The following is a 72,089-nucleotide window of genomic DNA, read 5'->3' as shown; positions in this document are numbered from 1 at the left end:
TAACTCCTGTTTCTGTAACTGAGTAGATAAAATGGAGCCCTAGGTGTATAATTGTTTGTCTTAAAATGCATTTTTAATGTATTCTATAATGTAGAAAATTACCATCACGCATTTCATCAAACTATTTGTTTTGCCTGTACCTGACAACCTGTCAGATTATCATTCAGCAGGATTAGGAGTTCTATAACGCACCTAAAGGTTCTGTGCTGGATTATACTGAGATGACTGGGAAATCCTTGAGAGGATAAGTGACTTTGTCTCAAACCACCCAGACAAAAAGGACACTTCTCAGACAGCCAACTTTCATATGAAGAAAGAAAACCATTCATTTTTTCTTCTGTTGTTCAAGTCCACTGGGAAACCACTGGACTCAAAGATAATAAAAGTCTGAGATTGTCGGCAAACTCCATTAAATTCATATAATATTATCGATAAAAGGTAGATGAAAAGAAGTAAACTTGGTAGAACTGAAAATAAAGGTTTACTGGGTATGTTCACGCCGTGTCGATGTAACTCAATGAGCCTGATCCTCTCAACAATTCTACAGCTAACAAAAGGCTCAGAACTATCACCATGAGCATTTTCTGCTCCTTCCAGTCCAACTTTCTAGTGTTTGATGGTGTGTGTGTGTCCGCCATGGAGGTTATGTTCTAAACACCGTTTGTCTATTTGAAAATCATAAAGACTTGTCAATGTAAGTTTTCACTTATTTATGTATGAATGAATGAATGTAGATTCAGTTGCAGATTCCAAGAGGACTCACTTTGCTTTTGGAAATAATCATAGGGCTCGTAACAAACAAGCATGGACATTTCTGCTTTCTGCATGTGGTTGTGTTGACCTGTCTGTTTTATTGAAACTGTTCAAAGGAAGGCAAATTGCTGAATCAAATTCATTTGATCGATTTATCGCTCCAGCAAACAACATAAGCTACGAGTTGGACATTGGATAACTGACTTCTTTCTTGAATTCTTGACAAACTTAAAAACTTATATTTTATCTGCAAGTGTCTTTTCAGACTTTGTAAACTGCTAAGAGAGATCAATGTGATTGCGTGTCATATTTATTGTATGAGTAAGCACCGGGGTGAGCAGTATAGATCAGGAAAATAATGATTCCTGACAGAAAACCTATTTTGTTTATTCGGCAACGATGCAGCCTCTATTTCTGAGAGGATCCACATTCCATATCTCTCACTGAATCCCCATGTCATCAGAAATCCTCTCATTTCATTCTATATATGTCATATTCCCAAAGCTTGTCTCATATATATATTAGTCATTCAAATTGTGGCATGGTTACCACACAAATACAAGCATGAACAATGAATGACTCGGTCTTAATTTAGTTCCTCTCTTTTTAACATTTACAAAGAAAGTGGTGCCTTATTGAAGAAGAGAATTTGTGGCATTATAACATTCAGATTATTTCTAATGCTCCAGGTATGCTTGTTTTACGTAGATGTTTTGAACAGATTATCATTTGAATATGATTCATGCCTCATTCAGATATCAGCATTATAGAGAGAGAGAGAGAAATGCCATGACCTAATAAATATTTAAAATTTGACTCCTTAATGACTTGAGTGAACTTTATTTTGGATTTTGGTACATCTTCCCCAGTGCAACTAATCTTCCATCAGCCGCTATCAGCCTTTATCATTAATGCAAGTTAATCTTCACTCTATATCTGTATGCAGACAAAACAATGGAAAAATCCTCTGACATGGCAACACAGAAGTGCGTTTTGCATGTCAGGTCAACATTCGGCTTGTATATTATTGACATTGGCATAACCTTGAAACAAGCGGTCACAAAATCTCTGCTTGTCAGACTGTCATTGATGGGTCCTTAACTCGGATTCTATTGTATCCTCAAGAACACCCAAGAATGCATCAATCTTCGCTCCACATTTCTTCTTCCTCCCTTTGTGTGGGTGACAGAATGAAACTGCCTCCCTCAGACCAAGATAACCTTTTTTGCCACCTTGACACATCATTCACCAGAGGGGGGCGTTGTTCATCCTCACAATGTCAAGGGAAACATTATTAAGACCTATGGTACATTTAACATAAGAGCTCTACGCCCAAACTTCAAAATGTATACATTGCTGACTCGAAATTCCCGGATCATTTTTTGGGGTTGGCCATCACAGTGTCCTGACTTGAATCTCTGGTGGCATGTAAAACAAAGTCTTTGCAACACACGGACCAAGTGCTATTCCAGAAGAGGGTGTTTGGATATGTATTCTGTCTGCAGCAGGTCATAGCAGCTAAACAGTCTCTGCAATCCACTGCCTGTCCAACGGGTTGAATATTGTTGAGATTGCATTCCAGTGAGTGAAAGTAGCATGTTTGTGTTATATCGAAGGAAAACATTTAACGGATCTTTTTAATTTTTTGTTATTGCACGAAACAGATAAATGGTGCATTAACACTAATATTCAATAGGGGTTAACTAATTGCAGACAACATAAAAAGGGTTTAAGAGCAGTTTAGATTATTGACATCCCAAAATGTTGACAGAATTTGAAGCGTCATTTAATCTTCTTTCTTCGTTATCTGTTAAACCAAAAGATAAGCACGGCAGATTTCATCTACTTGACTTTTCCCTCTCGGTTCAAGCGTTTCATTCTAAATTCTGCCTGGGTTTTAGGATTTGCAAAGTCCTTTTGCTTGTTAGCCAATATTCAGGCGCGTGGATGATGCTTTGCTGTGCTTCCGCTTTGACAAAAGCTTATTTTGTCTCTCAGTGATGGCAGGAGGAATCAGATTAGGCTTTGAAGTGGAGGGTGACAAAGACACACATAAACAAACTGTTAATGAACATCCTCGGCGAGGATCATAATGCTTTTGTTCCATTGGATGGGTGCTGGGGTTGTTAGGGAGTCAGGAGGAATGGATGTGATGGGCTTTGATGTTCAGTCATTTATTCTAGGCTCTTTTCCCCAGGCACTCAGACAGTGGCATTTATTTGTGCTGTTGTTGTGTCGCATTGTCTGTTTGATTATCTATACTTTCCCCCATATGTGTAATATTTTCTGAGATTTTCAAGTGTGCATGCAAGTTAGACTGCCCCTCGACTTCAAAGAAAGCTTTTCTGATGCAACTCTCGTCCCTTTTAAAAATGAGTTTCATCCTCCCGGAGACTTTGTGGATAACAATACATTTTGTGGAGTTTGCTGTGGTGGGATGTTAAGGTATGTGTACATTCTGGTTGTATGGTAGTTTGTATTGCAGATCATTAATTTTCATAGTATAGTACAAAAGAAATATCTCAATCACCCGCTGTAACAACTTCAAGACACTGCACGCTCCTTAACTTCCAGTGTTTTATTCCTTAGCCAATCTAGGCATATCTGAATAGATTTAAGGGGAAAGAAACGGGTCATGCAGTTACAGAGTCACCATTCATTTAAAGTTGTTTCTGAATTATGAGAGATTCTACATCATCATAAAACTTGCTCCCGGTAATTAGCTGACAGTCACAAGTTGTTTTTCCAGACTGAAACCTAGTAGCTTGTTGGTTTCATCTTATAATCAAGGCTCTAGTAAACCATGTGCAGGCATGTACTGTAAATGTAAAAAAAATACAGATAATGACATTGTGTTTGGAATTTACTTTTGATTAAATATTTCAAGAACTTGTATCTGGCACAATAAATTGAATGTTTTGTTTTAAATAGAATTCATTGAGCACCAAAAACCTAATTCAATTAAAGATGTGACAGGGATTATCCATTTCCTTTTCCCCTTCGGCCAACTTAGGGAGGGGTATGTGGGGCTGTGATATCGGGATGCATAGGAAGTGCTGTCCTCTCGTAAAGTGCAGCTTTTAAAGAAGCAGCATAGAATAGCATGTTTAAGTATAATTGCCCGAGTAAACGTCCATTAGATTCCTATCAAGAGCCTATTTCCATTAGACGTGGGGTATATTGATCAGACTGGGCAAAAATTCACTGACTAAGCTCAGACTGTGTGTGTGTGTGTGTGTGTGTGTTCCGCGAAAAATGTGGCTCATCCTATGTAACTTTATTTTGAAAGCTGATATTTTATTTTTTGTATTAATGCAGAAAGACAAAATGAAATAATGTATATGCAAATGTTACAGAGAGGGGTGCTTTTCAGTTAAATTCAAATAGTCAAAGGCACCTCATTTTATCATGCATTTCAATGGTTTGCACAAACAAAATAAAATCAAAGTTATTTCAACTTTACAAGTCTGGCATTGGATGGATTCAGACATATTTTTTATTACAGTTAGCGGCTGCAGCCACTTGATATTGGAACGCCGTAACTTCCATAGTTGAAACAGTCTCTTACCTCATTGTAGACCATGTAATACTGCAAGTTAACTTTAAGGTGTTCAAAACTGTGTCTGCACTATCATAGCCGGTGTATATTATTACAATAAAATGCATTAGTCATTTAAAAAAATCTTGTATACCATTAACAAAATAATGAATTATTAATCCCATTGCCTTGCCTCTCTTTTTTATACGGCAGAGTCTGAGCCTTATTTTAGATCCCTGCGTGTGTGTGTGTGTCTAATCCATCACTCTTTGATGGATTACTCACATCTGAGGAGCAGCAGTCAAGTAGGACATTAGAAAAGCTTTAACACTGTAAATAATGACAACAGGCAGACGATCTTAGATAACGAGGCTCCTGACACATACATACATAATTATTTTGTAATAATATTTTACAGAAGGCATTTAACGACACTTTTCCTTTTAGGTTACATTTAATTCTACTCTTCTTACTTTTCAAAGCACGACGTTACCCGCTTCTCTCGTTCACCTCTGCGTGTCACGGCGGCGACCGAGTCCAGCGTATTTTTTTCGATGCCCATGTACTAACCTCTCCTGTCTTCTCAGATCCTCCTCCTGCAATCAGCTCATTCCGGTCACCTGTGCTCTTTTGCTCACCCGCAGTTCATCTCTAATCAGTCCTGGCACTATTTATGCTCTGCTCCTGCCACACTCTTCTGCCAGACTGTGTAGTGATGATTCCTACTTCCAGCGTTCCAGATTGACCTCCTGTGTGTCGACCTCGCCTGATTCTTGGCTTGTGTCTCTGTGCCTGCCCCTTTGGATCTGTTTGCTCTGAATGGCTGTTTTTGTGATTTTTTTGCCTGATTCTTGGAACTTTCTCTATGCCTGCCCCTGCCTGGATTTGTCTGCCGACTTCCTGGTGTAGAAAAATAAAGCTCAGTTTCTGGATTCCCATGCTGCTGTCGTGCATTCGGGCTCTCACCTGCCTCGGCCCCTGACACTGCGTCTGTTTGTGTGACTTTCATTATCAGCAGGCTGCTTTATAAAGTCACCCAAAATACACAAGGCATTGGGCTGGATGGCTGAGCAGAATAATTATATGAGAAGGCAGAGGCCTGTTATGATGTTGATATGATGCTTTTATAACTAATGTCGCCCCTACATGGCACCAACTAGCTAAATGTACAAACTTTAAAAGAAAGTGGATTCACTCCATCATCAGTGCCTTTACAACAGAGAAATAACTGATGCATTTGTGAAAAAGAGGACAATAGAAGGCATGTCTCTCCAAGAATATCAAATTAATATGTGACTAGTGATGTTGATATCATGGTGGTACCGCTACAAATAAATGAGTGCCTTGGAATCCTGAACTAACAACAGATTGTGCTGGGTTGAGGAATTCCACTGCAATATATTTTATTGAAATCGGTTTATATATATTCACAATTGATGCATACGCTTTGCCTGGTTACAAAGAGCATATGCAAATGTAATAAAGGACACTTTAACAGATAAAGAAAAAAAAAAAAAGAACTAAACAAATTAATGTATCTTTTTCTTACACGTATAACGATTTTAACTTTTATAGCAGGGTATATCGTGCTGTTTGAGGAAGAAATAATGTGACAAGATTTAATGTGAGTAGTGCAAGACTATTGTTTTCTGCTGCCATGACAGTCTGACACCTGAGGGGAAGTCTGGCCTTCTCTACCACCGCTTTTTCCTCTTCAGCCTTGACTCGTTGCAGGTATACATGTGTTTCACCATGCATGCAGGAGACAATGAACGGAAGAGAACAGAGGGTGTGTATATGTGCAAGCAGACACAAGAAGTCAGCGCTTGTATCGGCAGTCATGCATGCATGGGTTCTAACATGACTTCTTATGTGTCAGCTGGCAGACACCCTCTGGCTTGAGCCATATAAAGGCTTCTCACCTGTTTTTGAAGAATACTGTGTGTGTCATCTCCCAGGGGCCAATGCCATGCCGATTTAAAGCCTCTGGAACAATCGGCAGACTGTGCCAGATAAAAGAGCTCCAACCACTCTGAGTCCAAAATTGGGAGGTGCTCTATACGCCCAATGACTTTAACCCAAAGTGAAAGACTTTCGAGGATAATCGCAGTGCATGAGCTGAAAAAGCTTAAGCCATAACTTTGATTTATCTTATGTAAATTGTTTGAAGGGTGGTTTACTGATGGAAATTGGGGATTAGGGGTGATGCAGACTGTTTGTTTGACATCGCTTTGCATACTATTTCTGTTCCACTCATTCAGAACAATCTCACCAAAGGTGGAAGCTGGCACTCTTGATTTAAGGAAAATCTTTCCTGACCTTCACAAGTTTCCAAAAGCCAAGCTTCCACTTGAAAAAGGGAATCAGACCATCGGGAAAAGGATCAGCCTAAATCAGAAGAGATGGCAAAGCAAATCAAATGTCACTCTCATCTAAGTATTATAAGATCTCTGGCTTTCATTTAGTCACCTCATCTCAAAATTAAACTGAAGTTGGAATAATCTCATGTAACAGGATAAACATTTATTTATTGTCAATATCAAGATTCATTAAGGGATTTCTGGAACAAAGCTTCTTCGTGCCTTTTTTTATGGACATGTTAGCTCATGCAAGAATTCTATTTTTGGAATAAATCAGCCCTGGGGATCACATGAGATAAAATTGATAAATCAGTGTTGTAATGAGAGTTTCTTTAACCACCTTATGCATTAAAACATTTTAATCTAAGATTTTCATTAATCTCTGTGATGCAAACCAGGCAGTTCTAATGCCTTCAACCGAAACACATCAGACATCTCACATTGTGATTCTCGATAAGGGCGACGTTATTCAGGAGATTATTTATGTTAATCTTGTAAAAAAATATGTGCTGCAATGCATTTCACATTCAGTCGGCATGGCATGGTCCACTTATCTCCCAGCCCAGGTATGCTGGAGGATATGGACTGAAATTTCAATCAGGATGAATCCTCACATTTAGTTTGATTAAAAACAAATGAAACAACGTCATTATACAAGCATGTGCCTCTTTATGGTCCCTTTACATTTGAGTGTCAATCCTTCCAATAGATCTCTTTATATAACAATACATAAAATCAGACTGTAGGTAGCATTTTCTTGATAATAGTATAATATACATATGTATTGCCAAAAGGAGAAGTAATTGACATTTTTAATTTTAAAAGAACTGTGTGAAGGGAAATATTAAATGTCCTTTAGAAAGGCATGTTTTTGTTTAATTGATAGTGATAAAAAAAGAAAAAAAAGAGGTCAAAGGTGAGCTAATTTAAAATTTTAAGTTAACAATTTTTCACCTGTAGGTGGTAGAGGCCAGTAGCGTTGCCTATGACATTGCGTCGTGGGTCGCCTCATCATGTTTCCTGTCTGGGAAGCTTTACATTGTAATCTTACCCAACTTTATTAACCATGTTACATAATTGTGTGTTTTAATAGCATGGACATTTTCTTTGGACCACATGGCGCAAACTATAAGTTCTTGTTTTACATACCTTTAGCAATAAATGACATAGAACATAGAATCAAAATTGAATTCTCAAAGTGGAATAAATATTTATCATGTAATTTTTGTTTATTCAACATTTTTTTATGCTAAAGTAGGGTATCTTTAGTGAACAAAATAATGAATCATTATCAATTAAGCAATATTCCATTACCATTAACATTACTCTTACAAATTGTGGGCACCATGCTTGAATCAATTAACCAAATACTCTACTCTCTCAACTGATGTTCACTTAACATCAGGCTTAAATAACGATCATCCATCATCCATCCAATGGTGCAATACCACTTCAAATAAATGTTTTCTTTATTGCATCCTTTTGCTGACTCAGTGAACTGTAGTCTCAAACCAAATGTGTTGGCATTTCAAAAGTTTCAGGAAACTATCAATATTTAGCAAATTTCTCCACAACTTCAGAATGGAGCAGATGTTTATCTAATTATTCCTTCATTTAAAACGATGTCCCTTCTACAAAGTCTGTTCTGCTCTATTAGTGGAGTTTCATTTTGTTGCACAGCTGCTTTCATCAGTTCAAATGAGACATAATATGTACTGTGATAATACTCTTCAAGTGTAGAGCTGTGTATTCCGTATTCTCTGCAGTACGGGCTTAAATAGCAAGATAAAAATCATCAGGCTTTGTAATCAGAGGTTGAGACAGTTCAAGCAGCTGCATTGACCTAATTAAGCCAAAACAAAATCAAACAAATTACAACATAATTTAGACACTCAGAGGATATATATACAGCCAACTGAAGCAATTAATAGCAAAATAGTTTTTGTTTTTTTTCTAAAAGGAATAAGGATTCTATCAGATCTATACATTAGATTATTTGTCAAGACACGAAGGACTGAAAAGACTGGTTGGTCAGGGTTTTTCCACATTTTAATGATAATCTCTGGGAGTTATTCTCCATCTCTCTCACCTGCCTTTTCTGTCTCCCACTCCCTCTGAGGAGAAATCCCAGAAATATTTATAAGGAATGCCCCACAGCGAATATATGACCTTATTTTCATGTGTCATCGTGATCTAACAGCCCTGGACACCACAGGCAAGGATCAGTGGGGTTTAAAAATGTTCTTACTTGACTCTGTCTTTTTGGCTATTATACGTCAGGATAATAAAGCCCTTGCATCCAAAAGTGTTGAAGCAGTTTTCAAGTAAAAGCAACTCAAACTCACCTGAAGAACCACAAAGGTCATGTTAGTTCACCAAGTTAATCCAAGAGGTCTGGGCAACCAAAGATCACTGAGTCAGCCGTCATTTTATTGTACATTAAAATCAATAAGGATTAGTGATGTAGTTTACTTATTACTTTGGGTTTTGATTTTATTTTATATTAGATTTAACAAAGTGAAATAAAATACTGCTATTTAATTATTCCCAAGAGCATAGAATACATAAACTAATTTGACAAAATAAAAAAAATGCAAACCTTAGAGAGCTTTGTGTGGTCAGTTAGAGAATATAAAATCCTGACATGTTCGAGCAACTCAGATTTTGTAGAGGACGCATTCTAAAAACCACAATAAGCGAGAAACTGCCTGCACCTAGCAACCATCCACAATATGAAGTAATTTGAAGGTGACATGAGCTCAGCAGAAATGAACACAAATCAAGTGAGCATTATCCTTTGTATCTTTAAACAATCACACAATGGGGATGTCACCTCTGATATTTTTTTTTTTTTTGGTAAATACTAGTCTTTCAATTACACTTGATAAGGGGACATTACTTCATCTAATACATTGCTGCAAATCAACCCAGTTACAAAGTTGGCATGACATTTAACTGGATTTATTTAAAAAGCTCTAATTCTGTTAATTTTTTCCCATTTGGATTTTTTTGTGATGCCATTTTCAGGATTAATCATAATAAAAACATAATTTTTCAATGTTAATCTCAACCTAATGCATATATTTAGCAGTCATACACATCAATACATTGCTTTGTCCGCTGATGTTTAAGATAAGTGAGTATTGCAAACACAGGTTTCTTTGTGTTTCTACTGCATTTTAAAATAGAACCTAGTATTACTCTGAGGTGTCTTCTGAAGCCTGCGCCTGTCAAGTGGACAATAACATTAAGTGCTTTGAAGTCAAACCAGTAACTAAACTGCTGTCATCACGTCATATGTAAAGCCTTTTTAAATATAAGACTCAGATAAATGCTTTACTAAAAACACAGGAAATGCCATATGTTAATGCCATATGTTAATAGTTTACTTTAAAGAGCGGAGTTCGATTTCAGGAGAGAGAGATAGAATTTATACTTTGACAGTTTACAAGTCAGTGGCTAAAGGGAGGATATAACAGATTGTGTTTTGTTAGGAGGATCGTGCGGTATTTTACGAGAACAGCAAGAATACAATAATCAGCAGGTTAGAGACAAAATCAACTGTCCTATATCAGTCTCGGGCCATCGTTCATTCTGTAAGTCACTTTCTGCATGGAGGAGTAACTTACAATGAAAAGAAGCTGTTAGTCAAATGAAAAGAGCAAAAATGCAAAAGAAGAAGATAAATACTACATCACAGCATAGTTCAAAAGGATTTAAGAAAGACGTTCAGGAACTGCAACTGCAAACGCACCTACTGAAAGGCATCTGATCTATGCAGCATCTAATCGTTAACAGAGCACAGGCTGGCAGTGACAAACATGTTCTGTTGCAGCAGGCAGCACACAGCGTGAGGCCATCATTAGGCCCCATGATGCTGTGTCTGCTGAAACACTCTCGAGAAGGTAGATTGTGGCAGATCAGAGATCAGTTAGGAGACCTCCCCCTCTCTCTGCTGCTGGTCCGTACCCAATCGTCTTTGCTCGGGAGGAGCGTAGGGAAACTCACTTTACACAGAGACAATATCACCTGATAAATTGCCTTTTCTGGCACAAGTATTCACTGGGGTGTTCCCCATGGCCTCCGGAAGCTGATTTTTTATTTTTTTATTTAGCTTCAGGTCTGCGGGAAGGCAGTAAAAATGGGGCAATTTGTTCCAGGAATGGACAAACAATGATAGGTTGCAATCATAACATAGTCATTGAAAATAAGCTATATGTAGTTTATTATGTGTAAAGTACACAGCTAGAAATGTTTATGTAAAGTCAGAGGGAGCTAGTTGTCGTGGGTTATCCAAACTAAATATGAAATGCATGATTTATTTTGTTACATTTCGTCCTTGAAAGACACCAACCTGAAAGGGTCAACCCCCATCAAAGAGAGAGAAGACAAAAAAGGTGGACGTTGTTTAAATTAGGGAGACAGCACATCTGGGAAGATCAAACTCATCCGTGATGTAACAGGGATGCAAACTGTCTGTCGTGTTAAAATCTTCTTTCCAAAGTGCTGCTTGTCACATGCCCCACTTGACCCCAAAGTAGTCACGTTAATTGTCATGTTCCCTTTGGCCATGAGACACCGCCTTTCTATTTTAAGTCATACACACACAGGAATGGGATTGTTGTGCCATTCTATTGTTTGGTGTGATCAATGCAAGGTTTTAGGGAGGAGGGACTTCTTCACGGGGCTGTTGTGTGATCTCTATGTGGAAAGGCTTGCTAATAGCTTGACAGTTTTGGATTGGCAGTAGAGGAAAGTGACTGCTAAAGCTCTGATGGGAGAATTACTGCCCATCTAAGTAATATTGGATTCATGGAAATGATTGTGGAAGTCATTAACAATGAGCTTTATTTATTTTTGCTTGGCCCGTTCAAGCAAGCCAAACAGAGATGCCCATACGGGGTCGAACTTACACTCCCAGCTCTTACACACATTGACTCATACACACACTGCTGTCCCTCCAGCATTAGAAGAAGGAAACATAAGCTCAGTTCAACATGATCTTTGTGACTACAGTTTACTTCCTATTGTGTGTGGTTTTATTCATAAGGCCACGTATGACCTTCCTCCAGCACTCCCCTTATCGCATCCCTCCATCCATCTGCCAATCAGTCCACAACCCCCCAAACATTAGTAAACCTATCGGCCCAACGATTTTTCCTCGAGCAACTGTCAACATTTGGCACGGCCATGAAAGGGGTCAATCCCTTCAGAAAATCTGTGGTGTCAATATCTGAGGCTTTGTCTGATATAATTAAGCCTTTCATTAGCATCAGGGAGCATGGTTCTAGTCATTACGTACTGAGGCAAGCATTTCCCATAATTGCCATCTAGAGCTTGAGTAAGCATACTGGCCACAATGTCAGAAAACCACATGCCTTAGGAGTCATGTTTTCCTGGACCCCATCAGGCTTACACAGGACAGGTGCTTTCTTTACTGGTCTCTTTCCCAACTGGCATTTAAAAGTCTGACACTGCTCTTCTCTCGCCCCCTTGCACTCTTGTTTCTGAGCACCATTTGCAGCAGCCACTCAGAATGAAGGCAATCTGATCTGTCTCCCACTATTTTATTCTGACGTTCTCCAGACAGCCAGTGTGAAAGCAGAAGAAGAAGAAGAAGGTACACCAAGTGTCATTTTGACATGTTGCCACTGAAGAACTTTTGAAAACTTTGTGTTGAAAATAGCAGCAGAACCTCCCCCACACAGCCTGTTCCCTGTATATTGTGGAGTCAATTATATTCTCATTTTTAAGTATTAACATGTTGGGTTGTTGATGGGGGAGAATGTCTTGACTTACCAGAGGCTATTTTAGGCTCTTTTGAAGCTGAAGCCCACTCACCCTCATTCAACCAATAGAAATACAAAATACTGTCTTTCTGCTTGGTTGGTAGCTGCAGGCATGGGTTAAACATCTTGTTTCCTAAAGGAGCAGTCACTCTGATTGGTGAGGCATCAATAATTCATTTGTGATACGTTGTCAAAATAAAAACGATGCCTCTTTCCCATCTTTGTAAGGTAGCCAATGTGCTACAAGCACAGTTTTATCTAAAGTAGCTTCTTTCAAACTGCAGAAATAATATCGGCATCTACGTGCGGCCCGCGGGATGCCAAGGGACCATCTGCAAATTGCAAAACCGCTGTAACAGTGAAGAGAGACACTACACAGATATTCAATAACTTCAATTTTATGCACTGCAATTTAGTGTCACCAAAATCACTGCAGTGATAGAAATGTTGAAAGTAATACTTTTACAACAGTGAGGAAGCTCCAAGTTACTGCCAGTAGAAAGTCAGGAAAAATATTTTAGAAAAATGCAAAGTATTAAATGTAACAAACATGGTTATAAAAATGTATATTAACTTGATATGCTTCAACTTTAATGGTAACCAGGGTATCAGTTTTAACTTTACCACAAAGCTTGCAGTGACAAAACATTTTCCAATATCGATTTATGCTGGGAATTTTGCAATAAAACAACAAAGCTGTGTTTCCTCAAGCACATGATATCTGGTAATCTAAAGGTTGATTTGGATCATGTAAGATGTCCTTGGAGCTGAAAACCTGTCGGCCTCCCTGCCAAAAGCACACTGCCATATGGTCCTAATACATTTTAGATTCACACTTCATTTTCATATCAATTAGATGTCCATCTTGGGAATCCAAGTCACTCACAAAAACTGCAACCGAGTTCAGTGGGAATCCAGTTGGGAGTCACCTAATCAAGCTGCACATATTGTATATCCACCTCTACTGACCTCATAGTTGTAAATATGTTACAAGAGACAGAGGGAATTGAAAGAAAATAATTGGCTGTGGCAACCCCAAATGGGAAAATGTGGAAAGAAGATTACATTTTTACAAACACACTTTAATCACATTCACAAACATAGTTTCACATATCTCACCAGGAAGGCACTTAAATACACCATAAGTGCTTAAATTACAACACTCAATCAACAGAAAATTAGAACATTTGAGTTGATATTCAACTAAAGGGCAAATTATATTTTGGTATGTTGTTTGACACCAGATGATTGTCCTTATACCGAACAATAAAGCGATAATTCAATTCCTCCAATTTGTTGTTGAGAAACATAAAGAGCTATCGGCGGTGAGACACAACATGTTTCAGTAGCAGTAATTTGATACAACCTTTTGATGCTGGGACAGCTCTTTAATCATCACTGATGAAAGGACCACATTTGACAATGTGATCTTTTATGCTGCATCAAAGGCAGGTCTTGTTCCAATAGTCCATTCACAGATATTCCCTTTTCCACCTGTTCCTCCTTCTCAACAAGCTAAACTACCACCCTGTTCATTTGAGCTGCAGACTTCACACTCAGGCTACAGCACTGAGGCTACAGCACTGAATGTGAAGCGATGATCTCCCCCACCACTAGCGCCACCTCCTTCACACTGCAGGGAGAACTGGCACCTGCCTCAATGCCATGCCTTTCTGACAGTAACGCGAGACCTCCAGAAGCCATGATGGCATCTGGGAGCTCCCCCAACCAGCCAAAGCCTAGCTGGCAAAAAAAAAAAAAAAAAAAAAGACACACACAAAATAAACAAGTAACAAAGTAAAACCGGAAACAACACAAAAGACTCTGAACAAACACAACTAGCACATATCAAAGACCACCTTTTCCAATCAAGAATCATGGCCTCAGATCTGGAAGTGCTGATCCTCATTCCACTCGCTTCACACTCAGCTGCAAACCGCCCCAGTACACGCTGAAGGTCCAGGCTCAATGAGGCCAACTGGACAACATTGTCCGCAAAAAGCTGAGATGAAATGATTTGGTCCCCAAACCAGACCCCGTCCAGCCCCTGGCTGCACCTAGAAATTCTGTTCATAATGATTATAAACCGAACCAGTGATACAGGACAGCCCTGCCAGAGTCCAACATGCACATGCAGCAGGCCTGACTCACTGCCAGCAATGCAAATCAAGCTCAGACCTCGATCATGCAGGGACCGGACAGCCCTCAGCAAAGTGCCCTGACCCTCATACTCCCTAAGCACCCCCCACAAGATACTATGGGGTCACGGTCGAACACCTTCTCCAAATCCATAAAACAAATGTAAAATGGTTGGGCAAACTCCCACAACCCCCCCCCCCCCCCCCCCCCCCGAGAACCCGATGGAGGGTGTGGAATTTGTCCAGTGTTCAACGATCAGGACGAAAACCACATTGTTTCTCCTGCAACCGACGTACAACTATCTGTCTGATCCTCCTATCCAGCACCCTGGAATCGACTTTCCCTGGGGAGCTGAGTAGCATGATCCCCTTTAGTTAGAGCACACCCTCCACCCTTCTTGGAAAGGGGAACCACCACCCTGCCAGACCAGAGGAAATGTCCCCCACCGCCATGCAATACTACATAGACGTGTCAACCAGAGACTTAAGCTACTCAGGGCGAATCTCATCCACATGTCTCCTAACTGGTGATAGTGGAGGCTTGGTCTTTAATACGTGCTATTAATACAATTTACAATCATATTGCCAAAGCCAAAATGACCAAATCACAACTCTCAATTTCCAAGCAGAAAATGGAACATCTAATATTTTAGTAAACTAGTGCAGTGAAGGCACACATCTCCACATCGGTATTATTTCCTGAGGAAATCGGATCTTGAAGCTGTGATGGCATGTGTTCATTAAGTTTTGGTTTATCCTTGAGCAAAGCATACTTTTGCTCACTCATTTGACTAAATTGTATTTACAATATTAATCTCAATCAGAATTTTAAGCAAGTTATTTTTGTACAAGTATAGGGTTGCAACCATTGTGGTTTTGTCTAAATGTAGGCAAAAAACCCTGCCCTGTTTGTAAACTAATCAATTCAATACTTCATAGGATGAGCAGACGGATGGCTTATGTTCATTCAGCATCCAGGAAATGGGCGCTGATTGTTTGATGCCTTGTTAAGTGAACTGTACAGACTGAAAATTACATTTAAAGATCTGTATTACACTTTGCATGTATACATGAAATTGTTTTTAGTTGCGATCAGTGCAACACCACAGGACACAGAGTATTGCTATAGGCATACTGTCAGCCAGTATTTGCCCCACGTTTACTTGTAACCCCATGTGACAGCAGTTCCCCTGTAAGACTGCGGAATTGACTGCAGCGTATTCTCAGTAATGGAAAAGCCACTGTAAAGCCAGTAAAGCGACATTACGGCAGATCAGGTACACACAGGCCTCTCAGTCACGCTCACAAGAGCTTCTTGTGTTTGTCCTACAAAGTGTAGGGATTTCCAGCAGATATCCGAACCGCACAGACAGTAGAAAATTGCTGGGCCCTGATATCTCTGATTTTGTGTGTCAAGTTAAATGTAGTGGGGGGGGGGGGGGGGGGGGATTCTTAGAATGGGGCCTGGAAGGAAGAGTCACTGTTTAGTTAGCCGAGAATAGAAGTGTTGTTTTCTTGCTGGTGGTTGCAGGTTTCACTTTGTACCTATATAGCTTTCTATGGGAAAGATAAATTGTTGTTATGTGCAAAATGAGACAATTATAAGAAACATTAAGAGGTTATAGGTTACATTACTAGCCTGATACAACATGCTTTGCTTGTGAAAGAAAAATGAAAAAGTGAAATAAGGCCATATGTGTCATGGTGTCCCATGTTATCTGCTTCTCTGACACCGTTTTTCCATGTCTTGCAGTGTGGGCGTGGCCGCGGGAGAGTTGGCTGAACACCTGGAGACACACCTGCCAGCCATTTGTCATTAGACACGTTTGCTACTTAAACCCAACCCTGCTGGCACCCCGGTGCATAATTATGATAATCCGTGCATCTGCTTTGTATGGAGCGCCAGTGTGTTTTTGTCTTCTCTTCTGTGACCGGAAGATTTTGTATATTTTTGGTGCCGACTTTCTTGTTTAGTATGTTGTTTTGATTGTATTTTGCATTTACGCTTTGTGGGACCTCAGCCAGTCCAAGTTTTAGTTATTTTGTAGTTTGCATTTTCTGGATTGTTGTTCTGTATTAACGTATCTATTTTATGAGCAAAGTATTTTTGCTAAAATAACAATTGTTGTATGATGCATTATATTTTATTTGCAAATCAAGACTTATTTTTTATTAAAGCATAACATTTATGATATCATTTTTCCTTTCTTGGACTGGTAGTGATATTCCACCTGAGAGGCCTCCAGTTAATCCACTGTTTGTTAAAATGCAGAATTAAAAAAAATATGGGACAAAACTTCACAATGAAAAGCTGGGAAGGTTTTATATGGAAAACATGTCCCAAAAGCCATTTATAAAACACAGGCAGTGTTCTCTGGAAAGTTGTTTTTGTTAATAAGCTCAGTGAGTCAGACAAACTTGAATCTTGAACCTTTTGTTTAAGAGGGAAATATCAACTGTCCAATTTGTTTTTTCTATATTAAAAACGGATTTCTAAATAAGTCTGAAAATATAAAGTACAAGTAATATATATTTTCAGTACATGTTCATACATGAGTCATGTCCGCATCCCCCCTACGGGAGTGACTCAGCTGTGCTCTTGGTTGAGTCGCTTGGATCAGGGGTAAGTGGTAAGTTACAGGCAGATATATCCAAAGCATGTAAAAGTGGCTACTTCAGCCCTGTAGGGAGACAGTGAGAGCCGTTTTTCTTGACTAGACAGATCTGACGTTGTGGCGACACCGCCTCAGGGCGCGCAGGAAGGGGCAGTCGCATGGAGAGAGTTGGTGTCAAGGGCAGAGCGTTTGAGAAGTGTGCTCCAACAGCCGTCTAATGAATGCACATATATTTAGGAGGATACAGTCGAATATAAAAACTCCATTCAGGTTAAAAAATAAAAATTTCTGACACAATTCACATTGACTGTTTTACTCACTGAATAGTAAGCTGGCCTTCTTTAGCTATTTGAATTTGTTAAATATGTGTGAAGGTTTTTGTCAAAATAGCAAACAGATGCTGTAGGACAGCGTCCCTCGATTCTGTCTCAAACAGCTCTGTCAGAAAAGCCTCTGAAAATGAAACTGAAACACGTGCACGCACATCTTGTGCACGTTCGCCCTCTGTGACATCACAGGGGTTGAGATTTCTGCCAGACGCGTTTCAGTAGGTGATTACAGAACTACACAAACTATGCAGGGTTCACTTGATAGTTTATTTTGCTGTTTTGGGGTTGGTAGTGACCCAAAAGCACCATAATAGCGTAAGTTTTTCATAATAGGTTTCCTTTAATGGCTCTCAAATGTCTCACTTACAGTATCTCTGACTCTCGCCGATAATTTACATCCCAGCACAAGGTGATGCGGCCGTATTGTGGAGGGGAAACGTGTGTAGCATTGTGCCATTCCTGTCTTCACGCTCCATCTATCCCGTCAGAGCTCATTGCCACAGTTCATCTTGAAACCAGGCTGTGAAACAGACCTTGTAATGGCCTTGGCTTAACTTAGGCTTTCATTATGTCTGAGCCTCTCGATGCTGAGGCAACGAAGTGAGGGACCTTACCGGGGTCTAGTGTTTCACGAGTCTTATTTGATTCTTCCTAAAATAAACGTCAGCGAGACATAAACGGTCAGAACAAAAAAACATAATGCTGTGGCTAAGGACAATGAAACGAGAGGATACCTGTAACGCCCGATAGTCTGAATTAAACTCAAAAAACAGTGGCTGCCCTACAGGAAGGCTGAGAGTCAATGTGTTTGCACTGCCATCTTTTATCAGCACTACACAAAATAATTTTTTTTGTTGTTGCAAGGAATGCAAAGTACTTTCTAAATAAGGAATATCTTTAAACTTTAAACGGTGTGGCTGTTTTAATCAACATCAGCCACACCGTACTCTTATCTGTAGCACAACCCAAAGCAACAGAGTCTTCTAATTTCACAGATTTAGTCACAGCGAAGAAGCCAGTCACTGTGAAAGATTAGAGATTTAAACATATCGGCACCTGCAGCTTTCTGTGCCTGCAGGGCCAGCGCACTAAAATATTCACAAGGTCCACGAGACTCTGATGGGGCCCAGGGAGGTGGGATTAATCACAACCAAGCAATTAAATGTCTTTTGGTACTTCACAATTCTAACCATTTAAACAGACTTTTATAAGTCATGATACGTACGTCTCTTCACAATGTCTTTAATGTAGAAGGTATTTTATGGACATGCCACCGCTCACGATTCCCAGGTGGTCTCATTATTTCTGAGGAGAGGCGTTAACAAACGTTTGACTTTATCATTTCAAAAATGTCAATCAAAACATCAATAAAATAGCTGGTAGCTATTTTTTGATTTTATCTAAAGTAATGGTTCAACTTTCATGTTCTATTTTTCTATAGAGGGTTAAATCAGTCAGCCTCTCTAATGAAATGCACCGGGTTTGCTTGAAAGGAAATTAGTTCTTCCCCCAACTACGAGCATCTGGAAAAAGATAAACCTTTTTATTAACGTACCAAAAGTCGATTTTCAATCCATGATTTTTTATGCTCTGTGTTCAAATCCTTTGTGTTTGTCTGATTGTCTCCACCTGGCCCTGATTGTCTCCTCTCTTTGCCACCTGTCTGTCACCCATTTGTCCTGCTTTTCCCTGTGTCTGCTCCTGACTATTTTACATATGGCTTTTGTTTCTGCTTCTGTTTATTGGGCTTTATTATATGGGTGTACATTTATATTTTTCCTTTTGGACATCTTGCTTTTTGATGTACTCACTTTATTACTTGGTTTGCCCTCATGTTGTCTTTGTTTGAGTCCTGTATTTTTAATGTGGCTGTTTTTCAAAAGTGAAACCTCTGAGTAACTTAACCCTGAGATGAGGAAAACTGTCAGTCATCCATTCCAGAAAGAGAGGTAAGCCCAACTTGGAGTCAATTGCCATGGTAACCAACTCTGTGAAAATATGAAACCCTGAGTTTCTAACTTTCTCCTCCCACATGAAGCAAACTGTCTAACATGGGCTGTCCGTATATTTGTCATCCAATAGATATGAAAGCAGAATTAATGTTTAGCTTTTGTTCAATGTGAAATACAGCTTGCACTAATAAATGGTACACTAGCTGAAATAATTGATGCAACAGCTCATGAGAATTATGGATGTGCCTTGGTTTTATTTTACTTATATTAATATCAGTATTATTAGAATAAGCTTTTATACCTGGTCCCCAGTAGGTAACGTGTGTTACACATGGAATACAAGGTCATCTCCAACCTCCCATCATCATCGGGATCATTGACACTCCTGTCTAAGAAATACAAGATGCCAATAACACAAATGTCCAAACCTGAGTTTGCTAAACTACAAGCAACAAACTAGTATATAATTTCCATATTGTTTGTCTAATTGCGCACTGATGAAGACGAAGTGCTGGAATCCTAAAAAGCAAGCAGCGTTCAGTCCGCATTATTCATGCAGTGCTCCCTGAACTCAGAGTTCTGCAATCACAGAGGAACTTGTACTTCATTTGATCAAAAGCCAGCTTTGAAGGCCCAGTGCTGTGATACTGGTTTGAAATAATCAGAGGGATTCACTTGTCTTGAGGTTCTTTGGAGCAGTGGGTCCTCAACCTTTTTCCTGCCACGGACCGGTTTCATGCCGGGCAATTATTTCGCGGACCGGCGGGTAATTACATTTAAAAAGAGGAGTATAATCTTACCAATAAACTTTATATTATGCACTTGCAATAACTATTAAACAAGTATTACACCAATATCTATTCACCATCAGTCTCAATAATTGCTTCTGTCCTTCATGGTCACTTTTTTCACTGTTTCATAAATTCCACATTCTTGTCTGTTAATCCAGGGTTCTTGGTCTCTATATGCCGAAGCAGTTTTGAACCTTCGTTAATGAAGCCAGTCAGCTGGAGATAAACCCGTGTTTTAAGCATGACTCCTAGTTTCTGTTAAAATACGTTTTCTTTTCTTGGAGGTTGTCGGTTCCTCTTCTTCTTCCTCCTCACTTGGACTTTTCCCTTTAGCAAAGAAGCTCTTGTTTGTTTGTTTGTTTTTACGTATTCATTTTCGCTAGTTTACGGCTGTTATTAGTTTTTAGTAACGTATCACGTGGCCAAGAAAATTCACAGGCGAATGTTGCGTTGGATAAAATCCAGTAGTTTTTCAAAATAAAACACTTTTAGATGCTAATAATCGATACAACGGAAATTGTATGAATTAGTCATTCTTTCTGTGCGGCCCGCGGCCCGGTGGTTGGGGACCACTGCTTTGGAGCTCCCGTCCTTACAGAGTGGAGGGAGAAGTACAAGCACAGGGGTTGATCGGTAAACTGCTGCTCCAGGTGCTCTGTCCTATTAGACATTCACTGGAAAAGACTCAAACTGGCTGTGCACTGCCTGCACGGAAAGAACACTATTAATACATAGGAATATGTTGAGCCCTCATCACAATGAGGTAAATGTGTGTGTGTGTTGAGGCTGCATTTAATCATCTGTTGGCTTGATTCTAAACATGCAAATGGTGGGACTCCTAAAAATAAGGAGAACATTGACATATTGGCTGTATTCTACAAGATGTGAAGGGATAACTTGAGGCACTATGTCCATTTCAATTTCAAATTGTGAATCCATGTGAATATACACCAAGTAGAACATGTGAATCCATGTTTCTACTTGGTGTATATTTCTTGCTTGACTGGATACAATTGGCTAATTTATCTATACTAGTATTTACTCATCTGGCAGAAGAAGTGAAATGACAGCTATGATTCACACAGAAGATAATTTAGTTTTGTCATTTTCAGTACAGAAAGTCTTGATGATGGGCAATTATGCTATGATATTAACGATATGTAGATATTGATATAGATATTTAATAGATTTAAATATAACTTTGATACTACTTCAGCAATACTAATTATTGCACACAATACTAAATATGGTAAATAGCTTCATAAAAATATGAATACAACAATTGGACTTATAAAGATGCGCACACTGATAGATGCAATCAATTTATTTATAAAATTCACAGCTATGTGCAATTCCCTTAAGAAAATGCTTAAATATACATATGGTAAACACCTAACATATAATATGCATGAGCATTGTTAATGTATGAAATTAATTTTGTTCTTGACCACCTTTGAGGTCTGCAAATCCAGAGTGTATTGTTTTCTGCAGTTTGACAATATACATATCAATAGGCAGTTCTCTCTCACACACACACACATATATATATATATATTTGTGGGTTTTAAAATAAATGAAATCTTTCAAAATAAGTACAATTAAATAAATCCCATGTCAATGCAGAGAAAGGATGAAAACATGGTTTCATCAAAGCATCTCCCATACAGTTTAATAATCCTGGATATACAATGGAGTGGCCAAAATAAATAAATAATAATAATATAAAAGGAATTAACTGTAATGGAAAAAAATATATATAAAAAGTTTATTTTTGTGCCATTGTGGAAACACACACACACACACATCAGGTATAATTCAAAAATCCATTAGGAATAAAAGTCTGGATGTTATTGGTGTGGTCCACATGCTTTTGGTTTCATCTTTAAAAAAAAAAAAACAGAAATAAAAAGTTTGGTGTGACCAGCTTTAGTTTGTATATATGTTGTCGAAATAGATTCACAAATCGTGTGATGTTCTCGATCGCATGTGTGTCAGTTTGGCACTCGAGAAGATGTGATCACCCCTTTGGATTTCTGTAAACTACTGAACACTGAGGATGACCACCCCACAGTTCTATTGGCACGCTAATGTTCAAACATGTGCACACTGAGACCATGTTTGCACATTATGTAGCAGTTTCTGAACACAACAGGACTACCATTAAACACAAAAGGATAGCACCTCAGGAAACATGCTAATCTTTTTTTTCAAACTGTGTGTCAGTACCATCACTGATGCTTTAGAAAGGCTGGGCTGATAATAAGACCGATGGAAGCGTGTGGCAGTGAGAAATACAAAAATAATCAATAGACGTGTAGACGAGTCAACGTTTTGCTTCTGGTGGTTTGGGAACTCTGTTTTATGTGTTTTTATTTCCCCACAATAATAAACTGTACTACTCAGAAGCTGCACAACAAGTAATGTTGGAATTCACTAACTCAACAGATACAACAGTTTGGCAGGCCTCCATGAGAGTAGTGTACAATCACAACATATAAAACACGGAATAAATAAGCTCAAGGTCCACATCAATGGAAATGTGTCTTTGTTTTAAATAAAAGCATTCAGTGTTCCTTTTCAGGGGATATATCAACATAGTGTACAATGTCTTTTAGTAAAATAAATAAATACCAGCAATAAATAGATCAATAAATAAATACCCTATTACATCCCGCATATTACACATGGTCAGTCCAGCATAATACAATCCGTCTGTTGTATTGTATGATGGTATACTGTCACATTGCTGAAATTACAAAATGTACGCCCCTTTACAAAACCCCAGGGCTTGACTAGTGATTTTCTATATTCTCTATACATGGACAGCATGATTTACACTTATTTGTTGTGCAACATCTCCATTCGGTGAATTTCTCTGTAAGGGGCTGCAATCACAAATGAAATGCTTTCCTGTTTTCTCCATGTTCTGCAGACAACATTAAGGAAACACAACTTGAACGTATTTTCAACGTGAAGGAAAATGAGAGGCTCGCTTATCATACATCTGTCCTCAAGCAGATGTTTTTTTTTGCTTTATTGTACTTCCTGTTATTAAATGTTGTTGATGGTTTTGTTTTGTTGCTCATCAGGGAAAATGCAGTTGCTTTATCGCTACTTTGTTCAGTTAAATGTCAAGAAATGATGAGCGTAAATGAAAAACCCAGTATTTTTGTTACAGCAGAGACGTGTCATTATGTAAATGTTCACTTTAAAACACCAGAGTGAGGAGAAGATGGCATGTCAGTGTTGTCTTGCTTGATATTCTACATTTCTCAACTTAACATAATAAACTGAGCACATTTTTATGATTTTCTCATTTTTTCCTGAAAAAAACTTGATTAAAAATCAAGTGCTGTTTTTATTTCTCAGAGCCAACAATAATAGACCATAACATGTTTATTTTTGCCCTGATAGGTGCATGCAATAAATGTAAATGGCTGTCAAATATATACAGCAAATGTACAGTTGATCATCTCTCATAAATGGCCACTCTCTGACCGATGTAGGAAATAAGGTGAATAACCGTATCAACACTAAATAAGTGTTGATAATGAATTTTATGTCTGTCTATTATAGCTCTATTAAAGTGATATCTTTATCTCTATCTTATCATGGACAAAAAAAAAAGAACACAACATTTTCTATGGCCTGTATATGTTTAAATGTTTGGGGTAGATTTGATATCACCGAAAGAGTCAATTGGAAATGAACATGAAATTTCACATTAAAAAAATATATCATGAAAAAAATCCAAGATTTCGTGAATTGTTCACACAATCGTTGTTGATATTATACATTTACAAACCTCCTCGTTCCATTAACATGTAATGCTACAACATTTGCAATGTCTGTTGGCTAATTAAATGACCGAAGTTCAATGAAATTAAAATGAGACAAATCTTGGGGTGTTGTCGGTGGATGTCCGTTCAAAATGTTCCTTTAATAGCATATATAGAATATAATAAACTGTATTAAGCCCTAGAGATACAGATAGGAGACCCAGTAGACCAGGTTGAAGAGACCGAACGCAGTTGGGAAAAAGATGCGTGCATAAGAGTCTATCTTGGCAATGCGGATGTGCAACCTGCCGTGCCGCCAAGCTCCGGAGCGGCAGTCTTCAAAACAGCAGAAGAAGCTGGTGCAGTCCTTCCCATCCAGACACTCATAGCCGTACTCCTCATCCCGCTCCTGCATATGTGTGGCGTTGTTCATCTGAATGGCCGTGGCCGAGCGCGGGCGGATGTCTACCGTGGGTGTCTGCTTATGACAGAACAGAGAGAACTAGTTAGCCACCAGAGCCAGAGAACGATAATGAAGACCCTTCTGACACAACAGGAGGCCTATCCTACATCTATTTGCATTCATTGCACCCTCAAATTACCAATTAGCCCTTTATAATGTCAAGGAAGCAGATATCGACCTATAGATAATAATGTGATTAGAGAGGCTCGTGGTGATCAAGGGGCAGCATATGTTGAGCCCAAATTACAGTGGTATTCATTTCACAGCAGTGATAGATGCTGGTTTACGTAGCAGTTACAGTGCTGGGCAATGTCAATCTTTTTTTTTTATGTCGATCATGCAAGAGGCTGCTACAAAACCATCTAAATAAATATGAACAGATAACTACCGCAATCACAAGTGACTCAACAAAAAGTCATAATTTGGACCTGCATGGATATTGCAAGCCATTTTTGTGATTCATTTTGTGCGGCTTATGATGCGTCATTAAGCCAAGCTTTGGGAGGAGCATGTGCTGGCAGATGTGCAGCAGCACACAGCTCAACGTTTCTACAGCCCACGCGCTCTGTCACTAAAAAAAGAAAAAAGAGAAAGCTGTGCTCACCACTGGAGGGCAGATGCCAGTCAACCACGTTCATTCTTAAAATAGGACTGCATCATCAGTTATGCATCTCAAAATGTAGACTATTATTATTCAAACGGCTCTTTTTTTAACCATCCGGTTTAAATTCTGAATGTTTGGCAGATTAAATAGAACACCTCCACCTCCTCTTGTCAGAAAGGGAATCTCCCTTGACCTTGATAATAAATAATCATTTCCATATCACCTTTATAAAAGCCAGAGTGAGGTGAGCCTGCACTGAAGTTGAGCTTCTAAGTCTCCAGATCACAACTTTCCATCTAAAACATGCAAGCAGCTGTCTTTATGCTTTGACTTCATAACAGGAACAAGAAGCTCGAAATGCCCCTCTTTTTACAGTGTGATTTATGTGCTGGATAATTCGATTATTATTACTTTTTAACAAGTATTATTAATTAACATTACATGTGAATTAATTCCTTTCTACTTTCAGCAAATATCAATATAAAGACTTAAACTACAGGTTTCAGACCCAGTTAGTATCTACATTGGCATGCTTGCTGCAAATAAACAGGGTAATGCAGTTTAGTTTTTCAGCTGTAAGCATGCAATATGAATAAGATAACTAAGTTACAACTCCCTTGAACTTCTCATTTTGTCCAGCACTTGTGCACAAACCTGCCGTCCCAGTGATGCATAACCCCCAAAAAGAAGAAAAACAAGATAAAGTGTAGTTTCAGCAAGTTTGTCCTCATTTGACAGACAATATGTTGAGTTAATGAGGAAAGGTTCTCAGACGGGATTGGAAGTGCAGTGGAAGCTCAAGCAAAAGGAGTGTTAATGCAGCATCCTCGTAGCCTGGTCGGGCTCGGCTGTGCTGTGTTGGTGTTAGCAAATAAAATATAACAAATAATAATGAAAGAAAGAAACAGCACAGTGACATTTGCAACTTTAACTGGCTGAAAGTAGACAACCTCTAAAAGATGGCAGAAAGAGTATGGTACTGAGGGATCCCTTCATTCTCTGGCTTGAGTCGATTGAGAGTGCGGTAGTATTATTTAAATACTACAGGTGCACTTTATATTCAATCTACATATCGATTCATGTCTAGGCTGTTTATATAAATATACTAACCCCAAAAAAGATCACTATAATGAAACATTGCTAATCTCTTCGTGGTGAACTTTGATGACCTTCCCTTGTCCGTAAGCTAAATTTAGATCTTTGCTTGATACCACCCACCCTGGGTGCATTTTGAGCGTTTAGAGATTAGTCTTTGTTAATCTTGCTTGACCTCCAACTCTTGAGAGTGTGCATGGGTGGAGTTGCAGGGGTTGTCTTTTTCAGTCTGTTAAGGCTCTGCTGACTCTGTAGGAAGCGTCAGGTTGAGAAGCCCAGCAAACACACAGGTACAGGTTCACTGGCAGGAGAAGGGAAAGAAGAGGCAGCATTGCAGCAGCTGCTTGTTCGTCACGACAACAACGATGAGTGTAACAGGACAGAGGGAGCCAGAATTATTCCATACTCGGTGATGACAACTCAATTCCTCTGGACATGAGATGCATGGGAAGCTTATTTGATTTTTTAAAGCTGCACAAATGTGTCTGGCTGGCTGCCTCTGCACTGTGTGCCCCCCCCCACTCCCCCTTTCGTGTTTTCTGTGACACTATTTACTATTTATTAACCGATGCAAGTAGAGAGAGAGAAAGCAGGTCGATAACGAAGGATTATAGCGAGGCACATCAGCTGTGGAACATACAGAAAAGCAGTGAGGTGCTCGAGGCTCACAGAGCCAGAATGCATCAGAAACATGCAGTCAGACACAGGCAATATACCTTTGAAGAAAATAGCCGGAGGAGCTTTTGTCCAGACAGGAAACATACAAATAACAAAGAATACATGTAAACAGAGAACAAAAAAAAAAATCAACAATTAAAAAAAATATATAAAAATGAACTAGCTATTGTGTAAAAATTACAAGCAGCATTTTCTGAGGCTTATCCACGTTTTGGAATGGAGAGGGAGAGGCAAAGCGAGTCCGCAGATAGAATTCAAACTTTGACCTCAATAAGGGATGGGCCTACCATATTATATTACACAAAGATATTGCCCATAGATTGGGATTATGATTGTTGTAAATTACGCTGTAAAACTGAAAAACATTAATGGTCAAAAATCCAAACTTTAACAATATATTTAAAAAGGAAAACAAAAATGCTTAAAAAGATGCTTACCGGGTTTTTCTTCTTCTTGTCCTTTTTGGCGCTTGGCTTCCTGTTGCTGACAAAGTAGTGCAATGTGCCATACTCGATGAGTGCAGCAAAGACGAAGATGAAGCAGACGGAGACAAACAGGTCCATGGCAGTAACGTACGACACCTTCGGAAGGGATTTTCTAGCGATGGTACTCAGGGTGGTCATGGTCAGCACTGTGGTGATGCCTGATGGTGAGAGTGAAGAAAGAAAAAAATCCAAAATAAATAAAAAAATTAGACAGTAAATACTCTGTAATTTGGCTTTTACTTACTGAGAAGTAATTCCACCATCATCATCTGAAGTTATTTTATAAGCTGTACGTTATAAAGCATAAGTGATAAGGCCTGGAACAGTCAGATAATTCTAGCCTCCAAGTTACCTCAAAGTCCATAATCACTTCTGGCATACCTTTTAACATCACCATTTCAAGTTTTAAATTGAGAACGCTTAAAGACGGGCCATGCATTTTTGCTGTGGATCCAAGGGGATATCAGAATCAGATGACTGCTAATGTGCTAACCAACCAAAGTATCAATACTTTCAGTTGTGCAGTGTAGAAGACTTGCAATGTGTATGTGCTTCAGTCACCTACATTCAAATGTATTTTGTGCTATATGTATAGTCTATTTTCAGTCTTGCTCTGCCTATCTGTCTCTCTTTCTTATTTGTTTGCTTGCTGGCTGGTCTTTTGTCATGTCCGCTGGTTTGTCCGCCTGTCCAATGAATGAATGAATGAATGAATCAATACAATTTTATTTGTGTAGCTCAAATTCACAAATCTAAACCAGTCTGAGGGCATTAGCAGTGCCCAGATTAACTATACCCTCTATGTGTCTCTTCATCCATCCATCTATCCACACACACACACACAGTATCTACAAAGTTGGCGATCATCGCTGGCTGTTTAATTGCAAGCTCTTAACAGCTAGAGGCCATCGGGGGGGCAGCAGTACATAAAGTGTTTTACTGTCCCCCTGACCCACATTATCGACTGATTTAGTTGCCATTGACCACCACACTGATCTTTTATTGAGTAACTCTCCTATTTTTTCACTCTGTCTGCATCTGATGTTGCTGGAGTTGGGGGGGACAAACGGAATCTCAACTTCCAAACACTGATAGGGTGATTTAAGCAACTACTTCCTACTACTTTTGAAAAGATCACAAACATAAGCCCCATGTATACTGAAGGTAACACAGGGCTAACATTGATGATGACCTTCATGCCAGATTATCATTGCCATATTGTGAGTGAAATCACATATTTGTGGATGGCAATGAAGGATCAAACGTCATCTGCATTAGTCCACTTCCTAACCACCTGAGTTTCTGTACCTCATTCATTGTCTTTCAAAGAAAACTAGAAAGACAATCAGAGATTGCAGACCTTCGCCTCCAAAAGACTATTCGAAATAATAAAATAATTCTAGAATCTGGATCCAGATCCAGATCAACGCCATTCTCGGGGAGGACCGAGCCAAGGACAGAACCTTGCTTGTGTAAAAATTTCAAGTCGATTGCTTACTAGTTTTTGAGTTATGCGCGGGGACAAACAGACAAACGGACCCAATTGCAATACCCTCGCCTCCCCTTCGGCGAGGGTAATAAAGATGTCTGAGTCTATTAAATTTCCCCAAGGGAATAGTACTGTTATTAATTCAGCTACACATCATGTCTAGAACTGCAGAAAGCAAGCACAACACAACCTTTTTCTAGAGAGAGATTAATAATGGGAAAAAATAACGCTGATACCGAAGCATCTACTGAACAAGGATTTCTGCCTGCAGGGATTGTTTAACATTCGTTTTTGCTCACTAATGATCACATGGACTTGAGATTAGGGTGTGCAGCTTTTAGGGGCCCAAAGGGAAGCTGACTAAGGAACACAAAGCTACTGCATCAGAAGCAAACTTTTGATGTCCACTGAACACCAAGGGCAAGTTCAAAAGTTATACATTTCCTTTAAAGACAATTTTGCCCTCCCTATTCCTGAATTAGGCTTGGAGAACAGGCCACCTGCGTTATTCTTGTGCTGAGGCTGCATCTTTGCATCCTCCCTTCTGTATTGCATAATTTATGCTTCATTTAGGCATGCATAAAAAAACATATGTGGAAGGCTAGGCTCTGCTAATCGAGATGGACTAGTTTCCTGAGCAGATGCCTCTTCTCAGAAAGGATGAGAGGCGGCAGAAGAATAAAAGAGATGACCATACGAGTACTTAATGAGCAATAAAGGGGATATGCAATCTCATACAATAATACAAAACTGTGTATTATTATTACTATTATTATTATTATGCTAATTATTCTACCTAATGATGTCCTGGCAGGTACAGCATCCTTATTGATCCAAAACGAGACCCAGGAGAGGACAACAATAAGGGTGCATGGGATGTAGGTCTGGATGGTGAAGTAGCCCATTCTCCTGCTCAGGTCGAAGAAGACAGTCAGCACCACATAGTCTCCTGGATGAGAAGAGGAAACAGAAAAAAGGCAGGGAAAGTGAGAATGCTGTAGATGTAGAAGGATAAAACATCAAGAGAATGAAGTTAATGTATTCCATATGTTCAGGGCTGCATGTAAAAGTGACCTCCATATATGGATGAAGTAAACGATGCATTAGTCTGAGATGTGGATTTCACATGAAGTGCTTTAGACCACCACCATTGTGTCAGATAAATAAATAAATGAATTAAGAATTTCACATGCAATGTTCTAATTATATTAGTTATATATATCCAGTGATTTGTACAAAAAAAATATTTTCCATTTAACTTCAACAGTATTTGGTTATTTTTATTTAAAATTGCTGAATTTTGACATTTATCGTTCAAATACTGAGAAGAGACACGGTGAGGCAGCGGCCAGCCAAGCCTCACCATGGATTGTACTACCACTGGGCTAACCGTGCTACATGCTACACAAGAGAGATCATATTTCTGTCTTTCTTTATGTCGTTATTTATTGTAGCTTTATTAACTAAATTGCCTGATAGTGGGTGGGTTTTTTGTGTGTCAACAACAGTATATGCGTGTTTCTTGTGTGGAGCGATGATAAAACAACTGGAAAAGAGGCACCGTCATTTTTGTGTCTCATGGTAGGGGGCGCTCATCATCCCAGAGATTCTAGTTGTGACTTGTTGACTACAGAGAAAAACAGCTGAAAACTGGCAAATGATAAATTTTGACTTCATTTATAAGTAACGGCAAGACCATAATAATGTTTGATTTATTTATTAAATGTGCTTTTTTTTGTGTGCTACAGTTTGTATGTGTAAAGAATGCTGATGAGAATTTTTACATAACCCGTTAATTGCTGCCAAATTGTGAATAAACTGAACTGTCGGGTTCATAAATGAGTAAATCTGGTTGTGATAATGTTAGTACTTCACCAGCCACCGGTGGTAAAGACACCAAGGCGGCGGGATCACTCCCACATAATTATTTAGCAGTGATGAGTGGGCAGCAGGGACCAAGTCTATTCCCAGCCACTTGGCCACAGACCTGTCAGGTGTAAAAAATGGGATCGGAAATCCTAATTTAAATGGGGACGTGTATGGGCTGCAGGATTACCAAGGCAAAAGAGGCAAAAAGGACCCCAGTGAAGAGTGAGATGGCGAGGCAGAAGAACATACTGAAGGGGAAAATGACGGCACTGGAAGGCTTTTCTTGCTCCCAGAACTTCTGCATCGTGTGTATTTAAGAGGGAATGGAAGGCCAACACTTTCACTTTGCTTTCAGAGCCCTTATAGTGCCCAGGGAGCAAGTTGGGATTAAGTTTCTTGCTAGAAGATGCATCGGCATGCAAACTGTGGGGACTGGGACTCATGCAACCAACAGCCCAATAAGAGGACAATGCTCTTACCAGCTAAGACAGCCACCCCATGTCCATCACTGATATGACGTTGAATCCCAATTGAACAGCAGCTCCAGGTCAAGCCACAAAACAGTTTGGTTTCTATGTGACCATATAGTTCACTGCGCTAACAGTGGTGAGAATGAAATATGGGAAAATTAGATGAAGATCCCGACCCCGCCCCTCCATGACTATAAACAGGAGATAGGTGAGGTAGGTGATGAGGTGAGGAAAATCATGACAAGCCAGTTGCTCCGTGTTTTGTTTTAAATATGAGAAAAATTGCGATTTGGACAATAGTTCTACTCATTTCACATGCAAAATGAACATTATACCATTATGTCACCTCAAATCCAGAGAAATTATGGTGCATGACAAGGCCCACCTTTTTCATCTTTAACTTGTGCCATATTTTTTGAAGTCTTACCCCTATTCTTGTTGAATAACAAACATAGAGCTGGTGCATGCAGGCTAAGAACACAAGCTCCTTCTGTATGCTGATGATGTTTGACAGATATTTCCTCACTTATAAACTCACTGTCACAGTCAGATGATCTAAATCAGATGACAAGATGTGCGCGCCAGATATTACAAATAATTGGACGATTTAGATGGATCCCGGAAGGCTAGATATATCGGGGCATCAAGCTGACCACCTGGGAAAGAAAAAGGAAGCCAACTTCTTAGGTCATTGAGAAAACTCAGACACTTTTACATGACTGGGATAAATATTTCCTAGTGTGGTGAAACAATGGATTTGTTGTATTTCACATACACACATTCTAACACACTTACACATAATCTCATTTGATGAGCTGGAACCAATTGGTGAACACACGCATGCATATCATCCGACTCATTATGTGCAACATATTCACGCTGCATTTATGCCAGACAGACCACACACTGCAATGCTGGCCACTTGTTTCTGCCTGTTCTTCCAACTCGGTCAGTTGTCTACGAAATTGATGAACATTAGATTGTTCTTCTACTTCTTGCTGTGTTTTTGCTACAACTAGCTGAATGCAAACATATCTTACTTCCTCAACTATATACTGTGTGTGTGTGTGTGTACCCACAACACATGGAACAGTCTCTGCAGCTGTGGATTGAACAGCTGGCTAATGCATTTCCTCACGAGAAAGGGCTCACAGCAGACTGCGGTTTAGTGAGGAACAGTCAGCATCTGTGTGTTTGTGTGTTAATGAGAAACAGAGAGCAATGAGACTGTCAGTGTGTATTGTGTATGTGAAAATGTGTAGCCTGTGAGAGAGTCCTGGCAGTGTCTGGACGGGGACCAAGTCTTTGTGATGCATCCCAGCATGCACCTCTGCTCAGTCAGCCATTGATAGCATCTTTAAATAATAAACCAAGTGGAATGCTCCTGGCAGCGCAACTATTAGTGTTCATATTGCTGTGCATGTTTCTGCTGATGCAGGCATGTGTGCCGTATATTACAGTGAACTGTCTTGGTTGTTGGCGTACAGGAGACAAATGAAGGCTCCTCTCAGGGATTTCGCAGCCCCTTTATTTTGTTTTTATTAGCATTACATTATTAGGGGCCAAAAAAAAGAGGCCACTGACATCATGGAAACTGCTGGTTAGTACATTTATATCAGCTTGGTCAGCAACACAAAGCCATTTGCATTATTTCAGACTCTTAATGATAATGGGTTAGGGTTCCCCTCCATATGCAGAAGGTCAACCAGTGTGAGACCCGGCTGCCAGGTCTGTTCACTGGTTTCATGTTCACAGCCTGCAGAACTTTCCAGGAAGGCACTTTGAAGAGGGGCTATCGACCGAGGCGTCCATTCTGGCAGCCAGAAAGCGTATTATTAGCCAGAAGCTAATATTATGTCTCGTCAGGCTGTTAACAACTTCCTGTTTCTACTCCAAACAAAATGGGTTCCTGTACCTCACTGGATTAAGGGTTTTGTTGAGATTCCACAGTGCAGTCTTGTTTGTGCATTAATAATCAAGTCACATTCTTTCTGAAACATAAACAATCCACACGGAACTCGTTTTCTGCTCAATATTTATACATTTTCTTGGCCTCATCCGAAATACGGCTCGGTGCTGGTGCTGATGGAAATTCTGAGACTGCTGTCTGACAAACACTGGTTTTAAGTATTTAGTTATTTAACAGGATTGCAATCATCTCTTGTTCATTCATTTACTTCAAGCTAACGTAATCTGCACAAAGCAATAAAAGCTCACCGGCGATGAACATTTTTCTAAAAACAAAGATGCTTTGTTGTTAAATCCTGCAGAGACAACAACACACACAGAGCAGAATACACACACACATGGTGGGGTGGAGGGAGGGGGGGGCAGGATATTACTCTTCCAAATGACTGTTAACGTACTGGAAAGGCAATAAACCGATTGATACTTTATTATTATTAGAATACAGACATTCTGTATTTGTTTGAAGAGTATTGAACTGGTTTATCCCAGTTTGACTGTACATTATTGCACAACAGCCACATGGGAGTTCATAGGAACATGGTAATTGAGAATAGCTGACCTGGAAAAATAAACGTGTCATTTGAGGAAATCATTCTGCTGGCATCCAGGCTGAAACTTGGTGTGCATTTGGATGTGCAGGACAGACCTGAGGCCCATGCTGGCCTCGCAGTGAAGGCAGACAGACACATTGCAAAGCTGCCAACAGTATGCATTTCTCAGCCCCTCTCCTGTCGGGGGTCATCTGTGTCAGAGATGACACATGCTATTGTGTGTGTGTGTGTGTCAATCACCAGGGTTATGACATGGCTGGTTTCCTGGGTTAACAATGTTTTCTGTAGCATGATTTGTGGCTGTATGAAAGTGATTAACTATTTCAAGTGGCTTTGCATTTTGCTTCCACAAGCCACCGCAGCTACTCCAGTGGGTCGGTCAAGGCATATAGACTTGTCGTGACTGCAAAAAACAAAATTCATGCTTCAGGCAGTCCTATGTTTTTGGAGGTTTGGCATCATTACAGCATCTAAAACAATATGTGTCACACTAACGTGGAGATTACTTCATTTGACGCTGATTATGATTCTGTTTCCCCATCTTCACCGACTTCGTGCTGTGTCCTCTATTTGGGAACAAACACAAGAGAATGCTGAGATGACTGACATCTTAGCAAACTCTAAAACAGAATCTACCTCTCTAAATCTGCATGCCTCCATTTTTCACTGCAGGCAGTCTTTCAAGTGCTCGTTGATGGGAAGAAAAACAAGAGCAGTATTCCCATAGTGATGTCTTCTCCTATGGCCTATCACTACCCCCTGTTTTCAGGTTTTAATTACAGGCTTATTAGTATGTCAAGAAAGAGAAAGAGAGAGAGAAAGCAAAGAGAGAGGGCTGTGGAAAGTAGGGCACAGGGATATACTTGGTGTAAAAAAAAGAAAAAATATATTTTGCAAGAGTGAGCAGGAAAGAAGGTCTAGGTTGTGTATGGCAGACTCTTGTGAGTGCGGTTCCTGTTAGTGCATGGGTCAGGTTAGAATGTGTGGGTGGAGACTGGGAGAGGTGGGATAGGGAAGGTATTAAATTGGTATTTAACTTCACAAAAGGAGGCTTTTGAGCTGAGTCAGAGCAATTCCTCCTCCCACTCCTGCCCATCACAACTATCACGCAGGTGCAGGAGAGAGAGGGAGGGACTAAAGGGGCTGGGAGGAAGGAGAGATTACAGATGCTAGCTTTTGTAGCAACCTGTGCAAAAACATTGTTTCAGCACTTTATAGCCATGAGTGTAATCGGTTAGAAATATCAAAGGTACTATTGATGTGAAATGTATACATTAGAATGAATGATTTCACAGCTGTCTTACTTGATTAGCAATAAAAAGGGCTGAGTAACAACAAAAACAACAACATTGATATGACATTGACATTTCGGTTTTATTTCTTTTTTCTCTACTGCCACTTCCTCTTGATTAAACCAGACAGGTTGTGGCAAACATCCCTGTCTCTACCGCATCATATATTGTTTACCAAGGAATTTGATTGCTGATCGCTTTGGATTTCTCAAACTGAACATATATGTGATATAAATTGTGGCTGTCGCCACACCGCTCCAAGGGATTTCACAAGCCTCCCGATGCCAAAGAAATACTGCTATGTTCCTGTCACCCCTCTCCCTCTTTTAGTGGATTTCCATAAAGAAAAAAACGTTTTCCATAAAAATGCAAACAGATGAAGCCAATGATTAGATTGGGCCAAATTTCAATACATTTCTCTCCCATTTTAACACGGTATTGCCAAACGTATCATAATTGATACACATGGCCTTTCAGGATTTTGAGACTTCTACTTCAGAAGTTTGATTTCCCCACCCCCCGAAAAAGCTGATAGATACAAGCCAAGACATGCATCTGCATTTTCCATGGAATATAATTCTGGATTTTGCAAAAGTAACATAAATTAAGCACAAGTTATGTTCTGACAAATTTGGCAGAAGGTTCCATTAAGACCTTATTTTCCAAAGATGTTTTAAGGGGTTAAGATGAACGAGCAACCGCATGGGTGTGTCAGGTCTGCAGGTAATATCATTCTGAGGTGATTCTTCTGCATCGACTCTATAAAGAAATTACAGCACAATCTGCAATGAATATGAGTCTTTTGGCCTGTCAGAAGGGCTGCTTGGTGTGATCGTTTTTCATAAATACTTTGCACATGGGTGCACGTATTAATCTTTTGCTTGCTGTTTTTTGTCTTCTTCCTTTCAACCACAATGCCTCCAGATTTCCCCCATCAAAGAATCATCCGTAAACTGTGGAGCTCTGTAATCAGGAGAGGGCCAGTGATGTGTCCCTGGGCTTTCTCCACTCAAACTAAATCACACAGGCGGGCGCGCACAGACAACAGGGCTGCATGGCTTGGCTTTTGGAAGGTCACTCTAAGAATAGCTCTGAATACATAAAGCAAGATCAGATTCATTGTAGCTACACTGAAACGTGCATGCAAGCAAATGGACACATTGGAACATGCATTAATTCATGGATACAGAACAAATAACCCAAAGTACTGTGAAGCACACTCAGATGTATCCCACTGACTGCTGTATATAACGTACAGGAGTCCTCAGCTAAAAGCACAGTAGCAACCTAATGTCCTGGCAAAACCCACCCATGAGTCACTGCTTTTGGATGTGTACCTATAAACGGAAAAAAAAGAGACAGGAAATGGCATTGCCTAAATACTTGAAAGCAAAAGCTTCTCTCCCATCTGTGTTGTGCACAATTTTAAGTGGAAATGGTTAAAGGCATCAGAGAGACCCAGAAATGTACTTTACGCCCATTAGATTACCAAACAAATTACTATCATAACGCTTTAACTTTTTCAACCTCATCATCTAACTTGCATCTATAATGCACAAGTTAATTTTTGGAGTAGATAAAAGATGGGAGCGAGCATAAAACATGATGTATATGTTACTGGACATCTGGCGTGCAGAATCAAAGCATTTATAAATGGCTGTTTGTAGCCATGAAGCCAATAATTTAGCCTCAGGTAAAATAAATACGCACATTTCCACCTCATATCCTTAAACACTTAACTGACTGCAAACCGGTTAAGGGGATCCTGCTCTGCAAATTCCCTTTGTGGGACCAATAAAATGTTGCAAAAACAGTAATATTCCATCAAGCTGAAACCAGTCATGAAATTATGGAGGGAATAACTTTGTAGTTATCCTAAGAGTATTTATTCATCACAAAAAAAAAATCCTGTTAATTTCTGTTAGTTTCCCTCATTCCTTTTTGCTGGTGTCCTTGCAGCAGTTATTTTTTTTTAGAACTGACATTGTGCGTGACCATATTAACTGTGTTTGTGTGTGTGTGTGTAAAAATGCAGGTGTGGGGTCCCAGGCAATGCAGACAGCCCCTGATGTGAACTGACATGGCAAGCCTTTGGATGCTGGCTGAGGGTGGGAGGAGAAATAAAATAAGAAAATGCTGTTGAAACGGCATCAGAGCAGCAGATGGCGAGTCACGGCTTGAGCCCTTATTAATTCATACATCACTCAGTTGTTCTTTAATCATGCATTGCTTTTTTTAGTTTTTTAAATCTTCCCGTATAAAAAAAACCACACAGCGGATACGGGATACAGCCAGAGGTACAGGGCTGCTGTGACAACCTGAGCCTGGGAGAAGTTGGCTTGTGTAATAGAATGAGACAAAATCCCTTCCTCTGACTATTTGTTCCAGCCATCATTGTCAGGTAGATCAGGTCAATCTACCTGCCTGCCTGTCTGCACAGATTACTGGCATTCTTCCTTCTGTGGCCTAATTTCAATTGGGTGCCAGATGTGTGATGCAGTATAGCTTTTGACCTGAATTGTTTTTTGAATGTAACAATTATTACTAGTATAAACTGTCCATGTCTCATTGAGATACAAACCAACTGTTGCCGAAAAGAAAGTTTAGGGTCATCTAGTTGAAGGACAATCACCCTACTTAGTGTATAAGAGACCTGTAGGCTGTAGATCTCTATCTGAGAATGGATAATTCAGTGGTCAATTTACAAAACTACAGGATCATCAACAATTTTACTTGATTTTTCTGTTTGTCCATTGACAAACTTTGACGCTATATTCACATGACATGATAATTACCTGGAAACTATAAAATGTCAATGCACGATCTGACAAATTGCAACAAATGCAATTATTTACATATTTACATGCATATACATTTTCATATTGACTATCAGATTAATTCTCAACCAGAGATTAGTTTGAATTAAACTGCCCAAAAAAATGGGGTTATAATCTCTAAATCACCATAGCAACTGTTTACAATTAGAATGTTTGTCAGCATGTAAAATGCATAAACAGATCTGATAATCATACAGCATATTGAGGAATATTTCTGCATTGCTGCTACATCATTCACTGAGTCTTTATAAGGTCGTAACTGAGTATTCTTTGAGGGTGAAGTTCAAGAATCATGAGCTAGGCCAGAAAACCAAAGTGACTGCAAAATGAGACAAGAGGTCTCTGAGCCATAGTCAAGGTTCTCTGATCTGATGCGAGGGCAGATGGCTGTGGGAAAATAACAAACCAGATCCGAGCAAGTGACTCAAAGGACACTGCAAATTCTACCCTTCAAGCAGATTGCCTTTTTCGTGTTGTCACTTGAGAAATGTTTTGATTAGGACACTTTTTTTTTTTTTAACTTGAACTACAACAATTTAAGAGTTGTGCACATGTAAACCCTCGTGCAGCACACGCAAACATAACGCTTCTGTAACGCGGGTATAACGCTTCTCCACCTTGCGTATCTGTATTCTCTTGCCCTCTTAATACTCATTGGTAAATACTGTGTGCTATCTCGAAAACAGTTCCCAGGTCACGTGACCAATTATGTAGCTTTAATTGCATATAGTAGGAAGTAGGTTTAAGATGTGAGGGCCGCTCAAACAATCGAGGCTGCAGCTCGGATTTTTGACCGATTTAACCCTAAACTGAAATACAGAAATCAGCGGTCGGCAACCTAAGAGATGCGTGTCATGACTGGCACGCAAGCACATTTATGTTGGCACCCCGGGAATATTAAGAGGTTAAAAAAAAATATATTTTATCATTTAACATCTCACAAGAAATGGAGCACACTAAATGTTCTTAAATAATAATTGTGGCGACCCCTAATGGGACGAGCCAAAATTAGAGTAGTAGTAACTGTTTAATACGTAGTGTAAATCATTAAGTTGCAAGTGTGCGGATATGATCATGCACATTCATTTATTTCAACAAGAGACTGGGCGATGTGAGCCCTTTGCTGTGAAAGTGTGGAGTGTAGGACATCTGATTGTGTGGCAGCATTTTGAGACTAACCATGAACAACAGCAGTTAAAACGGAGCTAGCTAGTATGCTAAACAGAACAAGATGTTTTGTACTGTTAAAAACCAATAAACAGAGAAACATATTACCGGTAATTGTAATATGCCAACTGCCATGAGCTGGTGTCTCATCCGGGGTGTGCCCCCAACCTTTCGCTCATAGACAGCTGGGATATGCTTCAACAACACTGGAAACCCATACTTTAGATTAGCTGATGAAGAGGAGATGATTACGATCATCTCATCTTCAAGAAGATGGATGAATGAATGAGTAATATGCCAAAGAACTATTATAAAAGAACAGTAGAAAGTCAAGTATCATTGAAATGAACTATTCAGACGGCTGAAGTAGTTTCTTCACTAATATTGAGGTTGCTTTACAATCATTCTAATAATAATAATAATAACAAGTAGACTGTTGTCTTACCTGAGACTGTTCTGACAACCTCGGTGGTGTTTCTGAGGCCGACAAAGGAGAACTGATAGAGCCTCCAGGATCGAATGTCTCCGACCTCAACTGAGCTCCTTTTCCACTTGTACGTGATCTCCTCTCTGGGGTAGCCGTCTGAACAGGGCAGAGTTAAATAGAACTTAGTTAAAGTGAGCAAAGGAGAGGAGACCAGTCTGGTGCAAAAATATATGTTCATCCACTTTAGGAAATATTTTAAGATTTCCAATAAGCTCTCTGTTGCATAAAACAACATGTTGGAACATAAAACAAAACCACAGAGTATTTTCAAGGAGACCATTCACACCAATTAGCCAGCGTACAAATATTGTTTCATGAAAGAGCTGTTACCTAACAGACTCCTGCACAACATGTCAACAAGATCTCGAGGTATATAGAGTTGAAGTGAAAGCAAAATTGACTAGATGTATCCATGGCTGACTAAAAGTTGGATTTCAGTAGCTTTATTACAACATTACCATTATTAATTATTTATTAAAGCACTTTACAGAAATGCAGGAACATACTGTAGATGAGTCACGTGTACATCTTTCATTGTATATTGTAAAACATAGATACATATTTTACACCAATTACAGATCCCCCTAAAAACGGTGAAATTTACACCTGGATATTGCACATTGTAAATACAGACATTTATAAGCACTTTTGTTTGTGTATTATTTTATGTTTGTGTGTGTGTGTGTGTGAGGAAGTGGTATGACTAACATATCACCATAACATATGGCCAAACTTACAACTTGAAAATTCCAGGGGACACGAGTGCTCATCCATTGGGAAGTTGTTCAATTTGAGCTGACACTCGGCATCGATGGTCAACCTGCAGAAACACATTTTTAAATCCACAATCTGTTATTGTTTTAAATACAATATATGTGAAATACACCCCAATCCAAAATGCACCACCAATGGGTGCATTGTGCCAGGAGCCGGAGGGGGATCTGGTTTGGGGGACCACAGGATTTCATCTCTGCTTTGTTGTCCTGTTGGCTTCTTAGAGCCTGGACCTTCAGCATATACTGGGCGGTTTGCAGCCAAGTGCGAAGCGAGTGGGATGAGAATCAGCACGTCCAAATCCAAAGCCATGGTTCTCAACCAGAAAAAAGTGGTTTGCCCTTTCCGGCTTGGTGGGGAGTGTTTGCCTCAAGTGGAGGAGTTCAAGTATCTTGGGGTCTTGTTCACGAGTGAGGGAAGAATGGAGCGTGAGATTGACAGACGGATCGGTGCAGTCGCTGTAGAGATGCGGTCGTTGTATCGGTCTGTCGTGGTAAAGAAGCAGCGGAGCCGAAAGGCAAAGATCTCGATTTACGGGTCAATCTACATTCCTACTCTCACGTATGGTCATGAGCTTTGGATCATGATTAAAAAACAATATCCCAGAAACAAGCGAACAAAACAAACAAACAAAATGACTGTCCTCTGCAGGGTGGCTGGGTGAACCTTTAGAGGCAGGGTGAGGAGCTCAGTCACCAGGGAGGAACTCTGAGTAGAGCCACTGCTCCTCCACATCGTTGAGGTGGCTGGGGCATCTATTTTGGATGCCCCCTAGTGTTCCATGCTTGTCCAACTGGGAGGATGCCTCGAGGAGCACCTAGGACAAGCTGGATTGACTGTCTCTCGGCTGGCCTGGGAATGCATTGGGATCCACCTGGAAGCGCTGGCTGGGGTGAGGGAAGTCTGGAAGTCCCTGCTAAGACTGTTCCCTCTGTGACCCGGCCCTGGATAAGTGGTGGAAGATGGATTGATGGATGGTTGGACGGATGGATGGATATGTAAAATGTACAAAGCTTTTCCTTGCAACATATAAGATGGCTCACTGCTGTTATCTGTATAGCTCCCATAAGTTATCTGTGCAGCTTGCAGGGGGGGGGGGGGGGGGGGTGTTTACACGACTATTACCAGACTGCAAGGAGGAGGAGGATTGAAGGAATAAGTGCTTGGCTCACAGCTGAATGAGGAGGTATTATTAATTGTAATCAAGACCAAGTTAATTATTTTTGAAGCCCACACCCATCTCTCCTTTTCACGCTTGGAGTTTGAAGGCAAAGTCATTAAATGTCCCCTTAATGAGAAAATGACCTTGAATGACTTTACCCATCCAAGCACTCACTATTGTCATGTATCATTGTTCTCCCCCAGCAACAGAGGTCATCCTAATTAACCGGTGGTTAAATTCTGGGTTCCTTAACAAATTAATGAAGTGGAGGGGTGGTTTTAAGTCTAGCAGAACATCCATCATTGTGATTGTAGTCCACAAGGGTTTGCTATCGCTCTTATTGTGCAGATGATATCTTGTGTTATCAGGCTTAGCATCCAGTGTATTTATGATTCTGTGCAAATCTCAATCTTTTCCTGGTCTCAGAAACTGGGATATGACCTTATCCCGTTTAATTAAGAAACTTGAAACTCTAGCTGGAGTGCTCCCAAAAACTGTAGTACAAGTATGCATCTTGTTTCTGACAACCGCCCATCACTGCAAAGGCACTGATATATACAGTAGTTTGTGTGTTTTTAACAGAAGGTGGACGTCAGTCATGAGATCAATGCAATTTTTGTTGTTGCTGTGATGCTTTTAATAAAGCAGAAGAATGACACAATAAATGACAGGCGGCAAGCTCAAGAAATCCTTATAGGCATCTTGAAATGTTTGAGCACATCACCTTCTTCACTGCCACTATCTTGCTACGTCATAACACTGAATATGCAATGACACAATGATTCCACTAGTTAATCCATTCCACAGTTTGCATACTCCGTTGTCCTTCAAATCGGTTTCAGGGTCATTCTAATCCTCTGCAACAGATCTGACTTTCGTGAAAGATGTTCAGATGGATCATTTAATTTTTCGTTGAGCTTCCAAACTGATTTTGATTGGAACACAGAGGTTCGTGCAAACTCAGCTACTCATACCATCTCGCCTCATCCAGTAAGACAGAAGCCATGCATGCAAATTCATGTCACAGTTAAACTGCCTTGGGCCTCTTGAGTAACCGTCAGTCCACCTTTAATCCTTGAATTGTTGAGGCGAGGCTAGTTACGATGACTTTTGTGAATTTATCTCTCCTTTAAATCAGCTGTAGGGGCTAATTGTGTACAAACATTGATGTTTTATGTTATTCTCTAGCAGAAAATAATAGGTTGCATGACGAACAATTTAACCTTTAATTGTGATAGTTGCAATAACAAGCAAGGCATAGAATTATACCTGAGGGTGTAGAGTATCCGACCGTCATTCCAGATTCGAAGCATGCGATTGGGTGTGGTGATCCAGTGGGCATCGGCCTTCTTCGAGTTACGGAAAAAAGTGTCTGGGATCCAGATCTTCCCCACCATGTTGCTATTGAGGCGCAGAACCTTCATTGTGCTGTTGAATTTTAACCTCCTGTCATACCAGGTCTGAGCGAAAAAGATGTCGATAGTGTATTCCTGAAATAAAACACAAGTTTACTGCTGGTTTACCTTACATACCGCCAGTAAATGGTCCATTTCCTGGGGAAACCAAAGCAAATAGAAGTGTTGGATGTGTCACTTTTAACTGAGAATAAATGGAAATGTGGGCTGTGAGACACATCTGAGAGCAACTATTCCAGCTAAAACCCAATGCTGGCACACATTTGCAGACGCAGCTTCTTAGAGACGTGTCTTTTGAGACCAAGACATCCTTTAGCCTCTAATAAAAAAGCTTTGAAATAAGACCACCTTGACGCCATCAAAGCTGAAAATTAAATGCTCAGTAGAGCGATGAATTATTCCCCTTGTTTGGCTCACATATTATCTAACTTCATTACCTGCTGCCTTGGCAGCACATTTTCCTGCATCTGACAAAAGCTTCTGTGTCCCATTCCAGTCCCTGAGAGCTGTGTTAGAACATAGAGATGAGTGATGACACCATCGCACAGCATAACAAGGGAAGAAAGGGCAGAGTTGGAGATCTGTGGGGAAAGGTGAAGTGAGAGTGGAGGCAGAGGCAAGGAGAACAAGCCATCGTTCTCCTTTATTTATTTTCTTGTTCGGAATGGGTTTAGCCTTGAGGTTCAAAGTGAAGTGCAGGAGGAGAGGGAAAATATCTGGGGATTTATGTGCGTGGAGGCACAGCGGAATTAACTTCCTGACAAAGCTTAGCCTCACAACAAAGCCTAAATCCGTGCCAAATAGTCCTATATGAGATTTGGAAAAACAACATTCTCACCAGGCAGCATGCCCATGCTTGTCCATGTTTTATTAAAAGAAAGACGGACATATTATTTATCAATTTATCATCTAATTAGTCCGATATTTCACAGATGCACACTTCTGTTGTTGTAAACTGCTGCATGCATTTGCCAACAGCCTGGAACTGTCCGGCTCTTTTGGGTGCAAAGCATAAAGTCATGATTAACATTCATCCTCAGACCCCTCTCTCCTCCAACTCCTGTTCCTGTTCAGTTGAGACTTGTGACAGGTAGTGAATGTGCTTAAGCCAAGACTAATGTCCATAGAGTACTGACTGAACTCGGCACGTCTTTTTTATATTTCTATCAATCATTTGTCACTGCATGGGACAAACAAAGCATCCTTCATGGCTTGTGTCAGTTGCTGTCACCACTTTAGCAAACATAATTTTCTCATCATTCTTTTTTTATTTTTTGGGGCAGTCACTATATTGAAGAGATACAGATAAGTGAGAGGTGTGTGATATTTTTTTTTAAGCACTAAACCATTGCAGTTTCACGTGGTGCTCATCAAGCAAGGTGATGTTAGTTGAACAAAATGTGGAGAATGCAGACACTTGCTGTGCATCCAGTAAACAGCTTGAATGTGCCAATCAAATGATAGAAATGACTCGCAGCCTAAAGAAACTTGGCTTCTTTAATCTGTGAATCACAAAGGTAAACTCCATTTTTTTTAATATATATTCATTTAAGCCACAAAGAGTTTGAACAGATGAAACCTCAGATTGCTGTGAATTGAGAATATCTTTGGATCAGCAGCACCTCTGGTTGTCTTGTAATCTGTATTACAAACTCAAAATAAGGTTTGTTTAATGTTATCGGATTATTGAAATTAACTAATTAGCCTCTGTCTTGCAAAGCCCAGCGTGGTAGTTAAGTAGCCAGCAAGACACCTGCATTTTGCCACAACTCTCCAAGGGCAGTGGGGCAACACAGTGATTAGGTGGACTGTCCAATCCTCCATGACAGCAGCCGTGTGCTATGTTGAATGGTGCTTGAGCACGACACTGAAATCTAGCCTTCCCCAGAGACAGGAGCTACACTCTGGGCCATTATATGCTCAATTCCATGGGGATGGAGGCAAAGATTGTTTATAAAGATTTGGCAACTTATACATTTAGATTTGCAGTAATTATGTAGTGACTTGTGTGACGTCATCCACACTGCTTTTCATGAAGACACTCACCATATTGATGGCATTTACTGGACCGATGCTGTTAACAAACATGTCCGTGTGGATCACTGTTGGTTTGACTGCAAAGAAGAATAGACAAATGTATTTGAGAGAATTTAATTACTCAATATACCATCCGAACATATCTCATCTAACCATTATAAACTTCTGAATAAAAAGCTGCTGGGAAAAAGAAGTCACTGCTCCTCTTAATGCCAGCGGTGTCATATGTTGAGACTGTGTGAAGACATCATGCTAAATATTTCTAAACTCGTACCCTCTGTCGTCAGTAAATGTAGTTGAAAAGCAATCATGAACTGAATCTTCCAACATAAAGCAGCTGATATTTTTTTATAGTAATGCCATCAGCTAAAATAGACAATCACAGAAACTCAATCTACAGTCATTCCTGCCATTGACAAGGACTCTTTTTAATTAGGCTCAGTATACAGTTGCATCCAAGGGCATGGAAATAAAATGACCATCATAATAAACTTCGACGAGAACATTCAGCAATAAATCAGCATTTTGTGACTGTCAGGAACAAGGAGGAAAAAAACAACTTTCTTGCAATAGGGTGTGCTGGTTTTCCGTAACTGGATCAGATGAGAGGACCACCAGTTATAATGATAGCCCTCTGGAGCCGGCGTGGCAGCAGCAGCTTCAAGACTTATGTTTCCCACTGAAAGAGCGACATCATAGCACGATTGAAGATGACGGCGACGATAGTGGCAGCCAGCTACGCAGCGGCTTTCTGGGCTGAAGCCAATCTGAGCTGCTCTTTATTTTATAGCATGAACCGACTTCTAAAGTCCTTAGAATAAAGAAGATGCCCTTCATCGTGCACATATGTGTCACAGTAAATGCAGAATTGTAAGGGGGAAAAACATGAAAGTAGCTGAATTGAACACTTTTCCATCCAACGTTTGCACGGTTTGCTTGCAGTTGGGAGATTTTATCCTGTTTTTGTTGTGCGAGAGATTCATACTGGTTGGCTGCCCCCCCCCCACCCCGTGAGAAAGGAGGTGAAATCTGTATTATAATTTAGGAAACTCTAGTTGTAAATACAACTAATATTAAAAGCAGTGTAAAATGTTTTGGTTTGTTTCTACTGATGTTATACTGCAATATATTACAAACCCATATTGTGCCCTTACTTTAGTCTTATGAAGGCTGGAATTTATATCTAATTAGACACTGTTCTTCTAATACAAGTGAAGGTTAAACAACTTCGCTGTTCATCTCTAAACTCACATTTGCAGTTTTTAGAGAACAGTTAGGCTGAAAGTTAAGACATATTGAACACAAATCACATTAATATGTTGGATCCCCATGATATACTCTGCACTAATGCAATAGCATGTCTACTATCAGAGCAACGATTGTGATTGGGTCATCACAATCCATGACAGGTAAATCTATCTCAACAAGAGTGATGCCAGAGTCGAGGGAACATGACCTTGCAGATTTGATTGGTTTCTACACTATGAAAAATATTTAATTTTTCAAGATACTGCGCTGGCGAGGCATCCAGTGTCCCCCGCTTCCCGCCCATAGTCAGCTGGGATAGGCCCCATCGACACCTGTTCATGAATAAAGTGATTGTAGACGAGATATTGAGGTTCTCTTGTCTTCAAGAAAATATGGAATATTGGATTTAAATGAAACTATTTTTGATATGTTTTTCGATAGATAGAATGCCATAGATTTCTGTTCATTTGTCTATGGTTTTATGTATCTATTACGTTTTTCATACATTATTTCCTAGTTGCTATACATAAAAACTCAATATTTCAATAAGAAATTGCTGGAGATAAATTGCACCGTTTGGTTAAATTGTAAAATAAAATTCAAAGCAGATTAACTGGGAAGATAATTGGCTCTTTTTTTATCATAGCTGTTATTCAACTGTTTAATGGTTATTTATTAACCATAATATACTGTGTTTTAATTACTTCTGACTGTAAAACCTGATCTGTATTTTCAATGTTTATAATAATAATAATACATTTTATTTATATAGCGCTTTTCTGAAAACTCAAAGACGCTTGAGTTTTCATTTGGAATCTCTGCTACCGACCCTTTCATTTATTTCCCCTTTGATTTCAAAGAGCGTAGGCAACAGAAACGGACCCATCAATGTGGGATTAACTGTTTGGGTGGAAAAGTAAAAAACAAAACATCTACTTATGTCAAAGGAGCAACAGTGTTACTTATGGTTTCTCTCTTTCTGTGCTCTGCTTCAACTGTAGCTCTGTGAAAGGGACGAAAATACAGAACTGGGGCTTGTCATGCTGCTGTTACCATCTGCAGCTTTAACGCAATGCAATGCAACCACTAAGGTTAGCGGAGAAGAATATCAGTGTACGTATTGTGGCGTATATATAAAATTAATCCAAACGCCACGGTGGGCTAAGTCGAAGGGGTTAAAACATTGAAGACGCGCACGCAGTACTTTGCACAGGCCTTGACAGATTTATTCTGCTCCAGCTCGCAGAGAGAACAGTTTGAGGACTTACTTTGGCGGTTGTAATGGTTGACAGTAAATACCTCATTGCGCCAGTGCAATCTGTCGTTGTTTCCGTCGCATCTATCCTGCGTTCATGATCATGCGGTCAACAAAAAGTTTCTCCCCACGCTCACCCCACCAGCACAACAAGGTCACACACACTGACACCGCATAGGTGAGCGCACACAAATAAAGCCTCCACTCCAGCTGTGCCACGCCCCAATCACCGTGGCGTGGATGCGCACACACCCAGCGCGCACACATTTTGGCTCTTACAGTATGCATGTGGCTGACTGTGACTTACCAACCGTAAACCAAGGAGGGACTGCAGACCTTGATATTCAGTTCTTGCAGATGGACTGACAGGTCTTTGGATATAAACAGCGGCTAAGCGCTCAGTTGTCTGTCAAAATGAAGGCAGTGAGCTACTTGTCCAGTTCTTACAATGTGAGTTAAGATAAGCTATGTTTTATATTCAGCCTGTTTACCTGACAGCACAGACTACAAATAGTTGACGCACTGGCGAGTGCACAGACACCTTGTGTGAGACAGGTTAGTGCAGGCATGGGCAAACCAAGGCCCGGGGGCCATATGCGGCCCGTTGGTCTTTTTAATCCGGCCCGCCAAACTTGTCCAAATTATATCATTAAATAAAATTGTATTATAATTAAACCTCATTCATTTGACCTTTTCCCTGTAATGCCACCTGTAAAAGGCCAAATCCTTTAATGCTATAGCTTTCATATGTCACTTATATTCGCTCACACAAATACTCCATCCATCTGTGCTTGGTCCGGCCCCCCTGTCAAATTTTAGAACCTAGTGTGGCCCGCGAGTCAAAAAGTTTGCCCACCCCTGGGTTAGTGTAATAATTAAATCTAGTCTGTTCCTTCCTACACCTGGATTCATCTAAAAGGGAACAGGCCATCCTGCCTCCATGGTAGGGCCTTGTGTTTTCAATCCATCTCATTAAAATAACTTTTTTTCAATATTTGTTGTTCAATATTTGTTGCGAAACAGTCTTGTAATAACGATCCTTTGTCTTTGTGAGAAGACCGAACGCTCAAAGGTTTAAAAGAAACTGAATATTGTGTGAAAAATAAATCCCTACCTCCAATATCGGGTCTGAGTTTGTCATCATATCCATGTAGTAGGTTGTTCAAGATGTGTGTGACATCACTCTCATACACTTTGGGTGTCAGCACCCATGTCTTGTTGGAAACCTCATCGTCGTCATCACTCTGGATGGAGCTGAGGGGAGAGAGAAAACAATGCATGGAATCAAACAATCAGTAGTTTCTTTCCTTAGACCGTACAGAGTGTCTCATCACCACATTATTGCTACAAGGGGAAACATGCAATGTTTGAAATCAATCTTTCCCATTAAGCCCATTAAGAAGCAGCAATTAAAATGTAACTTAAAAAATATATATTTCATAAATATGGAAAAAAATCAGAATTTCATATACTCTTTATGTCAGCTCCAGAATTTGAATGAAAAAGTCCACAGTTCATCAAACCGTTGTTACAATAGATATTTTCCAGGTATGAATCCCGATTAAACAATACATGTGCTCTTAAGTAGAACAATATGCTGCTACATAAAACCATCTGTAATATCTGCATGTGAAGCTACTGCCAGTGGTCGGGTTAAAGTCTGTATTCACTTTGTTTTTGCAACAAATGGCCATGAGGAGAAAGAAAATATGTTCATGTATGTTCGTGACACACGTTAAAGCAGAGGCTCACTACCAGCTACATGCTTTCATTTAATTTGTGGCATCACTGTCTGTGTCTAATTAGCAGGAGATGTATATGAGCAGCAGTTCAGTCTGGGATTGCTTTCTTGAGCAAGCACATCTAGGTCAAAACATCATAACCTACTTTTAAACAAAAATAAATACATTAAAAAACACTTATCTGGGAAGAAATTATAATCATGATATTAAACCCAAGAATGGTGTGTAAAGGTGGAATATAAAAAGGTGTGGAATTATAAACAGAGCAGCATACCACTGATACATTTTCACCAAAACAACAGGAGGAGCAACAACAGCGACAACAAATCGAATTTGCGTTAAATAACTGCTTAAAATCTAGCAGTCCTCCATTGCTTTTCATTAAATTAAATTAATAACTTGCACTCCACTGTGACTACAATGTGATTTTTACTATGTTGTTTAATGTTACTTTTTATATGCATTGATGGTATTATTTCTTACAATGACTATATTACACCTCACAGTGAGATTATTATTCAGATCACATTTACCACTCTGATTATGGCTGTGTACCGTTTTTCATTTTTATTTTACATTGTCTCGATGCGTTTGTAAATCTTACATGTTTATTAAGGTTGCAGCAATAATGTTGCGAGATAAATCTGATGGTGGTGAATAGGTCCTTCTACGGTCACCGTGACAGTGAAAATGTGCCTACACATCAACCATTAAAGGCTTATTGGCTTCAACAGTGAAAATGCAAATGTGAAAACTATGTGATAATGAAGCATTTTTAATCTCCTCTTGAGTGTTTCAGACTTCTTCAACAAAACTAATAGAATCCCCAAACCGCAGAGCCCCAGAGGGACACCACTTCTCACACAGCACTTTTTGCATATGTGTTATTTTCTTATGCACAAAAGCGCAGTCTTTATAAAAAAGTACCAGGCTTTCAAAGCTTTAAAGCAATGAGAGGAAAATAGATGTCTGTGTGAGGGGGGAAAAAGGGGGTAATGGCGAGAAAACAAGACACTGTTTCCATGGCAATGCACAAGGACAGGAGCCCTGATAGCTTTCTCGTGTTCTGAGGATGGGTGTGAGGAGTACGGTTTTGACCAAGTGCGCTTCCTTATTCTGCAGTAAGTTCCGTCTGTACCCCCCTAAAACGCGTGCCTATGACATAATCATGATCATTTAAATAAGATGGATGGAGAGATGAAAGATAATCAGATATATAAGGAATAGAAAGATTGGAGAATGTTTAAATATCTGCAGTGTTCCAGGTTGTTTCTGCTATCATATGTATTCCTCTCACAGTTTCTCTTATCTCTGTATGGAAATGTTCCAAAGATGAGAACATCAAAGGAGGAGCCATGTGTTCTTCACTGCAGGCAGATCTGAGGTTTGCCTACTATTTCAGCGTCTGAAAATCCACAAAGTGTGTGTGTGTGTGTGTCACTGTGAAGTCGTGTTTGGTTTTTCCCCATATGTATGTCCATGTTGATGTAATGATAGATGTGTACGTAATGAAGGACAGCACTGGCATTAAGTGATCCCAGCTATAATCACTGAGTCAATCTGATCGTTCGTATATTCAGTCTCTTCACACGATGGCATCACAAAGAAGCTCTCGTTTCTGCTCTATACGCAGGAGACACAATCTGCCCCCATGCACCAGGAAGTGCAACTCGACTAAAAATCTCACAGCTTTTTTCATTTGATCTAGAAGAAAACTCGCCCCATCAAGCAGTTTCACATCTTCAGACGAGGCTAACAGCAGGTAGCCTACAATTAGCATCCACATCCATTCTTCTTATCCTCTTTGCAGGTTTGTATTATTATTTGGAACCACATTAGCTTCCATTGTTTGAAAGTGTGAAAAATAAAACACCAGCATCTAATAAGCGCTTGTTTTCAGTATCAACTAGCGTAAAACAGATGCTGCAAATGCAATAAACCAGTTATGCACACGATGCCCGTGCTCAAACCATTGTCCAGACATTGCACAATACGCCGGTTTTTACAACTAATTAACAAACTGTAACCTTTTAGCGTGACGTGGATGGAGTAGTGCTCCTGCTTTAACAATCAGACTGTCTAACATGTCTGCTTGTAGCCATGCACATTACCGTTAATCAACTCAGCTCTGTCAGTCTGGTCTGTTTAAATGACCCCTGATGGTTCATTTACAGTACAGCCTTCCTTCGGTCCTGTCTAAACATAATCATATTAGCCATTCCAAGGTAAACTTCATTCTTTGAGTGACACCATGAGACAAATTAAGCCATTGTTAATGTTGCTATTAGTGGTAAAGGCTCATATTATCCTGTTTCATAACAACAAAATATCTGACTCGAAAGAAATGAAACTATCCAGCATTATCTTAAAAGCTTCCCAATCAACAAGAGAAAAGCAGCAGAACCCAAATCTATGTTTAAGATTTAATGATGCAGTGTGGACTTTCTGCAAACATTTCAATTAGAGTGCATTTAACTTTTTCAAGCTTTATGAAAAAAAAATCTTACTTATTTAGGCACAATGAATCTTCAGAAACGACTCAGTCAGAGGATGGACAGAGTGAAAAGACTCTGGAGTAGCCATGACCTGGATTATTTTGAAGTTGTAGGTGGTAATCATCCCCATTTTGAATTCACTTACCCCAACTATAGCTATGTCAGAAATAATATAATGTCTCCTGGGTGGTGAATATTATCAAACTAGACAAACAAGTCATGTGCACAAAGACACACATCATGGTTATTACTGTCTATTGACAGTGCATTTACTTAAAGCATTTTAAGTAAAATAATTTTCCCTTTTCAATAATTTCTGTAACGATACATTGGAATGTAGAACAGTATATGCCATGGCAGCGGGCATAACCCTGAGAGCCATCAGACATCACCTCACACAGCTCGTGCCACAATGACTCACAAAGCAGCTGAGATTACTTTAAACATGCCCAAGGCCCCCGGAGAGATGTCTTATATAAGTGGTCTCATGAATGAATCACAAATGACTTCCAAACAGTAGCTGCCCTTCAATTGGCACAAGACACAGCAGCCTACATAGAGGTATCTACCTTATATATTACCTTTATACAGGTGTTTATAGTCGGAACTTGTGCACCGCTTAAGATCTATGCCATGCTTGTCTGAACTTGCATTATTGGGCCATTGTGCAGGGTCCACTCAAGCATATTGTGAACATGGTTTGTACAAAGCATTAAAACACACACATAGGCTGTCAACACAACACAACACAACCCAAGGCTGGGCAGGAAGGCTGAGGTTGCAATCAGCATGACGGTGATAGAACGTCTGCCTCCATTTTTAACCCTCTACAAGAGGACGAGACGTCGGCGGCGAGAGGAGCCTAAGAAGCAAGTTGCTTCCTGACTATTCTGATCTTGGTGCTGTATAAAAGCAGCTTCACACAACAGCCTTGCAGCTTAGTGAGAACAGGAATCCCACCTATTTCACTGTAGAATAAGGATCGGTGTGTTATCATTGTTTTCCTCTGTGCTTGTGTAAATATATATATATATATATATTTTAATGAAAGCTAGCCTTCATTCATGACCAGCTGCACAAGCTCCAATAACAAGGCTTCTCCTTCTGAAATAGACCTGATCCTTAAGGATAGCTTAGCAGTAGCCCTAGCTTAAAGCCAATTAGCCTGCTTACTTCTAACGTAGAAGGAACGCGGCCAAATCAACTGCTCGGCTTCCGTAAATAAAGACGTCGTTATCAAATCTCGTGTTTTAAGCAGACTGCAGCTGTTCGCCATTAAATATATCAATACACTGTGATACACGTCATTTCACACGTAACGCGATACATGTTAAATAAAAAAAAGTACACATCCATATTTAAGCAAACAAATAATTATATTGTAATATTAAACGACATTATTTGGTTTTCTTTTTTATTTCACGACATATTCTCCTTCATGGTTACCGTATGGAACAGCAGGGCTGTGTGAGAGGCACCGCAAAATTATAGTGGGGGGGGGACAAAAATGAACACGCACCCCCCAAAAAGAGCCGACACATAATAAAGAGTAGGCTTCACGCATTGAACACCTTACCTCTGCGGGAGATTAATGGCGATGAATGCCCAGATAAAGACCTTCAGCAGGTGGGAAGGCTTCGCCATCGCCGTCGCGCGTTTGGGGGCTGCGTTTGGTGAAGCCATCGTCACCATTTTCGTTCCCTCGTTATTGCAGATGTCCGTCTATTTACGCACGTTCCCAGGAGCGGCTCCCGAGGCAGGGATGCGGTGGAGTCCGATCAGCCAAAAAAAAAAAAAAAAAAAATCGATGCGTTTCGCTCGTCTTTTTTTTTCCTTTACATATTTTTTTTATGTTTCTGCTGCCGATCCAACAGCCTAACAGGGCCCTAAAACCCTCCACGAACGCCGAGCCCAGCCTCCCTTCTGTAATGAGAGGAAAGCAGCGGAGCCTCAGTCCGCATGGAGCTTAACGCCGGGGTCAGCGAGGATCTGATGCACGCACGCTGCTGCGGCACGGATCAGCACATGCGTGCGTGGTTTCACCGAGCACAGACACAGAAGATGGGACAAAGCCTTAGCCGGATGCTAGAAGAAAAGCCAAAAAAAATGGTGGCTTTATTTTGTGTAATTTATTTATTTAGGCACTTTTTTTTGCGTGTGTGTGTGTGAGAGAGAGAGAGAGCTACACCACGTGATTGTTCCTAATCAATTTTCTTTATAAGGAAAATATTCACTAGCTACTGGTGTGGAACTAAAACATGAGTCATTTTGGTAATTAAATGTGAATAAGCAATTATCAAAATTGACGGCAACAAGGGTCGAAAGGCAATGACGTCATGTGTCTCGCAGTTTTCCTACCGACAGTGCAGAAAAATGTAACTTTGTTAACCCTAAGTAATTACAACAAGCGGCACCAATTAATGTAATGCAATGCAAAGCCCTTGGGTCCAAGGTATGGAATACACCTAATATACCACCAGTTTCACCAGCAGTGTCTACAGCAGACTGTTTTTCTACCCACAATGACAAAAAACACTTCTTTAAAACTTCTTTAGTGAGCATCCATCCATTGTAGAGAGGATGGTCCTTGATGCATGCAGCTCTATTAGGAATCCTTGACTGGCTGGACTCCGGTCCAGCCACGCTTTCAGCACCATGGTCAGCTCTGTGCGTTTAAGCGTTGCTACAAGCCACCAATCAGCACCAAGGACAGCTTCAGTCAGTTTAATGCTGCTCTTGCAGCAGGGGCGGACCAATGCTCACAGCGCAGTGGACAATGAATCCAAGTTATCCAAAAATGTATCCCAGAAACACAGTTTGGTTCACTTTGATTTATTGTTTGGCTGACTGACATTAAGATTAAGCAGTGTGTACAGTTATTCTGTAGTATACTATAGTGTACATGTATGTGTTTTCACTGTTTTATGGCATATTTTGAAACCATGAATTGATTGTTTTCCCGTGTTGTCCTTTATGGGGTGTTCCAGTACCCATTTCAATATCATTGTATAACTAGAAAAGCACTCAGAGAGATCAGACCTCCGCCAAGCAGCTCATGTTTGTCTGTTTGTTAGCAGGATTACAGAAAAACATGCTGGATGGATCTTGGGCTAACTTAGATCCCATTAAATGTTGAGAGCACTCCAGATACCCGTCTGGATACAAAAAAAAATAACACACCAACAGCCAAGACACCATGGAATCAGTCGTAAACTAGATCCAGCAGTAACCGCCATTACTGAAAAAGACATTTTTGCAAAAAACTACAGAACTAATAATGATATCAATGTGAATCCACTTGCTAATGTTATATTTTCATGGCCAAGGATCTAATAATATACATAAAATAAATATTGGACCATTATTTTTGGTGTCAATTAACATCTGGTTGGAACTGCGCTACTTGGTGGAGGTCGGCGTTCTCCGGGTGTTTCTCTAGTTTAATAATGTGCCTCATATTGCACAGCTGTACTAATTATATGTGGTAGAAAGTTAATATCCAAAATCTGTGCTTGCTTTTTATGCACTGTCTCTCTTATTTATCTCTCTCTCTCTCACACACACACACACACTCCACAGAGAGATGCAAAAACACACCAACAGGGAAAGTGAAAAAAAAGTGAGCCACTTGGTTCAGTAGTCACAGTACAATTCTGAGCCAAATTTGAGCCGCGCTATGGATGCACCTGGGCTATCTGACATCGACCTATTCCAGGAAGCTTTTCATGTTTCTATTTAAAGCAGGTGTAGGTGCATGAATTCAAGTTAGCAAAGCTAGCAAGTTAGCTTTTCTGACATCAGTTAAGAACAGTAATAACACATGTTACATAGATATATTACACAAATCTAATGAAGATATCTACAGTAAGTAAACCAAATATCTGACTGTAGGCTTATGATGATAACAGCAGTCTATTGCAGAGCATGCTGGGTTTTCATTTACATAATCCAAAAGCACAATGTGCACTGACAGTATTGGCATCTTACTTTAGTGTAATGTCAACCCCCCCCCCCCCCCCCCCAAAAAAAAACAAAAACAAAAAACACACTAATTATTTCATCCTACAGGCCACCCATTCTCTCCACAGACACAGTGGCATCAGTGAGTTTGGCTGTGATGATGTGTCATCTTTAGATAAGAGGTGGTGGTGGGGGGGTATAGTCTCCTGCAATGGCATCATTGAACACACAGATGCCCAGTTCCACTATCATTCCAGTTCTACAACCCACACATATGCTGTCACAGCCCCACACAGTTAGCATCAAGCTGTTGCAGCAGGATGATGTACTGGAAACACTATTGGATACGAGGAGTAATCTGGGATTCAGTCAAAAATGATGCAACATCAGACGTGAAAACCAAATGCACTTTGAGACGTCTTCACAAAACAATTTCCGTGTGATTCTACTGCAGTAATGACAAAAATAAAATGAGCTGGAGTAAAGCAGGATTCCTGTTCATTAACGTGAACAAGTGCACAACTCTCCCCTCTTCAATTTGAGAAAGAACTTTTGATCTTAATTAACACAAATCTTTAGACAACTCCTGAAATGCTACCTGTCACTTATTATTGCACTTTCTTTTTTTCAGCTCTGTTTTCAGTGAACCCCATAGAGGTCCTCAATCGAACAGCATGTCATGCTGTGCTGTTTGGCGCTTTCTGTTGATTTAATGAGGGCCTGCATCAGGAATAAAATGTTTATGCCTCTCTACAGGGTTTAGACTTTTAATTTTATTTTTTTTGGACCTTTTACACTGCAAATGTTTATTTATTTATTCGTTTATTTAACAGGGACAGCGCACATTAATAAACATTTCTGTAAATGTGCCAGAATTAGCCAAACGGCTATTTTACATCTGTTGTCCCTGGACATAGATTCCACTATATCAAATAAAACAATTTCAAGTAACAGTAAAACATAATGTCTATTAACTAAAATTTATAAAGCAACTAAAACCATAAAACAACAGGTGACAGTAAACAACAACAGATTAAACAGCAGTTTCTTTCAGTGGTGACACAACTGTGTGCTAATGAGCCATTCCTTAAGTTGAAATTTAAACACATTACAGGTCTCTAGATTTCTGACCGTCACTGGGATAGAATTCCACTCATGTGCAGCTTTAAAGGAAAAGGCAGATTGACCAAATTTGCTTTTCCTTAGTGGGATAACGCAGTCCCCTCTTGCAGCACCTCTAGAGACTCGATGTGTGGCAGTTCTTACATCCACAAACTGTCCGAGCGGAGGAGATGTTAAATAGTATAATAATTTTATACATTAGACATGAATTTATATATTTAATCAAAATTTCCCAGTTTAACAATTTGTATTTATGTAATATCGGGCAGTGATGAAAATGTGCTGGTTTTTTGTCCAGTATTTTAAGTGTTTGTTTGTACAGAGACTGTAGAGGTATTAGAGTAGTGGGACTGGCCTGCGACCAGGTTGTTAAGCAGTAAGTGATATGAGAAAGAATCATTGAATGCATATACGCATATATGTCGGCCAGTGAATCTAAAATTTGAGAAACTGAGTTTAACTCTATTACAGACCTTTTTAACCTGTTTTTTGAAATTAAGTTGTGAATCTAAAATGTTGTAGGAACACATCGAGTCTGACTATAATCACAACCAACTTGACATTCTCTGGAGTGACCTTGGAAACAAGGAATTCATGAATGTTTTACATCATCAGTCTGTATTTAAGTTTATTTTTTTATTTTTTTTACTTTGAACATATTTATTGGAGACTTTCCCTGTCTCTGGAAGTAAAGAAGGAAAAAAAGTATATTTTGTCTTAACTGGTCAAAAGTTTAATTTCCCCTCGACAAACAAAACGTGCTGGTCAGTGAAGACTTGCTCAGTCACCCAATCAGGACTCATTTAACATTTCAATAAACATCTTCAACATTGGTGTGAGACAAACCATGTTACTTCCAACGAAAACAGTTATAAAACTACAACAACGCGAACGTCCGAAAGAGAAAAATGACATTGCATTCCCAGTCTTCCTCGTCGGCTGCGGGCTGAGCGGTCGGCTCGATCTTCGCGCCCTCATTTTGGAACAATCCTCCGCGTTGACCACTTCTGGAATCCGAGAAGGCAAAGTTTCTTTTTTTTTTCTTTTTTTTTCTTTTTTTTTTCTTTGTGCTCCTTAATTCTATCCCTTCCACCATCACCAAGAGTTGTCCCAATACACCACATTCTCATCAGCCTCAAGAGGAAAGTCTGGATCACCAAGTTCTCAGGAGATCTGAGGAAAAAGAGGGAGAGCATAGTGAGAGCCACAAACACTAACCCAGCAACTACCACTGACTCAGAGATCTGTGGGCGGAGTTAACTCTCAAATCAAGTTTTGATAGGTGCTGGAGTGGTGGATTTGGCATGCATGAAACCTCCACCTCCCGGGCCCAACAATGGCGACATGATCCCCCGGATCACGCCAGGCCGTCACAGCAACCCGGAAAAGACCCCCACAGCCCCACCAGAGCCACACGCAGAAGAACCAGCCCAGGGCCCGGGAGCGACAATCACCAACACAGCCGACAAAACCAAGGCCAGCGCAGCGGCACGGGGCACAGCGGGCCGGCCCGGCGTCCCATCAGCACCCTCCACCCATCCCGCATGCGCCACCCAGCAGAGACCAGAGGTGCCGGGCCACGCATATCAAGCCACGGGGACAGCCCAGCATGCAACAGCCCCAGAGGTCAACCATCCTTGTGTGGAGAACATTGAGCTGGAGACTGGATCTGAAGAGATAGTTAGAATGGCTGGGAGGTGAGTTTTGAGGTCCACTCAGTCCTGGTGACAGAAACCGGGTTCCTACATGAGAACAAAAACAAGATGACTCATGCAAAAAAATAAAATGGAAGCAACATTGTCATTTACATCAATGTGTTGGCTTTCGCCATCAGGCAGAATCAGATTGCAAAGTGTTTTCTTGGGGGGGTCGAGGCAGGTGGCCCCAGTACCGCTGAACGCAGTCTCCACTAACCACGAGGGGATTTTCTGCTGGGTCTCGGACAGGATGCTGACCAAAGCGCGAGCCAGATGGCCATCAGGTTCTGGGTCAAAGAAAGCCACCGCCATCCCAGTGTTACCGCAGCAACCAGTTCTCCCAATGCGGTGGACATATTCGTCGATGTTGTTAGGGATGTCAAAGTTCACCACATGCTGCACGTCTGGAATGTCCAGGCCGCGGGTGGCTACAGAAGTCGCCACCAGGACCGGACATTTGCCGGAGCGGAAGTCTGCGAGAGCCAGCTCCCTCTCCCGCTGCTCCCGGTCTCCATGGATGCTGGTCGTGGCGACTTTCATCTGGCACAAGTAGGTAGCGATGAAGTCTGCCAGTCTTTGTTCCCACGAACACCATGGTGCGCTCCGTGACCGTCGTTCTGAGGAAGTTGAGGAGCTTCTCCCTCTTTGAGAACTTGGCGACTTGGACGAGCGTCTGCTCCACGTCGCTGCAAGCTCCGCCCACCATGCCGACAGCCAAGAACACATAGTCGCTCTTGAGGAAATCTCCCGCCAGCCTCTGCATGTCCACGGGGAAGGTGGCGCTGAACATCAGCGTCTGGCGAGTCTCTTTGGACGGCATCCCGAAGGAGCCCACCAGGCGGCGCATGTTGGGCTCGAAGCCAATGTCCAGCATCTCGTCGGCTTCGTCCAGCACGAAGTAGCACAGCTTGCTCAGCCCGGCCTTCCTTCGTCCGAGCAGATCCAGCAGTCTCCCCGGCGTCCCACACAGGACGCTGCAGCCCCTGGAGATGTCCTTTATTTGGTGTAAAGTGCTGACACCACCGTAAACCGCCACCGGACGCACGCACGTCCCGTAGGCAAACTTCCTGGCCTCCAGGTAAATCTGGTTGATGAGCTCCCTGGTGGGGGCGACAATCAGCGCATCATTCACAGTTAGTTCCCCGATCGCACAGCTACACCGAATGCGAAGTCTGTATTTAAGTTTCAACCACCCAGAACTTATGATAGAAACTATGTTTGATCAAGAACATTCTTGTCACACACACAGGACTGATTCTAGCATCCGGTCCTTTAAGGAGGCTCAGCTCACAGTAGCAGGGTAGAATTGTTGTTGCCATGGCTGAGTGAGCTGTTTGTGTTTCCTACTCCGTTCTCTTATTTGACTTCACTAATTTTCCAAGTCTTTTTTCTAGTATGCCGGTTGAAGTTTATGTCTGCTTGTCTTTGTTAGTTAGAAGGACTCGGTTATCAGTCCTGTCAAATGTGCACTGGTCAAATGAGTTACACTGCAATGCAGGCAAACTGAAAGTATCTTGCATAAAAGCATATTGAGAGCCTTTTTTTTCCTAATGTTAACCAAGATGCAGCAAAACAGAACGCAGCATTTCTTCTGTGTGAATACTCCAGTTGTCTAACACTCTGGAGCAGTTTTGGATAAAAGGCTCTTTTCGGTGAACCAAACCGATCTTGTTTGCTTTGATTGGTTAAGACCTGGATCTTTCTTCCCTAAATCAGAAGAAGCATCTTCTGGCTCGGTGACCTGAATGCTTTACATCGATGAACGAACACAATGAAAATATGAATTTAACAAGAGGAAGGCTACAATGTTAACATACTTGTCTATGGGGTTTTTGTAGATAATGCAGTTAGCAGCTAACATATCTAAAATAATTTTGACCTTGCTCTCAACTTAAAAGAATATTAATCTATCTCACACAGTCCCTATTACACTACTTCTGTATTATTGCACATAGAGCTTAGCACGCACTACGTGATGTTGCCATGACAACATTGGTTTTCTCAGATCTCCTTCTTGCTGAAATAAATAATATAACATAATTATTTTTAACCCTGGAAAATAACCAATGAATTATTAAGAAAATATGATTGTTACATAATGCTAGATCCAGCTTTGTTTTTCATCATTCAGTTTCTCTCAAAGATTCAGTTTCAATCAAATGTCCGGGCGTGATTTCCAAAGCCCGGCTGCTACTAAAATTCATTTGAATAAGTCCAATACTTTTTATCCTCTGTAGGTAAATATTTAAACTCACAGACCTGCATTACACAACCTCCTCCCACGTTCTTTGATGGCGGTAATAATAAGGTGCTGCCTTCCACTGGAGGATAGTGCATTTGAATTTCAACCAAATGAAATATCACATCTCTGTTTATGTCCTATTCAGAGGTTCAAAACACAATGTATGGCTGTACCAATATCGCTTTGGTATACAAACCATCCTTTGTATATGGATTGAACAAATAATAAGGATTATGTAGTAAATCAGTGTGTACTGAGTCCATAAGAGTCATATTCAGTCGCCTGCTTTCCAGAAGGCATGTGAGGCACCTGCCAGCATAGATCTGACTACTTCCCACTGTGTTTCAGGGGGAAATGTAGCTGGTTGATGTTATAGCCTTTTAATACGGTATTTGGTCGAACATGCTCGAAGAGAGCATTAACATTCTAAATAAGAAAACATTTTTTAAAAAAGTAGAAAAAGAAATACGTAGCCAATTGTGAGTTTGTGTTTGTGAGTGTGAGAGTGATGTGGGTTAACTGATTCTGAATAGAGATGGACTGCTTTGGTCATTCGACATTGAAAATGGATGAGATTTGATGCCCATTCATATTTTAAAGATTTTCAATTATGCAATGTGCCCCCCATTTGATAGGCACTATGTAAAGGTCAATTTGGTCTTCACATTTTGATGGTTTGAGTGCCAGGAGTTCACTTGCTGTGGCATTTTCCTTACTTGCAGCAGAACAAATGGGTGCTAAAGTGTTCTGCTTGCAGTGTGTTCTACATTCTGATTTGTTCCCAAGAATGTTTTCTACCATGTCAGTCACAAAATTATCTTTTCCATCATTTGAAATTATGTCCTGTAGATTAGAAGATACACTTTTGGTCTACCTAATCAAGCGACTTATGTTTTGCATTTTTATCATGTGCTGATGATTGAGCTGAGGCTAGGCACTACTATATATGCGGAAGACAAACAAAAAATCAGCAGGGCAGCCTATTATGAAGAGAAATAATTAGATCATCATCATCATCATCATCAATGTTGACATTAATGTTGTTTCTGCTTCGTTGCACTTTATTCCATCTCATTATCACATTGCTGGTGACATCTCTTTGTGTCTGTTGCATGATCAACATTCTAACAATCATCATCATCTATTTCATCCTTCATCCCCTGCCCTGCATTTTAACCATATTTCATCTCAGACAAATGGGGCAAGGCGATGAGCTTTTAGAAGGGGGGGGTGTAAGTGTGATATGGTATTTCTAATATGAGAACAATTACCTGGATGCATGATTTGATTTAGAGCAGCCACATCCTGTGAAGCTTAATGGATTTAGCTAAGTAACTTCTTAATGTCTTTTCTGGAGAGCATTCAAAATGTCGATTGGATTGTTGCATCCTCCTTTACTTCCTCCAGCGTTTGGTCTACATCCAGTCTACATCCCTGCATCAATCACCACAATGTTTTCTTCTCCTTCTTCCCTCGCTGTGTTGCCGACTCACTTGTTTTCCTGCTGCCAGTTGAAGTTCAAACTCACTTGGATGAATGTAAGACAACATGGAAGTGTCACGAGGTAGGTAGAGGCAAAGGGTTGTGAGATAACACTGTGCCCTGCCACTGCTCTATCTGATGCTCTGTCAGTCAGACTAACCTAGCATGAGCCCTTACTTCACTGGAGTAAGTATTGTCCTCTCAGAATAGAATGAAACAGATTTATTTCACTGTATTTTTCTACGTTTATATTCAAACACATTGTTCAAACCCCCCAACATATATGGCAGGGAACATGTCCTGAAGGGTTCCACTGATTTGTTTGAGCATTGATACGCTCGTGCAGATTTGAGTTATGATGTATCCACAGCTCCTGAAAAAGTATTTTCACTATTTTAAATTTTTAATGTTTTGCCGAGTAGGAACTCTAAAGGTGTGTATTTAATGTGTGTATTGTTTCTTAATTTTATTTGGGTTTTTTTCTTTTCTTTTTAAGAAATAGACACGAGAACTTTATTGATTTTTATGTCATCTTGACTTCTTTTTTTTCATTTTTGAGTTATGGTCAATGTCTGCGAAGACATTTTTTCAAGAGGCTCTCTTCTCTCAGTATTGGAAAAAGCATTGTATCCAATGCACTCTATGGAAAATTATTAAGTGGAAATGTCTATTTATAACTTACATTTAAGACATTTTTTGGGGCTGTGACAACCAATAAACCTCATGCATCCTAAACGAAATGTCCGGCTTTTTATCCACAATACCTCACAAAAATGTGCTTTTGCCGTACAAGTAAACCTGTATTTTCTAAACATTGGAAAGTCTAAAAGAAATATACGTGAAACCAATTCCATTCATCCTGAAGTAGCATAAACGGGGGATATGGTTTGGTTTGGTTCAGTGCCCTTAACTAGTTGACTTCAGTCTAACTTAATTTACTTTTGGAATTAATAATAATAAGATGCGGAGATATCTGGTTACTTGGCATATTTGTGAAACATACTTTGCTTAATTTGCCTGATTAAATCAAAAGCGTTCTGATATCAGGACAAAATTTCAGCTTGTGAAAAATTCAGATGCACAAATTTGTTGATTTAATAGTTTTGTTTTGAGATATAGATTGGAACAGTAAAGGCAGAAAGAGGCAGGAAACCGAAATACGGAGGAGAGAGTAATTTGTCAGATGTCAAGATTGGAATAAAACAGATTTATTTTATACTGCTATCAAGAATCAAGTCCTGGAATGAAAAATAACTGCTGCCGCAGTGTTTTAATAATGCAACAGACCATGACAATTCTCGACCATGACAATTCTGAATGTCTGTCAGTTTATCTGTCCCTCTTCTTACTATCTCTATGCCCTTCTGCCTGCCTGCTTGTCTGCCTGAATTCTTGTTTGTCTGCCAGTTTGAATACTTTCTTCCTGTCTGTCTGTCTGAATGGCTGCTTACCTGACTGTCTCTCTGTCTGTCTGCATCTCTGGTTGTCTATCCATCGAGATTTCAGCTTGCCTGCCTGTCTGTCTGTATGGCTATTATATATATATATTTCCCTGTTAACAGGTCTGTCTCTCTGTTTATCTGTCTGTCTATTTGTTTTAAAGTAACTCTATTGGTCTGTGTATCAGTCTGTCTGTCTGTCTGCCTGTCTGGAGTTCTATCTATCTGTCTCCATGCTTGTTTGTCTATTTGTTTGCAGGCCTGTCTGTCTCTCCTGCTGGCTAGCTGCCTGTATATCTGTGTGCCTTTCTGTTGGTCAGTGTGTCATTAACTACTTTGTTGCAGCTGTTGCTGCACTAGTCTGTGGAATTAGCATTCTGAATGACACAATGGGAAACCCATTAGGGGTGGATGGGGAGGGTGATGTATTTCCTCTAGGGTTGACAAAATGTCAGCATTTACCAATTACATGAGCCTGAGCAGTTCGTGTGCTTCAGCGTTTGTGTGGGAGAGAAAAGGGACGACACACAAACACGTGAACAATATGTGAATAATGAGAGTTCATTTACAGTTTTTCAACAGTGCCAGTATTCAGAGAAACCAACTTCCATCAAATTAAAATCGTTTTGTGGAAAACCTTCCAGTTAAAATTTTCACATTTAACTGTCTCGTGTTACTTTTAATGATTTAATGCATACCCCATGTAAAATATAACCGGACTCTTTGTAACTAATAGTATAGCAGCCTGAGAAGGATTTTGAAAGAGACCACAATACATTTTGATTTGCTTATCATCTGATCAGGAACCATTTTTCTTGCCTACTCTTTGTATTTAACCTGCTCGCCACTGATGGATGTTTTTGGCATCCTATACGTCCCCAGGGAGGTGATGTGAGATGCAGTTTACACAACCTCTCAAGGCTGATTTATGGGTCAACACCCTGCCTATACGTGCTCTGTCTGCAACAGAGAGAGAGCAGCAGAGTGAGAGTCCTGTCAACTTCTGAAGATGAAATGCTCTGAACAAATGCAAGTTGATTAAGCGGGGTCATGACAGTGTCAGTATGTAAAACCGTGACATATTTGATACATAACAGAATGGCGTATAACAGAAGTGGAGGCAGAGAAGAACATCCTAAAATATTGAGATGCTTCCTCATAAACGCGTTACAAAGACGACTTCCTTATTAAAAGCACAGAACATCTATGTTCCTTCCTTGTTTCCTTTGATCAATAGATACACTGATATATAATGATATTGTAACTTGATTTTTTTTTTTGCTTTATCACATGCTAACATGTAGTCTTTAAAAAAACATTAATCTAGAAATTTAGTGCCAATTACAAATATGTCTTCCCTCTGAAATTGTCGATTACTTCAAACCTCTTAAGTGGCAGATGATCTTAAACAACACTGATTTTACAGAGCACATTGTGCAACCTCAAATGTGCAGTGGTTGTAACTGTCCAATGACTGTGGAACAATTTTAGGTTTGTGGCAGAATTCAGAAGATCTGATGAAAGAGTCACAAAGCGTTGGATTATTTTGTGGCCGTACTACTATGCTAAAAGAGAAAGCAGATTATGCTGCATGCACACATCTACAGGCCGGTGCTACGGCCACTGCCAGGAGTCATCAGCTCTTTGGTCAACATCAATTTTCGGTCTGATGCTAACCTCACATCCATCAAAGGATTGCTGAGTGGTTATTGTAAGTAAATGTATGAAAGCATCCCTCTCCATGAGCGAGCATCAACCTCCGATAACTGGCTGCTGCGTGATGAATTGCAACTCACCGTTAACAATAGCCTTGTCTGGTAAACCGTGAGTTATATTCACCTGTTCTTTCCTCATTTCAATAACATGTCGGTTTTAAAGCTTATTTACAGAGTAAAGACTCTGGATTTGGTTTGACCTTGTAACATAGAAAACATGATCAGCAGAAATCCACTGGAATACATTTCACAAAGTTCTTAAAAAAATGTTTTTGTACATGCAGTACTTATTCTCTTATTAGAATTATAATACTACCTTCTATTATCTCTAACTTCTTCCAAAAGTAGTGTTTGCCTTTTGCTTGATCTGTTTGACTATTGGAGGATTCCAATAAAACTACAGATGGTCCTTGACTCCTCCTTAATGTGGAGGGTATCCGGATTTAAAACGGAAAGTTGTTAGCCGAATAACATAATTGCCAAAGTCTTAGGCAATGCCTTTGATGGGCAATTGACTGTATTTGTACTGTAATACATATTGTTTGACTCTACTTGTACTGCTCTAATATTCTATCTAATAAATATCAATTATGCTCGGGGCTAACGAAATGCACTTTGAACTGAACGGTTTCACTTCTTTTCTACCTTCCTCTAACGTTGCAACAGTGTACTTTTATGAGCAATTTGTGTCAATCACTGAGTGATGGAGTCAATCCAGATAAAGTGGTTCTTTTTAACATTACGAGATCCCTGAGGGCAGCCATTTTGATTGCAGACGTGCCGTGTTGAAATTCAGATTAGGATTTAATGTGAATTAAATTGGAATATTTTGCTTTCCCTTTACCTTTGTTTCTCTTTTACCCTCATCCACTCCTTCCTCTGTTCGCTATCACCGAGTCCTAGGCTAAGGTGTGTCCTCTGTCTCTGCGATCAAAACTGATGGGATCGTAGAATGGGAGATCAACGGTCGAGTAATCTGGTGGACCTTGGATGTCAAACAAAAACAATGAGAAGAACAACACAATGCAAAGGGGGGCGGGGGGAAACTAGAACAAGCAAACGTAAAAATGTGGACAGATAGAGCTTGAGTCCTGGAAAACACATTTGAATGTGAATATAAATGGGAAGACAAAAGATGCGTGTTTGCTGTAATGAGAGATGTGGAAGGAAAGACAATATGCTGATGCTATCACAGTGACCTCACAATGCCAGTCATTCATCTGGATGAAAGATTCTTGCCTTTGGCTGCTTCCTCCATCATTAGCCGATGCCCAGTGTTCCAACAGAATTTAGCGGCCACCTCATTTATATGAACCTGGCGCTGCGGTGTCTCTGGCGATGTTGCTCTGTATGATGAATACGATCGTTGTTTCAGGGAAGGAAGAAAATACCCAAGCATGACAAAAGGGCATGAATTGGAGGGAAATGGTCTTTCCCTTTTAACATATATGAGTCTACTGGCCAGCAAAATACAGATAGGTGACAGGGAACCTGCAATGTAATGGCGACTTGTCCATAGTGTAGCCGGATCCAGATAAGTGGGTGAAGTTGAGAAGATTATTAATTGTCTCATCTTCAAGAAAATGAATGAATGACAGGGAAGCAATCAGATCATGATGTAATTATTATTATTTAATTAGGATCTTTCTCTTAACCCAGATACAAAAACCTCCATCCAATATTGAGTGGGTAAACAATTGATTTCAAACTATTGGAGCACCAAGAGGGGCAAGGTGGCATAATGGTTAGCACTGTCACCTCACAGCAAGAAGGTTCAAATCCTATCTGAGTAGGACAACCCTTCGAAAAAAGAACAATAAATCATAATGTTAACATCGGCACAGACGGAGAGAGGGAGAGAGATAAATGAAAATACCTCCTCTGCTCTTCTGCCTGTGAGAAGCCAGTTTATTACATAACAGCTTAGAGCTTGGCAGCTCACATGCTTTAATGGAAACAACACACGTTCCCCTGCGCCTGAACTCCACTGGAATGGTGGGAGGCAATAGGAAAAGATGGAGGCTTGAGAGAAGCGGCGACCACAAGAGGAGGAGATCGCATGAGGAGGAAAGCAATTCGGAACAAAATTTAGATTCCAGTTTGAGAGATGGGGACTGCCTTTCAGAAGGAAATTAGGACAATCACTGATTAAATACTGTCATGTCACTCATGGCTTTATCATGTTGCATATGCTATAATTGATTCCCTCTTAAATGTGCAGTGCAAGAGGAACAACTGTCTCCTAAATCTATAAACACATTGTTTCTTAGCAAATTTTATTGTAATAATACTATTCAAAATATAAAGCAAAGAAGAAGAAAAAAAAGGCCTTCAGAGATTTTTCAGCTCCTTGCACAATAATCACTATGATCCAGTTTCAAGGCACTTTTCCACTGGATAATTATATATCACTCTGAAGCAAAGTCCTGAGATGACAGGTGGGACTGAAAACACAAATTGCCACGCTTGGGCAGGATGCTATGTGTCATGTCTGGTAATCGATAGCACAAGGAAATGTAGGTATAGCCACAGCTGTCTTTTCTTTTCTTTTTATTTAAATACTAATGCAGAGAATCAGATTCTACAGGGCCATATCATAACCAAAAGGAACAAAAGAAAACATTTACAGAACGTTAAGTTCCTCTACATCCATCAGAATGCCTTCGACAGTATCATTGAACAGCCAACACATTCTTGTGTACTATATGTAGGACTGTGAGTATACATTTTGAAGGTGTGTGTGTGTGTGTGCGTGTGTGTTTGTCGATATCCTGATGTGTACACTTTCACTGTAATTCATCTCATCATTATAGAACTTTTGTGCTTTAGAAATATTTTAATTTTTTGTACATTTCAGTGAAAATCAGAACATGGTTGGCTTGATAAAAATACAAGAACAAAATAACAAAAACATCCCAGTGGGTATCTAGGAATAACCAAGGAAAAGCAATTGCTTTTGGGAACTGCAACAGAACTCGCATAAACATACTGAAAGAAGCAAAGAGACTGATCTGCCTTAAAGTGTGATATTTACATGAATGTTCTGCATATGAATATGAAGATACAAGTTGGAAGCTCATGATTGCACTGTGCCTCATATTTTATATTCTCATTCGGTGGAGCAATAAATGTAGCAAAACCAGACTTGGCGCAAAGAAATAGGTGTGATCGGTCTATAGCATTTATTTAATCCTGCATGGAGTACAAGACCAGCTCAGCAAGGAGAAGAGAACAAGCCTTTCTGTCTCTACCTGGAATATCACTGAGGTTGGGGAAGTTAAATATAAACAACATAATCCGTTTATTGGAAGAATATTTTTACCTGCCTTCATTTTTTTTTTCCAATGACAAACAAGCTCAGGAAATGAGCAAAAACTATTATTAATAAGGTGATCTTGTTACAGATTTGCTCCTGGTTTGTCAGTCCAGTCATTTTATTGCATTAGCCTGGAGAAAAAGTGCAATCAACAATAAAATGCATGTCCCTTCATCTTCCATCAAATCCACAACACAAACAAAAATATAGATAATCCCCTGTTTCCATTGAATCCACCCTGTATACCCATGGTCGAAAGAAAAAACAAAAAAAAGCTAATGGTTTGCGGCTGATATAAAAGCTAAGCTGAGCAGAGAGAGACAGCGAGATAGAGAGAAAGAGAGAGAATTCTAAAACACAAACTCAGTTCGATGATGTGGTTCAAAGCTGTCCTTGCATAGCACGAAGCTGACGACATAAATGTAATGTTATTGTTCTTCTAAATGTGCAAAACGCATAACGATAGGTTGATAACACAAACGATATTCAGCATCATCTTACAGTTGTAGCTAAAACAACAGAATCAAATACTGTAGGCATCTCATATTTTACATATGCATACGTGTTTGTTTGTTTGTTTGTTTTCATGATAGTAAACACACATACAATAGATTAGAATTCAGATATCTCTGTACAAATCGTTGACTTCTTCCTTGACCATCTGCCTGCAGGTTACAACAGGTCCCCTTTGCACATGGTTGCAAAAGATGTCTGGTATTTAGGGGACATGTTAAGATATTGGTCATCATGATAAATGCAAACAATATAAAATAGCATTGACCACGCATCTCTTGCTTTCCCTCTGACTATAAAATGATCTCTTCTCCCCAGCACACAAAGCCCAGAGAGATTCTGCAGGCTTCTTTCATGCCTTTTGACTCTGTTCACTGCCATGTAAAATAGAATTTCAAACACAACCAGAACCCACAATAAAATACGATGCCCCCTCCCCCCATGCCCCAATAAAGGAATGTGAAGATTAGAATGAAATCCAAAGTTCTTCAGAAGCCACCATGAACACACAATGGCACACCTGCTATCGTGGGCTACTCCTAAATAGATCCGAGATGTCCATGCACAGGATGCAGATGGGACTGCAAGCACACAGCAGTTAATGTAAAGCTACAGTGGATGTTATCCCAAAGTGAGTGTCAGAGCCAGGTCCTACGGAAAGCCCTTGCTAATTCATATTGCTACATTAACAGAATTTAAAATGGACTGTTTAGTGTGCCACATCAGAGAAGAGGTGCGTGTGATTTTGTAAAGGTTGAAGTAAAAAAAAAAAAAAGTGCAGGCAATGATGGAGACATAAATGAAAGCATTCTTTTCATGTTTGTGTTTTGGGTTTTTCTCAGAAGAGGGATTAACGTCACGCTACAAAAATATATTCATCTGCGTCACTATCTTTGAACTATAAGACGAGTCCTCTGTGCGAAAGCGCAGTACCAGCTAAAGCAAAACAAATGACCGAGAACATCTTCTCTCTTCTTCCCTGCGTTGTCCCTATCTATCGGCGCTGCTCATCAGAGAGCGGCAACAGATGAGTCCAAACAGGCATGTGATACTGAAGGCAGTGTAGCTGGTACTTTCTGAGTGTTATGTCTCAATTTTCATAGGAAAGGAGACAAGTAGGTATGGAGGGGGGAATAAAACAATAAGTTCAGAGGACACAGTGTGGGGCGGTGGGTATGGGAAATACAAATGTGCCATCAATGAACAAAGCAGCTGTCACAACTTTAACTCTGAAGATGGAAAAGGCCCATCTCATACACCCCAACCCTCAGTGAGTTAGCAATGCTAATGGTATTCGGGGAAAAATAAAGAAGTACTTTAATTCTTAATGCATTTTGCGATTCAAAATTTTTTTTTTTTACATTCTTACTCATACTCAGTCTCAGTTTTTCACTGTTGATGTCAGCTTTGAACGTAGCTTTGAACGGAATGCTAACTAGGTGAGAAAAGGTCACTCAAACATGAATTAGACCAGTATATACTGGGTTTTTTTCTTTTCTTTTTTTTTTTTTTGGTAAAAAGTATTGTAAACACAACCATAAATAAATCAAGAAGGTCTTCTCTTGATGTTTTCAATAAACTTTAGTTACACTTTTGCCAAGCTTCAACATAATATTGACATATCTAAAAGTATAATATTTACAGTGTGAAAGAAAATTGATGTTTTCAATGATGACCACAGATATGAGTGATTTTTTTTTGCCCCTCCCTAAATAAATGGTGTGTCCACTGAGACATGTTTTATTGCTATTGCTGAAAACCCTAACACATTTTGAATGAGAAAATCAATCTCTTAAAATGTCTGCAGAACTGAAGATATTGGAGACTGAGCATAGCCTTTAGCTTCTGATAAAAAAAAAACTAAGCTAACAGATCATTTAAATCTGCATTTGCAATTATGTATACTAAGATGCCCTGTTCATGCATGCACACAAGTGTCTGTGATTCCATGTCAAAGTCAAAGAGAAAAATAAAACACAGAAACAAAATACTATTTAACAAGTTTGGGCCATGTGCAGGCATAGAATAGCAATCTTTTGCCTAAATATTTCTGGTAGCATATCCATAGAAGATCCAAGACCTGAAAATACCCTTCCAAAAGTTTGTATCATTCTTTTTTTTTTTCTCCCCCCCACCGCCGCCCCTCTATTTTGATTTCCAAACAGGTAAACATAGAAGCAACGCAGCCACTGGGATTCAAACCAGCGCAGACACCATATTTTCCTGGAAATAAACACTTTTTATGGAGGAATAAGAAAGATGAAAAATAAAATTCAGTTATATTTTAAAATGAATGAAACATGGATTAGTGCGGATCCATCCCCTGCAATTTAGGCTTCTTATTCAAGTAGGTCGCCCAGTAGACCAAGTTGAAGGTTCCAAAGAGCAGAGGGAAGGCTATTCTGGCAATCCTGTCTATCTTGCTCACGCTGTTAAAGGTCTTCTTGGCCTCCGGAGGTTTGGGCTTTGGCTCTTCCTTGGGCTCAGTTGGTGGTGGGGGGGCGCTTTTGGCAATAGTGGCCAATCCAGGGTCCCTTGCAATGTTGGGTGCGAAGGTTGTAGCAGTGGCAGCTGGGTAGGCTGTCGTGTTGTTCTTCTTGAGAAGGGACTCCTTTTTCTTCTTTTGCTAAATTTTAATTGTTAGGAGAGACAAGTGGGGCACGCATTAATGTGGTATTTCAAAATAAAAGCATTGAACTCAGAAATCTGTGAATCCATAATGGCCTACGCATAACGAAGGTACGAGTGTGGCGATTATGATTCCAGCACACTCACACGCGGCAACGAAATGTTCACTCTCCCGTTAAGAGTCCTTGAAAAATAGTTCCTTACTGTATATAGATTTAATGTGTAATATAATAATATAACATAATGTACTGTATGTGTGTGTGCTTGTTTGTTTCTAATTTTGCCTAGATTAAAAACAAACTGTTTTACATGAGGCTATTTAAAAGTATAAGTGTAATAAGGGGGCGC

At 40.0% G+C, this 72,089-nt stretch overlaps 2 protein-coding genes and 1 pseudogene across 2 annotated transcripts in view; all 3 read right to left on the bottom strand.

The window, feature by feature from the left end:
* Window positions 1–24,243: 24,243 nt before the first annotated feature.
* On the bottom strand, window positions 24,244–53,319 carry gabrg2 (gamma-aminobutyric acid type A receptor subunit gamma2). Its single transcript, XM_068744982.1, has 10 exons — window positions 53,204–53,319; window positions 48,505–48,644; window positions 44,897–44,964; window positions 42,705–42,925; window positions 40,237–40,319; window positions 39,458–39,595; window positions 29,655–29,807; window positions 27,322–27,527; window positions 26,923–26,946; window positions 24,244–24,522 (listed from the first exon to the last, which is right to left on the bottom strand). The coding sequence occupies exons 1-10, from the start codon at window positions 53,317–53,319 to the stop codon at window positions 24,244–24,246; spliced, it is 1,428 nt and encodes a 475-aa protein (XP_068601083.1).
* A 4,267-nt stretch (window positions 53,320–57,586) lies between these two features.
* On the bottom strand, window positions 57,587–60,267 carry LOC137900197 (ATP-dependent RNA helicase DDX4 pseudogene; annotated as a pseudogene).
* An 11,151-nt stretch (window positions 60,268–71,418) lies between these two features.
* gabra1 (gamma-aminobutyric acid type A receptor subunit alpha1) overlaps window positions 71,419–72,089 on the bottom strand; it is a 17,023-nt gene continuing 16,352 nt past the window's right edge. Inside the window, exon 9 of the mRNA XM_068744210.1 lies at window positions 71,419–71,739. Coding sequence (XP_068600311.1) covers window positions 71,419–71,739 — 321 coding nt within the window. The remainder of the gene's footprint in view (window positions 71,740–72,089) is intronic.

The sequence above is a fragment of the Brachionichthys hirsutus genome, chromosome 10 (assembly GCF_040956055.1).
Source record: "Brachionichthys hirsutus isolate HB-005 chromosome 10, CSIRO-AGI_Bhir_v1, whole genome shotgun sequence".
Taxonomy (NCBI): domain Eukaryota; kingdom Metazoa; phylum Chordata; class Actinopteri; order Lophiiformes; family Brachionichthyidae; genus Brachionichthys; species Brachionichthys hirsutus.
This window is presented reverse-complemented; position numbering and strand designations above follow the sequence as displayed.

Excerpts from the sequence above, each read along its gene's own strand:
- gabrg2 (XM_068744982.1), bottom strand. The coding sequence starts at position 53,319 with ATGGTGACGATGGCTTCACCAAACGCAGCCCCCAAACGCGCGACGGCG. Across the intron at positions 40,320-42,704 it reads CGGATACTCTACACCCTCAG|GTTGACCATCGATGCCGAGT; the intron begins GTATAATTCTAT and ends GTGTTTCTGCAG. Across the intron at positions 29,808-39,457 it reads GGTTGTCAGAACAGTCTCAG|GAGACTATGTGGTGCTGACT; the intron begins GTAAGACAACAG and ends CTTCTCATCCAG.